The sequence below is a fragment of the Musca vetustissima genome, unplaced genomic scaffold (genome assembly GCF_032173495.1).
Source record: "Musca vetustissima isolate MV318-11 ecotype Yass unplaced genomic scaffold, APGP_CSIRO_Mvet_v1 utg177106, whole genome shotgun sequence".
NCBI classification, from domain to species: Eukaryota; Metazoa; Arthropoda; class Insecta; order Diptera; family Muscidae; genus Musca; species Musca vetustissima.
Genome location: NW_026886661.1, coordinates 432 through 72520, shown reverse-complemented (window position 1 = coordinate 72520; position 72089 = coordinate 432). Strand labels below are relative to the sequence as shown.

Sequence of the window (72089 nt, the reverse complement as noted above, 5' to 3'; positions counted from 1 at the left end):
ACTCTAACTGTTAGAATTCAACTGAAAATTATAATTCTTAATTAATTCTAAATTCAATGTTTTTACGAACAATTTTGAGCTGTATATTTTTATGATTACTTCAGCAAAATTTATTAATTATAGTCTTGAAAACGGCACGAAATCATGGAATTGAAATAATTACTACAAAAGAAAAATATATTAAAATATTGCACTAAGTGTGCTCGGATGACTCTTCAAAATTAAGTTCGTTTATTAGAAGAGGTAGCAATATTTAAAGTATGATGAAGTGCTGGATAAGGGCGCTGGAAGGGCGGATCACTGTCCAGGGCGGGTAAATTACATACCTATATTAAGAGCTGTCTGTTGAAATCAAGATAGAGATTGCAACTCTGAAATTTTACAAAAACATTGGTAATAGTCATAGGATATTTGGTAATGCAAATGGGATGTATCGGTTTACGTTACCCCCAATATTCGATGGTTTCAGGATTTTGGACAGGTTTTCCAACCGAATTGGCAGGTTTTCTTAACGAATTGGCTGCCACTTGGTATTTTGGTTTCTTATTGAGTAACAAATATTCGTACCAAAAATTATGAATATTGACCCATGTTTCAGGGTAGCCGCCATATAGACTTGCCTCCAATTTTCGGTATTTTGGTGATTTTGGGCAGGTTTTCCTACGGAATTGGCTGTAATTTGACCTATGTTTCAGGGTAGTCCCAATAAAACGGTACCCCCCAATATTTGGTATGTTGGGGATTTTGGACAGGTTTACCCAACAAATTGGCTGTCTTTTGTCATTTTGGGTCCTCATTGCATAGCAAATCCCTGTAGCAAAAATTTGTAATATTGACCCAATTTTCAGGGTAGCCCCCATATAACAGTATCCCCTAATATTCGGTATTTTGAGCATTTTGGGCAGGTGTAATGTTCAAACGAGACAAATTGAAAATTTAGTTTATATTTGAGTCCTTCATAATCCCAACTAGCATTTGTATTATACGGTGTTAACATTCAAAGTTGTTTGTGTACTTAGAAAGCAGCGAGATCCATTCATACTAGCTTACAGTCGGTTAATGAGTGGGTTCTTGTTCTTCTAAACACGAAAAATACAATCAGAAAATAAACAAATATTTATTTAAGACTCCCATGATATGCAAATATTAAAAATAAATCTAAAATCTGAAACTACTCTATCATAACTATATGATAGCCTTCACCACTTTGGGTATATTCAACAGATGAATCCTAACAGACGTCGCGTTTGTAAAGGACCAGCAAAATGAAATTGGATCCATAAAAATGTCCTTCTGGAACCGATACTAAATTTTTCATTGGGTCAGATATAGTAGCTATATCTAAATCTGAACCGACTTTCACGAAACTTAACACACTTCATTCTAGACCTAATTCATTACGCTGTGCCAAATTTCGTGCAAATCGAAAGATATATAGGGACTTTGGTGCACCATTTACATTTAATCGGGAGAAAATATATATGGGAGCTATATCTGAATCTGAACCGATTTCCACGAAACTCAACACACATCATTCTAAGCCTAATTGATTACGCTGTGCCAAATTTCGTGCAAATCGAAATATATATAGGGACTTTGTTGCACCATTTACATTTAATCGGGAGAAAATATATATGGGAGCTATATCTGAATCTGAACCGATTTCCACGAAACTCAACACACATCATTCTAAGCCTAATTGATTACGCTGTGCCAAATTTCGTGCAAATCGAAATATATATAGGGACTTTGTTGCACCATTTACTATAAATCGAACGAAAGTATATATGGGAGCTATATCTAAATCTAAACCGATTTTCACGAAACTTAGCACACATCATTTTGGGCTTAGTTCTGTATGTTGTGCCAAATTTCGTGCAAATCAAAAGATATTTTGGGACAAGGACGAACCCTATTGAAATTGGAAAAAAATCGGTTCAGATTTAGATATAGATTTAAGGTAATTGTGCACCAAAGACTCTATATTTCTTTCGATTTGCACGAATTTTGGTATAGGGTACTGAATTAAGTCTAGAATGATGTATGCTAAGTTTCGTGAAAATCGGTTTAGTTTTACATACACCTCCTATATTTATTTTCGTCCGATATTAAGTTAATGGTGCACTAAAGATGCATAGCTCGATTGACACAACGTACGGAAGTTAATATAAATTAAGCTCTGGCATGTTTCCTTGAAATCGATCCAGATATGGAATAGCTTCCATATATAATTTCGACCTATTCATGTTAATTGTACTCCAAGTACTCAATGGATGTATGATTGAGATTAAATTTTAAACCGGACAGCATACCAAATAGCGTTTGCCAAGTTTTCTTTAAATCAACTTATAGAATTTAGCATAGGTTGCCGAATGACATGTGTAGGGATTTATGTTAGTCGATTTAGATATAGATAATGATCACATATTTAAGTTCGTTCAATTTTATGTAAAAAGGCGACGTCTGGTAGGATATATATGTAGAATATACCCAAAGTGGTGAAGGCTATCATATAGTCGGCCCAGTCCGACTTTACTACTTTCTTTTTTTTTTTTTTTTTTTGGTTAATACTCGTACAGTGCCAAGTAGGTACTTTGAGAATTTTGAATCGTTTTCAAGTAAATTGGCTGTAATTTGGTATTTTGTATTTTCAATGGCCGCGACCAACTTGACATCGTTTTTACTTGTTTTATAATATTCGTTGTGATATCACTCATAATTACTCTTCATATCCCATTATTTCTAATAATATTTTATAACAAAATCAAGTTAGTCAAATTATTCATCACATGTTTTTGTGTGCAAGGGAATCCACTCAAAACAATTACAAACCCTTTGAGAACGCTTCAATTGCTTGGAAAATCACTTTCCATTATCAACATCAACACCACCACAACGACAAATTGACTTACTATATGTATAATTATTATTTTGGAAATTCCCGTTAAATAGAGTTTTAATTAAATTACCTATACACAGAGAGAGAGAGAGAGAGAGAGACATAACGGTCTCTGGTGATGTGTTGGATGCGGAGCAACGACATTACAGGAAATATCTTACCAACTATACATGTATATGTATGTTTGAATGTGGGTTGATTTTAGTTCCTCATCTGAAAATGAGAAAAAAATGTTGTGGCATAACATGAACTAATAAAGGAAATTTTCATAAATGTTTGGTGTACATAAGAGACTCATAACCATAAGAAATAAATAGACATGTTTGTACATTGAAAGGCGAAAGACGAACATACGCACGTACATAGATCGTAGAAGGAAATGACGTTATATTTTTTGAAGATGTAAAACAGTGATTTTGATTAAATAAAATTGTGAAATATGTTCACATTGTACATACAAATCGGTATACAATAACTAGTTCGGTCATAATAACTACGTAATTTCGTTGTGGACCTGTGATAGTAGGTTGTTCATTTTCTGAAAAATTACATTCCAAATTACAGACACTGTGGAAAATTTGTCACAAATTTGTGCGATTAGTCTCCAATATCCCAGATTGGCATTTTACAGTACCTACATCAGAAAACTGAGGCAAAAACCTTAAACATACTGACTATGAAACACTTCCCATAAATGGGTGCTATGTAAAAATATGGACCTATATACATAATTTTCTGTATATATAAACGTCGACCTTAGTTAGCTACCTCGAAACAGAAAATTTGTTCTATAAGCCCAACTTAAAAAAGATTTCCAGCGTCAAGCTCCACCTGATCTTTCGATCGCAACTTCTATAACTTTATATACCTTTTGGGCTGGGGCATCCTCGTCCATTCTCCGAACATGACCTAGTCGCTGCAGCTCGATACGACTGACTATGTCGATGTCCGTGTATATATGGTAAAGTTCCTGGTTCATTCGACGCAGATTGGCTCGTAGAACTTTCGGAGAACTTTTCTCTCAAACACTCTAAGAGCTGCTTCATCTGCTTGCGCAGGTACCAATGGTTCTGATACATACACCAGCACGGGTAGTATCAGCGTCTTGTAAAGTGTGAGTTTGTTCTGGCGAGAGTTGGCCTTGTTCTTAAATTGCTTACTCAAACAATGGTAGCATATGTTCTTCTCATCAGTATTATCCTTCTCATCAGTTCAAAACTGATGTCATTAGTTTTATTTATGACTGTACCGTGGTACATCGAACCTATAGTTTGCCTACCTCGAAGCTGTAGTTTTCAAGTTCCACAGTTGGTCCGAGTCTTTTCGCGTTGATACAATCAGCTTGGTATTCTCGCCACTTACTGCCAGTCTTCTCCTGCCAGACTCCTTCTCAATTCATTCAAAAGTGACTGTTACCCCTCGGAATGTTCGACCCATTATGTCGATGTCATCGGCGTAGGTGAGTAACATACGCTGGTTCGTATATAGAGTACCATTTCCGTTCACATTTTCATCTCATATGACCTTTTACAGCAGGATTTAAAAATATCGCACGGAAAACTCTTACCTTGTATAAATCCTCGTGACTTTGTGACAGTTACTGATATCCTGCATAGCCGAATTAATTTTTCAGGAATGCCGAACGTAGACATCTCGTCGATCGTCGACGATTAGGTGGAATGTCTCGATGTATTTTTCGTGGATCTTTTCCAGTATTTGGCACAGTGTGAAAATCTGGTCTATAGTGGATTTGAAAGGTCTGAAGCCACACGCTGAATAACAGTTTATATGCGATGGAAAGGAGATTTATTCCTCTATAGTTGGCATATATCGTCTTGTCTCCTTTTTTGTGTACGGGAAAAAAGATTGCAGGGGTCCCAGCCAGGGGTCCCTGGTGCATGCTCCTGATCAGCATATGACCACCGGTTTTGAGTAGTTCGGCTGGTAATCTTTCGGCACCTGATGCTTTATTTATCATCAGCCGATTGATTGCTATTCTTTTCCTCATCTTGGCTAGGTGGTATACACTATATACCTCATCTCTTATTGGTTCTTGGGTATCTTCTCCAATGCCACTGTTTGATACCAGAAGCTCTGAAAAATGCTCCTTCCAGATCGTAAATACGCTATCTGTATTTGTCACCAGGTTTCCATATTTATCCCTACAAAACGATGTTTCTGCATGAAAGCCTTCGGTTTAGTGTTTTACTCGTTGGTGAAATTTCCGGACTTAATTCTGAGTCCTGTAAATCTCTATTTGCTCCCGCTCACTGATGTAGAAGAATTTCGAATTTCGAATTTATAGCAATACGCTCATCTACTGGAGTGAATCTGGAGACGAGGTCTTTTAAACTCCTGTTAACGATAAATCCGCAATCCGGTCAATAATATCGGCTTTGTACTTCTTTAGTAAATCCGCCAAAGCGAAAACTGTGTCTGTTGTGTACAACGTATGCAGATTCGCACATCGTGACCCTTTATATGTTTGCGGGAGTCGTCAACGTTAGGGGGTTATGGTTTTCATTTTCGTTGTAGTGTTTTCCGAGTAGACAACTAACCCAACGCTTCAACCTATTTTTTATAGTTCTTATGGGTATCCCAGGTGACACCGCGGGGAGATGAAAGAAGGCACAATGATAAGCCTGTACTTTGCCATGTTAATGCCAATCAGGCCGTTCCTTGATATCTATCATTCCCCACGTCATACAACTTTAATTACAAATTTTAAGTGTTAACATGGCCGCAATGAAATCCGGCCCTACTTTCTAACTAGACCTCCACCACATGGTTATTACACATCTATATACTCAATTCCCTAACTCCTATATATACTTCTGAACTACGATTAAGATTTCCTCATTACCCTCCTAAAACAGTGTATACTAAATACATTGTTCGCATTTATTTATAATAATTTCCAAGAAATTTCCAACATCACTGTGCCAATATAAAAATCTAGTTGCTGTTGTTGTTATTGTTAATATCTTTTAAAAGCATTTTATAAAATGGCTGAGTGCTGCTTGTTCGTTCATTTAACTCGCTTGGAGACCTCTTTTAAACGACCTAAACTAAACTGTCTCCCCAGATAGTTCAATACAAAAAAGAAACGAGCAAAAAAATATAAAAACTAGAAAAAAACGCAACCCAAGTAAGCAAGCAAGCTAACGAACAGTTTAACCAATAATAACAGCATACATTAAACTGATTGCTAGTTATCGATAGGTATTATCCGTTAAAATATACCGACGAAGACAGACACACACAGATACGTGCAGGGTACATATATATATATATATAGTGCAACCATAGACACAACTAATACCAATCGAACGATCAATGTTCAAGCAGACGAACACACAGCAATACACAATTTATAAAAGCGGATGTGTGTGTGAGGTTTATATATATATATGTGTATACAACCCATAATGACTATCCTTTGTTGGTTGATGGTGCAGCAAGGATAAATGCCAGGCATTTGTTTTAACACAGAGAGTAAACATCAACAACGAAAAAATTGTGTCCTCCTGAATGTGTGTCATTCGCAGTCTGTTGTTGTCGTCGTCGTTGTCGTCAGTGCAATGTTGCAACATATCATATTCATACAGCCAAATGCTCTGACAGAATGTCAGTCAGACCAACTGTCAAATCCACTCACCCACTGTGGTATAGATACATGTATGTATGCATGTACTCCTTGCTGCTGTTGTTCAGTTAGTAATTGGTAAATTGATTGTTTTCGTAGAAGAAGTTTAAACATTTCCTAGATTTTCTATATTGGCCAAGAGATTTTAATAGCTACCAATTTGGAAAAAAAGAGGAAGCAGACAAAAAACTTTATAACAAGGTTTTAATGAAAACTAGTTTCACGTGGATATTTCTTCTATTGTTACGAATTTTAAATACTTGTAGGTCAACAAAAGCAAGAGGCATGGATTTTTTAAAAATATTTTTATAAGGTTCAATATTAGGTCTGAAATTTATAAACATATAAATATTCTATATGAGGCGTGGAAATATTTTGCTGAGGTTCTGGCGTGGATTTTTTTAAATATTTTTATAAGGTTCTTGTGTGGATTTTTTAAAATATTTTTAAGGATCTATATGAGTCGTGGATTTTTTCAAAATATTTTGCTAAGATTCTAAGTGATTCGTAGATTTGTATACCCTACACAACAATGTTGTCAGGGTATTATAGCTTTGTGCAACCCAAAGAGTTTGTAACGCCGCGAAATATTCGTCATAGACCCTCCTTCAAGTATACCGATCATCAGTTCTCGACTAGCTGAGTCGATCTGAACATGTGTGTCCGTCCGTATATCAAATATAATTTGTAAACACGATACAGGCCACAGTTATGTATCAATCTTCACGAATGTTAGCATGTAGGATGGGTTCCGCCCAATGAAGACCCCCATTGTTCTTGGTAAAGATCGGTTAATATTTAGGATATGAAGTGGACCAAAAACGTTATTTTTGTCTTGATTTTCTGGCCCAAACATCGCGAACTTTTACATGGAGAAGGAGATCGGGCCAACGAATAAGCATGCCTATTTTGATAAATATCGGTCAATATTTAGCGGGTCAAATGGACTCTGACTGCTGTGTGAAGAATGACTAAATGTGCATTCTATAGCGTATATATTAACCCATGAAGGACATAGACCCAAGAAGTTGGGAGTATGTTCAAGAGGAGCTGTTGACCTTTAAATTGATACCAATTATATTGCCGTATGTACTCGGATGTGGGAGTTACACTTAAATATTTACAGGTGATTACGCATTCATATATTATTTAGTAACCCATTACCACACTAAAGGACGGAAATATAGAGGTGATCGTTTTGAAATTTCATGAGGATCCATGTATGGTCAAGGACAACGCCTATAATTTTCGGCGATGATCATATAATAATATTGGGAAGAAGTAGACCAAAAACTTAATTTTGTTATGTTTTTTCGAGTCGACCTATAGGCTACAATTGAAAGCCGAACATCACAACACAACCCACGGAGAGGGGAATATGGACAAGTAATTAGAAGGGCTGTACTATTAGTAATATTCCGAAATATGTCAGCGTAAAGAAGAGGTGCTGTTCACCTCTAATCGGGCAAGAGGGTGCAAATATCAGGAAATATTGCCCAGACTCAGAATATAGAACCACAGAAAGTCAGATTTCCGTGGAAGTTGTGTAGGGTATCATATGGTCGGCCCCGTCCGACAATACTGATCCGCTCACTAGTTTCAAAATATTTTTATACTCTTCACCCACTTTGGTACAGGGTATTATGTCTTTGTGCATATGTTTGTAACAGGCAAAAGGAAACGAGATAGACCCATAGTTCCTTTTGCGAATATGCATAGAATATGTTATCCGATTTGGATGAAATTTGGCACTGTTCACTTATTTGGCCCAAGAACGAACCCTATTGAAATTGGAGAAAATCGGTGCGGATTTTATGCACATGATGCACCAAACTCCCAATATTCGTCCGATTGGGACAAAATTTTCTGCAGCGCACTGAATCAGGTCCATATTTATGTCTGCGATATTTTGTTGGAATCGGTTCAGATTTAAATATAGATCCCATATATAGTTTCGTCCGATTTTATGTAATTGGAGCACCCTACAGCCAATATTGGTCCCAAGGAAACAAATTTTTGCACATAGTACTGAATTAGGTCTAGACTGATGTATGCAAAGTCTGGTTGAAATCGGTTCAGATTTAGATATACCTCCCATATATAGTTTCGTGAGATTTTTTGTGAATGGTGCACCATACTCCCAATATTTGTTCGATTGGGACAAAATTTTGTACAGCGCATTGAATCAGATCCATATTTATGTATGCGAAATTTTGTTGAAATCGGTTCAGATTTAGATATAGCTCCCATATATAGTTTCGTCCGATTTTATGTAAATGGTCCGAAGGAAACAAATTTTTGCACAGAGTACTGAATTAGGTCTAGATTGATGTATGCAAAGTTTGGTTGAAATCGGTTCAGATTTAGATATAGCTCACATATATAGTTTCGTCCGATTTTTTGTGAATGGTGCACCAAACTCGCAATATTGGTCAGATTAATACAAAATTTTGCACAAAGTATTCAATTAGGTCTGGATTGATGTATGCGAAGTTTTGTAAAAGGAGCACAAAACTCCTAATATTGGTTCGAGCAAAGCAAAATTTTGCCCAGAGTACTGAATTAGGTCTAGATTGATAACAGCTAAGTTATGTTTAAATCGTTTCAGATTGATATATAGCTATATATAGTTTCGTTCGATTTTATGTAAATGAAGCACCATACTGCCAATATTAGTCCGATTAAGACAGAATACTGAATTAGGTCCAGATTGATGTATGCGAAGTTTTTTTGGAATCGCTTCAGATGGAGCACTATATATGAATGTTTCTTGTCCCGACCGACTTTTGAACTTTCCTTAATGGTTTCTATGGTTCTATATGAGGCGTGATTTTTTACACTAACTTTTCTAGGGTTCAATATGAGGCGTGTTTTTTTTTAATATTTTTCTAAGGTTCATACGCATCCATTCCTAAGAACTTAAATAGTTTTTAGTATTACTACAGTTAAAGGAATGTAATAACTAATTGACATTTGAAAGTCACATTGCACCCGTATAATAATGGATTCCCCAGCTACATGCATTGATGTGTAACAAAAAAGCAATACAAAAAAATTATATTTAAAATCTCTCAGAGACCAACTAGAATACAAAAACATAATAACTAAAGTATTGCGACGGGGAAAAAAACACAACATTTTCAACATCTCCATTTGCATGTCAAGTGGATTTGTTTTTTTCCGCACTTTGTTATCGTTTTTCCCAGTACGTCCTCTTAGCCGTATCATCAGTGCAAAGCTTATGATGACATGATGATAAAAATTACAAATTTTTTTCATCCGGTTGTTGTTTTTTGCTCGAAATCACAATTTCGGGTTGATTGTTATCATTATCATTGTGACAATTGGAAAAAATATTAAAAGTAATGGCCTTTGGCATTACAAAAATGAATAAAAAAACTTGTTCCGAAAAAAATGTTGCAGTTCTAACAAAAATAAAAAAGCTTTTGGACAAATATTAGGCATTTGATAATGAAAATGTTGCTGTTGCTGCTGTTACTCTCTGATATCCTTTCGTTGTTATTGCTGTTCTGATTCTGTCGTCGCCATCGTCGTGATTGTTGTTGTTAATATTCATATTCGGAAATGTAATGCAAATGGGAAAAAGTTATTCTTTCATTTGTATATTCATTTGGTTACTTTTGACAGTTGAGTGTCCCAAACAACTGAGAAAAAAAATCAGAATATTTGGTGAGGGTATCGGGGTGGAGAATATGGCGTTGTAGGGTCTAGTGATGATAGCCAAACAAAACTATTTCAACAGCTAGAAACTTTAATTGGCCAAAGTTAGTGCAATGTTGTCTGTTACTTATTTTTATATTTTTAAAAATATATTGCAAGTAGAAAATATATAGTTACACATATCGAAATATTTGAAATACCGAAAAACTACCGACCGTCTATATCTGATCATTTTCTTATTGCCATTAAAAATCCAACACTACTAGGGTATATGCTAGAAGGTGCTTTCAGAATACATGATAAATTCAAATAATTGATCATAAACAGGATAAATACATTTAAAATACCCAGAATCGTTGGTTATGGCATTGTAAATTATCTGCCAGGATATTCTATATCCTCTGAGTAAAAGAAACACTACACTACTAATACATAGGTTGAAAACTCACCTACAAACCTTGGATCTTCAAAATACATAATATGACCCGGCAACTGTATATGGGGGCTACAGACCCTTAATCGTACGAGTCGATTGAAAAACTTCCCACCCAAGGTCCCGAAGTTTCTGGCCAGTCACTGTAGATGTGTGTGGCCTAGCGTTGTCCTGGTGGAGCACGACACCTCTCCTGTTGGCCAATTCTGGCCGTATGTGATCCATTTCTCATCTCCAGTCACCATCTGTTTAAGAAATGGGTCTATCTCATTCCATTTGGCCAAGGATTCGCAGACTGAAATTCGATCCCACCTATTTTTTTCTGTTAATTGGTGTGGCACCCAAACATCGAGCTTCTTTTGAAATCACCCTATATAGTATATATCTTCTTGATCAGCATAAAACGATTATTTAAACATGTCCGTCCGTCTGTTTTAATCTCTCTAGCCTCTAAACGAATTAAGATAGAAGGACAATGTTGGGTATAGTCCTCATATATTAAACCAGTTCTCTTATAGTTCACATAAAATTGGACGATGGAAGTATATATATTAGAGCTATATTTAAATCTAAGCCGATTTCAACAAATCTGGGACTATTTCAGTACGTTGTGCAAAATTTTGTCTCAATTGGATATATCTAAATGTAAACCGATTTTCTCCAATTTCAATAGGGTTCGTTCTTGGGCCGAATAAATGACTTATGCCGAATTTACCGTTACATGGGAGCTTCCAGAAAAAGTGGACCTATATTTCTTAAATTGCTACGAAATAAGAACCCAATACAGTCCATCGTCGAACTTGATCTACATGCAGACAAAAGACAAATCTATGCACAATTTTTGCGATCTATTTCAATTCGTTTAAAGGCTAGAGTGATTGCAACAGACGGAGGAAATGTTTAAATCGTCATAGAATTCTATGCTGATCAAGAAGATATATACTTTTTATGTTGATTTCCGGTATGTTCAATTTCATATGCCAATTTGCCATCCTGAGTGTCTGTAGTTTTGTATTTGAATTTTCGGACAGCAATTTACCATTGTATATACCTCATATAGTAGACCCGATCGATTACAGATATTTTTTCAATATCCACCTTACAATGGATGTTATAAAAAAATCGTGACAGCTATAGAGTAATATGTGCCAACTATATATGTATTAGACTCTTCAAGCTAATAATCAATGACATTATTTAGACCGGGCATCCACAATAGACTAGATTATCACTCTGCGGCAAATTCTGGAAAGGACCCACGAAGAACAGATCGCACATTCCACATATTCGTCGACAATAACGCCGCATTTGACAACCTAATCCGCTCAGAGTTTTTTTTAAAGGCATGTCTGTGTTTGGCATTCCTTCAAATTTAATACGGCTATGCAGAATAACTCTAACTGAGCCCATCAATACCGAACGAGGATTCAGACAAGGTGAGAGCTTGTAGTGTTCGCAAAGACGAACAGAAATGGCACTCTGTACTCCAACACATGTTACTCGGCTACGCCGATGATATCGACATAATGGGTCGAACAATGAATGAATTGAGATGGAGTCGGCCAAATTGGGTCTGACAGTAAATGGCGAGAAGACCAAGCTGATGGTATCAAGGCGAGCGGCGTCCAGTTGACTTGAACCAACTGTGAAACTTGCAAACTACAGCTGCAAGATAGTCAAACATTTTATATATACGTTACTGAAACGCTATAAATAAAACTAATGACATCAGTTTTGAAATTCTGAGAAGAATGGTATGAGTAATCAATTTAAGAACAAGGTCACCTCTGGGCAGACCAAACTCACACTCTACAAGGTGCTGATACTACACGTCCTGGTGTATGGAGCAGAAGCATGGGTACTTGCGCAAGCAGATGAGGTAGCTCTTTGAGTGCGTGGAATGAACCACGAGCTATACCACCTATACACGGACATCGACATAGTCAGACGTATCGAGTTGCAGCAACTACGGTGGCTAGGCCATGTTGTGCGAATGGATAAGGATGCCCCAACTGAAAAGGCATATAAAAGCAGCCGACTAATGGTTCACGTAGAAGGGGAAGGCCTTTGTATAGATACTTTTATAAAGATCAATTGGTCTATAAAGATACCGATTGTAAATGTGTATATACCACAGGTCTGCTGAGAGAGAGAACATGGGTTTATGAAGACCAAACTATTTTCATGCGATTTCATTTCATATAAATTATTGCTCGACAGATTGGGATCAGCTACTGTAAGGAGAAAGCAAAGGAGACGCACATAATCACATAATCGAGATCGGTAGTCTGTTGATGCCTGGTGAGTTAAGTGCGATTGGGAGGAAGAAAAGGCCCGGTAGTACAAAATGAAAAAAATCGCTGTTGCAAATATAAATTTACTGTGAAAAATTTTCATTTCGCCACCCCCCTGCGTTCGTCCCTGGTTGTTTTTATAAAATGCAACAAACTGGGATTCAACCTGACTATTTAGCAAAAACGAATCTCCAATAGCTACTTCGAAAATTTCGGAACGTAAAGACAAACTTAATAATATACACTCCCCCTTGTGATGGTATTAAATTAAAGCTTATATCGAATAGTTATCTGCATATCATCATATGTTATGACACATTTATGAATTGTTAAATAATAAATGAAATACCAATTCAACCGGTCAATTATGATTGTGTTAACACAATACAATATTAATTATTGTGTCAATTAAATAAACACAAAAGGCCGAAATGTCATCAGTAATAATCCTTCTTTCATTTCAATTCACAACATTTCAATATTATTCTTTATCGTGACTCTGTTCGACTTAACACTTAATAATATTTTTAATGTAATGAGAAGAACTTGTAAAGTAGCCAGTTATTGGGGGGTGGAGGACTGACTGGCGAGCTCAAGACCTTAGCAACCAAAAATATTTATTACGATTGTTGGTGTGGTTGTTACCATTCCTGTTAATATTAATAATAACAACAACAGCAATCATAATGATAATAATAATAGTTGTTGTGGGGGCAAATAATATAAATAAAATTGCATAAAGGATCCTTGTGTGAGATCCTGGCACGCACACACACAAACACACAGATAGCTAGACAAAAGCGGAAATATGAAAAGTACATCAGCAGGAATATTCATTCATTCACTTCGTGTCAGACCACCCACGCATACTTGAATACAGTATACAGGAATTCGGTGCGTATTTGTGTTGGTATGTGTGCTCGGGTGTGTGTGTAGTTTAAGCTCACTCATATAGAAAAGAAGACACAAAAGGCTAAACTCATATAAGTGTGAGATTAAATTCCGCTTTATTACAACATATTACAAGGACATTTATAAACACCCGTACAATTATATATATATATATATATAGGATCAAGCAAACACAGAGATAGCAACAATGAACATATGAGCAATTCTTTGAAAAGTAGTGATGGCTCTTTTGTGTGTGTATGGGGAGGCTGGCTATTCTTTTCTGGCTTTTGAAATAATTTAATATTAACATAGATTATTTCCTGGAGATGTATTAATTGTGAAATATATGAATTTGGGTATACAGTATTCTGCGTTAAAATGCTCAAAATATTATTTAGGAAACTTATACTAATATCAGTATAAAAGTCGTTTATGTCGGCATTCAAAGGCTAAAGGAGACAAGAGGCACGAAAAATACATTGACACAATCCACCTATTCCTCGCCTATAAAGCCACATTCGACAGCAATGTCTGCGTATAAAATTAATACGGCTATGCAAAATTTAATAAAAAGGACAGCAAGAAAGAATTGCTCATATGTTCATTGTAAAGTCGGAAATGGCCTCTCGCAGCCCTTCATGCCGAACGACAAGTTTGTCGTGTGACCTTTTTAACATCCCGCTGGAAAAGGTCAACAGAAGGTATGAAATGGCACTAACTGATTATAACAATTTGGCTAGAGAAATACATGACCAATGATTGGAACCTCACCATATTGTGTCCGTGCACAAAAAAGGAGACAAGATTATTATATTATATCAATGCGACTTCAGACCTGGCAACTCCACTATAGACCGGATTCCCTCACTGCACCAAATCTTGGAAAAGAGCCACGAAAAATACATCCTCGCCTATAAAGCCGCAATGGCAAGGTCAGCAATTAAAGTGATATAATGATCTGAGTAAGCCATTCAAAAATCAGGCAACCATTCGCCAGACCAAACTAACACTCTATAAGACGCTGACACTACCCGTGTTGGTGTATGTATCTGAAGCAAGCAGGTGAAGCAGCTCTTGGAGTGATTGAGAGAAAGATTCTCCAAAAGATTTAAGAGCCTATCTGCGTTAACGGTCAATATCAGCGTCGAATGAATCACGAGTTGTACCATCTATTCTCGGATAGTCAGACGTATCGAGCTGCAGCGACTGCGATGGCTAGGTCATGTTGTGAGAATTGATGATTATATGCCGGCTCAAAAGGCATATAAAAGCGAGACAACTGATGGTTCATGCAGAAGAGGTAGGCCAGGAAAGATCAATTGGAAGGCAACATCTCGAAATACAGTCTTTCAAATGGAAAGAGCTGCGCACAAGACCGAAGCGCCTAGAAAAGGATTTTGTTTTTTATGTCGGCTTACGGAAATAATGCTCTGCTTCATGCCAGCTAAGTATGCAAGAGTATTATAGCTTCGTGAGATCCCAAGAGCTAGTAACGTCGCGGAATACCGGTCCCAGACTCACTTTTTAGTATACCGATGGCCATATCTCGAATAGCTGAGTCAATCTCGGAAATTGTTCCGGAATTTGTTTGTGAACTCGACACAGATATGGACCTATCGCCACGAAATTATGCATATAGGACCCCTATTTCCTTTGGTAATGATCGGTTAATATTTAAGGGATAAAATTGACCCTTAATTTTTGTATGTTTTTCAGGTCACTCTAGAGACGACAATTATTACCCGAACATCACGAAATTGTCCGCAGAGAAAGGGGTCAGACCATTAAATAAGCATGACTGTTTTGATGTAGGTCGGACAATATATAACGGGTCAAATTGACCCAGAGTTTTGAAAACAGCAAAAAGTTCAATCTTCGGTGTAGATATTTACTCCATAAGAACATAGATCGGAAAAGTTGGCAATATATGACAGAGGAGTGGTTGACCTTTAAATTGATATCAATATTGACAGGGGTCTACGTATTCTGATATTGTTGAGTATTACCATCACACTACAGGGCGGAAATGTAGCGCTGATGGTTAGGAAATTTTGCATAAAGTTTCGGTTATGGCCAATGTCTTCGCCTAGCGATAATGGGGAGGGCCTTTAAAATACGAGTATTAGCGTATATGAACATTTTCCGTGAAGATTTTTTTACCCACCAAGAAAAAAATGGCAAACTACCACCCCTTCGATTAGAAATTCACATAAGGTCATCAAAATACCGAATCTTTTGGGTGATAGATACCAAGCAACGGCTCTGATTGTCTTTTAACATGGCAAAGGCCCGGATTATCTGGGTCCCTTTTTCATCTCAATTGTGGATATTGAGCTCTCTGCGGTGTCACCTGGGGTAGCTACTTCCATCATCCGTTGAAATAATGAGCTGATATATGCCGCGAGTTCCACCATAAGAACTATACAAATGTGAGCATTGCATTTAATTTTATTATGGGGTTTCTGTCGAATATTTTCCGGTAGTTGCAAACGAAGATAATGAAAAGTATAACAACTCGCCCATACCCTCGTGGAACGACTCACATCCCAGTGGTCTCCCAGCTGTTAAAGTTATACCACCTTCAGGACATACAAAAGGAAGGAAGAAACCCCAAAAAATCCAACAGCTACAACTTGTATACGGACAATGCCAAAATATACTCAGACAACACAAATTCACACGTAAGCAGTCATTCACACACTCCCGCCGACAAGACGTTGATGATAAAGTAGAGAGAAGAAGACAAATGTGACATTGAAGCTTAAAATGTGTGCCATTCATTTATGGCTCTGACAATGATCGGGCGAATAATGATGATGAATATGGCGACTCAAGGAAGAAGATACTGCCATAGTCCAACGCTATCGATGCCTTTGGTTGCGATGCCTCTCGCTCTCTCTCTGTGTTATGACAACAATAGTCATCATCGCCATCATCATAATAATAATTATGTGTAAGTAGTAAAGAAAAGGACTGCACATATGACCACCAGAGCATTCATACACCTACATACATATATACAAACACAAATGCACATAAATCCATGTGTTACAGTGTGTGTAAGTATGAATGCGCATTTATAAACTGTTAGTGAACATAGTTTTGTTTATAGCATTTATAGAGGGATCTCAGCATGACGACAGTACTTCATGTTGAGCCAGCTTAGCCCGGAAAAGGAGGGCAGTATAAAAAATAAAGATATAATTTAAAAATCAGTAAGGGAAATGGGGTTTCCAAACCACTTTCGACTATACTCCGAAAATTATTGCAGTGTATAGGATTGAGAAGTGTGGATCGGGGATATACCAACAAATTGGGCATATACTGAACATTTTTGTATGAGGTATTTTTAACCACTCACCTTCAGGAATACTTTATTGCAAACAGGTTTTGATGGACAATATTTCTAAAATCCGCATAATTGGGGTTTGTCTTATATGTGCTCTGTACCTAATGATGGATCCACAGTCGATATCGGAATCCAAAACCCCAAAATTAGAAACAACAATGAACTTATTTCAGAGAGAAATTTAATTTCCGTAACCCAGTTACTCGCCTGACATCGATATAATGGGTCGAACATTGCGAGCGGTAACAGCCACCTTTGAACAAATTGAAAAGGAGTCTGCCAAAGTGGGTCTGGCAGTAAACGGCGAGAAGACCAAGCTTATGGTATCAACGCGCAAGACGTCCAGTAGACTCGGACCAACTGTGGAACTTGAGAACTACAGCTTCGAGGTAGTTAAAGACTTTATATACCTTGGTACCGCCATAAATAAAACGAATGACATCAGTTTTGAAATTCGGAGAAGGATTGTGATGGCCAACAGATGCTACTATGGTCTAAGTAAGCAGTTTAGAAACAAGGCCACCTCTCGCCAGACCAAACACACACACACAAGACGCTGATACAACCTGTGCTATTATATGGATCAGAAGCATGGGTACTTGCGCAAGCAGATGAGGCAGCACTTGGGGTGTTTGAGAGAAAAATTCTCCGAAAGATCTACGGGCCGATCTGCGTCGACGGTGAATATCGGCGGCGAATGAACCACGAGCTTTACAATTTATACGCGGACATCGCGTATAAATGAAGGCATATAAAAATGAGCCTACTGATGGTTCCCGTAGAAGGGGAAGGCCACGAATTAGATGGAAAGGCCAAGTAGAAAACAACATCTTGGAACGTGGTCTTCCAAATTGGTGGACTTGCGCACAAGACCGACGCGCTTGGAAATCTTTTTTAAGCTCGGCTTATGGAACAACCGTTCTGTAACAAGCCAGCTAAGTAAGTAAGTAACCCATTTATCGAACGGGATATGGACTCAAATTCATTCCAAAGTTATCAAAACCCAGGGCCAGGGTCAGGGCAAAGTAGCAGTTTTGCTGGTTAAAACTAAAGAGGCGAGTACGAAACAGGAAGTGTTCGCGACAGCTGCAACTATGAGGATGAAACCTCTAATACAACCAGTGATTGCGAAGAGAACCCGGTTTACAAACGAGCAGTAACCTGCTGCGCAGAGCCCCACACATTCGCTTGATGAACAGCGAAGTGCTTCGTATGCGTCGGTAACATCGGCGAAAACTTCTTCCAGGAATTTGCTAAAATCTTCCCATAGCGTTAAGGAAGAGGCGAAAGTCAAACCTACCACATCGATGCAAGTGTCACAGATACAATTACGGAAACTGAGTGAAAATTACTGATTAAGCTGAATCCGATGGGTGTATCTGGTTGTCAGTCTGTAGGTAACTAAAGGACTTCTTCCTGAACGACGACGTTGATCGTTAGAACCTTCGGTTTGGCCAAGTCACCAAGTCAAAACAATGATCCCCTTTGGGTAGGAAGTGGCCTCCTCCGCGGTCCACGATATAGCGAGCGATATGATAACCTTAGCGTGGATTACATCCCCCTTATAGGTCTGTAAAAATCACTGAGGTTGGTTTGAAATCAGAACGACGGACTTTAGATGAGGAAATACTGCTAAGTTTACCATCGACTCTACAGGATGAGAATATCTCAAGAGGAACAAATTTGTTTTGTTATACGGGGTGGCGATACTACATTTCCACCTTATACCGTCAAAACTATCAGTAATCAATCTTACCCTTTCTAGCTCCACCGTTGACATTGTACTAATCGAGAAGTCCTGATCGGTTGTGTTGCAAAAACTATACGGGTTATAGACTCACCCGATTTTATACTTAGATATGACACATCGATGTTCATAAACACATTGACAGGTGAGGTTATTGACATAACCCTCACAAACATGGAAACAATCGGTTTAGATTTAGGTATACCTCCCATATATATTTTCGTCCGATTTAATGTAAATAATGTACCAAAGTCCCTAATATATTCCGATTTGCACAAATCTTGGCATAGCGTACTAAATTTCGAGAAAATCGGTTGAGATTTAGATATAGCTCCCATATATATTTTCCCGCGATTTTATCTAAATGGTGCACAATAGTCCCTATATATCTTTCGATTTGCACAATATTTGGCATATCGTACTAAATTAAGTCTAGAATGATGTGCGTTGAGTTTCCGAAAAATGGGTTCAGATTTAGATATAGCTCTCACATATGTTACCGATACCTGCATTGGTGTTACAAAATTCGCATATGCATTTTTCAAATTATTTCGATATAAATGCTAAATACAATATATCAAAAAAGTGTTGATGCGAACAGCAAGCCCGACCGTATAGTTAACATTGTATAGGATAGTTCTAATGACGTAGAGCATGAACATGTAGGTAAATACGAAGAAACGAGACAATACATAACAAAGAAGAAGAAATATAAAATTAAAAAAGAAAAATCAAAACGACAAAGAATTACTGTGCGATAATACTTAAGTTGATTTTTTTACTCTCTCCCCGACAAGAAACCAGTATTTGAAGTTTTTTGAATTATAAATAAAATCCACAAATTCCGACATTAGCAACACTTTCTGAATACTATTTATATAATATACGAACTATTTTTTTCTTTGTATATCCATAAGTTTTCAATCCATTGAATAATAGAAAATTCGGATAACAAAGAAGACATATACTGAAATTTTTTAAAGAGGACGAAAACCCGAATTATTTAGTTATATCTGTAACCCTCATTAAAATACCACCCCATATTATGTTTGTGGTGACATAAACGATGTTGAAATAGTTGAGTTTTGTCCCTCCAGCAGATTTGGAGCACAGCACGCGCTTATACAATTTTTTTCAGGGTTCTTTTCATTCTCATACATGCATTCATTCATTCGTTTAAGTTTGAACTCCAAACTCTTCAGTTGTACCCAATGAATCGCCTCCTGGTATGTTTAACGTTGGGTTAAAACATAAACTTATGCTTGTTTTGTTTGTTTGTTGTCGTTGTTGTTCTTGTTCTGTATTTAATAAAATAAATTAAATAAAATGAAAGTTTAATAACAATGTTTTTTCTGTCGTTGTTGCCACAATATGTGTGTCATGGTTACCCAAGCGAGCCATTGGTGGCGTTGGCAACGATGCTCGAGATGGTTATGTCGTCCATTTTGCGGAAAATGAAAATGGACAATTTAGTTGTATGTCACTTATACTCATTTAGCTTGACATAAACGATGTTGAAATGTATTTATGATGTGAGAATTTCGCTTTAGCTGTTTTCTGTTCTGTACGGTTCGGTTCGTATCGCTTTTTTTTTGGTGTCACACATTTTTTTTCAATGATACAGGAATTTATAAATTTAATGACACTTAAGCTGAATGCGTGATGCGTTCGCTGAGCACCCCGCCATCACTGGGGGGAGATTAAAATTAATTTTTATTAATTCGTTTTTCTGTTGAAATATAGAATGAACCTTATGAATGTTAATTAATACAATGGGGGGAAAACAAAATAACGTTGCAGAATTTTATGTAGGCGAGATTTTTTTAATGAAAACATTTTGTTCGTTAAAAATTGACTTAAATATTTCAATTAATGCTGAAATAATAATTTCGCTTATTTGGCTGTTTTCAGAGTGAAAATAATGAATAAGTCATAAACGTTTTTTCCATAAAATGTGTTTATGTGGGATGCAAAAAATAAGTAATCGTTATACTAAAAACTCTCAAAATACCGACATTTATATGGTATCTGTATATGGGGGCTATCTTTATTCTTGCGTCGATACTGACATTTTGTGAAAAATTTGCTATTCCACGAAACCAAATTAAAACAATTTCTGTTCAAATGAGTGCTCAACATTCCAAAATACCGGCTATTGGAAGTACAGTTACATGGGGGTTATAGCAAAACGTGGGCCGATATATTATTTTTGCAATACCAAACGTTGTAACTACTAGCACTGTCTGCTCAAAATTTCAGAGCTCTATCTATATCTATATGGGTTATTATATGGGGTCTCCTACGATAAAGGTGTTATATTTGGAATGACAACATTAATTTATACACCACCTTATGGTGGAGGTTATAATTACATGACATTCAACCGAAAGAGTTATTGCTGAGAAACTTCTCCATTTACAACGTGCGACAATTTAGTGAGGTCCAGCGGGTCATTAAACTTGGGTTCGTCCTAGGGCCATATAGATAAGCTATGCCAAGTTTCATCCAATTCGGATCATAAATGCGATCTGTACTTAATATGGACATACACACAGACATATGGACATACAAACAGAAACTGATTCTTTGCATATTTTCAAAAGGAACTATGGGCCCATCTCTTTTCCTTTTACCTGTTACAAACGTATGCACAAAGACATAATACCTTGTACCACCTTTGAGTCGATCTATAGGCCACAGTTGAGGATCCAACATCACAACATAACCCACGGTAAAGAGAATATGGACAAGTACAGTCCTCGTCTACTGAATATTAGTAATATATGTTGATCTTTAGAGGGTGCAAATAACGCAAAGTTAGATTTGTTGTGTAGGGTATTACATGGTCGGCCACGTCCGACTACTTCTCCGCTCACTGGTTTACTTTAGAAAAGGGTAAAAAATGCTGTCCAAGCGAGAAAAAAAATTTACGGATTTGTACGGGGAAGGAGTGTTAAAAGAGCGCCAGTGCCAGAACTGGTTTCCAAAATTTCGATCCGGCAATTTTGATGTCGAAAATGCACAATGGTCTGGTAGGGCGGTTGAAGCTGACAAAGATGCTTCGAGTTGATGCAAATCGGCGAATAACCATACTATATATATATATATAATTTAATAAAATATTTATTCATTATACGAAAACTTTCATGCGGTGATATTCACCTACGATGCAGATCGGTCCGTAGATCATTCGGAGAGTTTTTCTCCCAAACACTCCAAGAACTGCCTCAAAAGGGGGTTATATGGGGACTACCCCTAAAAAGGAGTGAATATTAATAATTTTTGGTGGGGAGATTTTTTACCATATACGACTACAAAATACCAAATTTCAGCGAATTCGGTTGAAAAACGCCCTCAAGAACCTCAAAATATCGAAAATTGGTGTACCCTTATATGGGGGCTACTCGAAAAAATTTACCAATATTTATAATTTTTTGTGGAGAGATTTGCTACCCAGGAAGAACTCAAATTACTAAATTTCAGCCAATACGGTCAAAACCCCCCAAAAACTGGAAATTTGGAGGTACCCTTATATGGGGGCTACCAGAAAAAGTGGACCTATATTTATATATATATATATATATATATATATATTTTGTTGGGCAAATTTGGTACCCAATAAGAATCCCATGTACCAAATTTCAGCGAATTCGGTTGAAAGCCGCGCTCAACAACCCTAAAATACCGAAAATTGGGGGGTACCCTTATATGGGGATTACCCGAAAACATTGTTCTATATTTATAATTTTTAGTATAGAGATTTGCTGCCCAATAAGAACTCAATGTACCGAATTTCAGCGAATTCGGTCGAAAAATGCGATCACACCCCCAAAAATACCGCAAAATTATGGGTACCCTTGTATGGGGGCTATCCGATAATATGGACCCATATTTCAGCGAATTCAGTTTAAAAACGCGCTTAAGAACCTCAAAATACCCTTATATGGGAACGTGGACCGATAAACCCCATCTTCGAACTTGACCTGCCTGCAGACAAAAGACGACTCTATGCAAAATTTTTGCGATCTTTCTCAATTCGTTTAGACGCTAGAGTGATTACAACAGACAGACAGACGGACACGGCTATATCGTTATAGAATTTTACGCTGATCAAGAATATATATACTTTATAGGGTCGGAAATGATTATTTCGATGAGATACAAACGGAAAAACAAAATTAATATACCCTCCATACATTGGTGGAGGGTATAAAAACATAATGACAACATTCCATTGAAAATCTTTAAAATTTATAATCCAGAATGGGGGTTCCCTTTTGCACAAGTTTAGGTATAGCCGTCCGAAGTGGCTGTGAATTGGCATATCGTGTTCCTGGTGAATAAAATAGTTCTTTCAAGAAATTTTCCAATATATGTTAATGATATAAAATAGCCCCCATATAAATGTCCCCTTTAATTTTCGATATGTTGAAGTTCCTACCACAGCTTGCCAACATGAGTGTCTGTAAATTGAAACTTTTTTTCAGATCATGTGCAATCTTCTACCAAATAGTGCAACTTGAGGATTTTTGAATATATGGTAGAGGTTATAAAAAGTTTGGCCCCATAGTATTGTATTTTTGTACGTGTGTTTTTATAGTATATTTTTTAATTTTGGATTTTATAGAAATACTGTTTTGAATAGTATTTTATTTTATTTTGATTAATATTGTGTTAGTTAATCATTCCAATACAGTAAAGAAAATCAATAAAAAAAACATGTAAAACACTTTAAAAAAAATTCAAATTGACATATGATTTGACAAAGTGTTTTAAATTTGTCGATATTTTCACACACAAACACTGAGGCGATTTGACACATTTTCAATGGACTTTATGAGGCAATTGTTGTATGCCCCCACTGAAATATGTCCGTTGCAGTCTTATGCAGTTCCTTCCTTCTTTCACCGTTAATGGTAGTAGACAACGACGAAATTATAATAAAAATGCATAAAAAGCTTACATATTATGGCACAGGGCAATATGCAGTCACTTTTCATTTGCTGCAATTGCAGTAGTTATGATGGGGCTACCATTTTGCCCGGGCACAACAACACATCGATGATTTACAAAGCGACGAACAAAGTTAACACACTTTAACTACATGATGACGAAGACGGCGATGATGATAATGATGACTGTTGCAATGAAGGAACAACAACAAAAGCAAGAGCAAATACAATAACCAGTTGTTTATTATAGCAATGGAAGATTGTGTGGATTTTTTTCATTTGGTTTAATTCAAATTGGAAGCTGTTGCAATGCATCCTCCTCTCTGTCCTCCCAGCCCTTCCCAATGTGATCATAATAGTGACTTCTGTTTTGATATGACTTAATGTTAAGTTTCCGTAACGTTTTAGTGTGTGTGTGTGTTTGGATTAACCAGCCCAACTTGAAGCTTAAAGTCAAAGCTAAGGCTGTTGATGTTGTTGCTGCTGCTGCAATTGCAGCCGGATTGCGACGGCATTCACATTCAATTTCTGGAAGACCATTAATAATGGAAGAGACAGCACAATGCCATAGAAATGGCCTTTACTTAAGACAGTATTACAAAATCAAGGTAATACGAAGTGATTGTAAAGAATCAAATAGTGGAGGTACACTTTAAGAAATGCTACTGCATTATTGAAATACCCTCAAACTTTGGTTAATATTAATAATTTTTGGTACGAAAATTTGCTATACAATGAGAACCGAAATTACCAAATGACACCCAATTCGATTGGAAAAGCACATATCATTCTAGACTCAATTTGATATGCTATGTACAATATTGTGTAAATAAAAAATGTAAGGGCATTGGTGTCCCATTTGCATGAAATGGGACAAAAATATGTAAAGGAGCTTTATCTAAATCGGACTTGATTTATCCAGGATAAATCATCATGGTGAATTCTAGGTGGTACACCAAAATATGCTTGCCTGAAGACCTCTAAGTTTTGGTGCTTGAAAATATGTTTTTGAAATCATCACAGCTGACAAATCATGGATCTATAGGTATAATCCCGAAACCATGCAGCAATTGAGCTTGTGGGTTTTGAAAGGCGAGCCAAACTCTACAAAACCTTTCGAGGAAGAAAGATTTCGTAGCAAATTGTTGCCTATTTCCACGACAAAATAGAATAATTAATTCTGAGGCGTGAGATTTTCCAAGAAATTAAAAACACGACAATCAAGACCAATCATTCTGCGCATTGACCAAACGAGCTCTCAGGCAACGGTTTAATACAGCGCTCTTTTGGGTGGTCAACAGTGGAATTATAGGATCATCGAGTCCGGTTTAGCCATTGTGTGTATTTTGTGTCCTCATCTGCCTCCCAAAAATTATCAATATTGGTCCACATTTTGATCTTTCTTCATTTGGATAGATAGAGATTGAGACAAAATTATGTAAATCGATTTAATCTCAATCGGACACTCGTTGATTATTTGAAACCCAATAAACATGAAGTCGGTCGAATATATGGACTATGTCTGCACATCTACATTTCTACAAAAAGCAATTACGGTAGTCTATACACAATTTTGTTGCCCCAAATTTCAAGTCAATCTGACAAAAATGAGGAGTTTGGGGCACCATTTACATAAAATCGTATGAACATATTAATGGAAGCTATATCTAAATCGATTTCAACGGAACATGTGTTAGCTTATACTAATTTCAGCATGTTTTGTGCATATCGGCCACATTTTTTGGATCCTTGGTGCATCATTTACTAAAAATCGATTAAAAAAAATAATAGGAGCTATTTTTAAACAACCTATTTGAACGAAAATTGCCACACATTTGACTATACTAACTTCAATACGTTGTGCAAACTTTTGTGTAGCAACCGGCCTAACATTGGGTCTTTGGTGCACTATTAACTCAAAATCGAACGAACTTATATATGGGAGCTATATTCAAATCTGAACCGATTTTAATGAAACTTACCTCACATTAGGTTATAGTAACTTCAACAAGTTGTGCAAAATTTTGTGTCAATCGGTTTAACTTTGGGCCTTTGGCGCACCATTTACTTAAAATCGGACGGAACTATATATGAGAGCTATATCTAAATCTAGTCCAATTTCTACATAACTTTGGACCTAATTCAGTAGGCGGTACAAACTTTTGTGGCAATCGGCCTAAAATTGGGCCTTTGGTACAACAGTTACTTAAAATCCGACAATACTATATATGGGAACTATATCTAAATCTGAACCGGTTGTAACGAAACTTGTCAAAGGTTACGTTATAGCAATTTAAGTACGTTTTGGGCCTAACGGCCATATTCGGAGAAAAATATATGTATGAGCTATATCAAAATCTTTGCAACATTTTGTGGCAATCGGCCTTACCTTGAGCCTTTTGTGCACCATTTACTTAAAACGGGAGCTAAATCCAAATCTGAACCGATTGCAACGAAACTTGTCGCCTTAAGTGACAAGTTTGCATCACTTATATAAAATCGGAGAAATATATGTAAGAGATATATACAAATCGATTTCCACGAAACTTAACATACATCATTCTAGACTTAGCTCAGTACGCTGTGCTAAATTTCGTCCAAATCGAAAGATTTATAGGGACTTGAATATATGGAAGCTATATCTAAATTTGAACCGATTTTCATGAAACTTACCACAAATCATTCTAGACCTAATTAAGTACGCTATGCCAAATTTCGTCCATATTTCGTGCATCGGACATAAATATATATGGGAGCTATATTTAAATCTAATCCGATTTTTCGCAATTTCAATAGGGTTCGTCATTGGGCCAAATCCAAACTTTTCACATCTTATTATTTCTTCCAAACATAGTCCAAGTTTGAAGATGGGGAATATCAGTTCAATCCTTCTGGTACCTCTCACACAAAATTGTCAAAATTGTGCAAAATATTATTTTATAATATCATGCGAACGTACTATCCCATTTAAACCAAACTTTGTACCGATTGGACCCATTGGTCCACTCCTTCTGGTACCTCCCCCACAAAAAGTCAAAATTTTCAATATTTATAAATCCAATATCAGGTGAATGTAATGTCCGATTTGAACCAAACTTTGCACAACCTATTATCTTTAGAAAACCTAGATCAAGTGTGAAGAGGGGTACACTCCTTTTGGCACCTCCCCGAATTTCCTTACGCCAAATAATAAATCTACCGAAATGGGGGTTATATGAGGACTTCCCAAAAAAAGGGGGCAATATTAACAATTTTTGATAGGGAAAGTAGTCGTATTTGTTACAAAATTACAGCGAAATTACAGCTCTGAAAAACACTCTAAACCTCAAAATACCGAAAAAGTGGACCGATATTTATAATTTTAAGTGGACATATTTGGTAGTTAATAAGATACCAATGTTACAAATTTCAGCGAATTCGGTTGAAAAACGCTCTAAAGAACCTCAAAATACCGAAAAGTGGATCGGTTAAAAAACGCTCTCAAGAACCTCAAAATACCGAAAAAGTGGACCTATATTTATTTATTTGGTTGGAAATACCGAAAATTGGGGGGTACCCTTATATGGGGGCTATCCGAAAAAAATGGACCTATATTCATATTTTTTGTGGAGAGATATGATACCTATTAGGAACTCAAAATACTCAATTACAGTCAATTCGGTGGAAAAATAAGTTAAAGCCCCTAAAATACTTAAAACCAGTGAGCGGAGCAGTATAGTCGGACGGGGCCGACCATATGATACCCCACACAACTACCACAAAACTCTAACTTTTGCGTATGTTCATTTCGAGCCTGGTCAATATTTCGTGATATTTGCACCCTCTTGACCGATTAGAGATCAACACCACATCTTCCTTACACTGACATATTTTCCGAATATCCCAATATTCAGTACATCCCTTCTAATTACTTGTCCAGATTCCCTTCACCGTGGGTTGTGTTATGATTTTCGGCTTGTGGCCTATATATTGACTCGAAAAAAAAACACACACAAAAAATTAGTTTTCGATCCATTTCATCCCAAAATTTCGTGAAGATTGATCCATAACTGTGGCCTGTATCGTGTTTACAAATTATAATGGACAGACGGACGGACACACATGTCTAGATCGACTCAGCTAGTCGAGATATGACGATCGGTATACTTAAAGGTGGGTCTAGGACCAATATTTCGCGGCGTTACAAACTCTTGGGGCTGCACAAAGCTATAATACCCTGACAACATAGTTGTGTAGGGTATAATTAGGGGTTACCGTTATATGGGGGATACTAGAAAAAGTGGACCTATACGGAATGACAAAATTTATATACCCTCCTAAATCCGAGCATTGGGAACATTTTTTGAATATACGATTAATTTTTTGAGAAATTTTTGGTATTTTAGGGAGAACATTTTCTAACCCAAAGCCAGTTGTTAAATTTTTCGTTTTCTCATAAAAAGTCCCGATCGATCTTAGATATTTCAAATACGCATCGCAAAGTGCTTTAATCCCAACCTACCCGAATTTCTTACAGTGTATATACCGCGTAATATTTATCTGCTACTGCAGCTCATAATTTGTCTGTCGATTATACAAATGGGACTCTTGTAAAAGAAAGTAAAATTTTTTTGTGTTGCCTCAAATTTCATTCTCTTCCTGGCAAACGTAAATGGAACGGCAAATATTAGCAACTCCTTGTTACCATTTTTGTAACAATTTAACTTGCATGTTTCTTTATGGCTTTCGTTTTTTTGTCTGGAGTTTCAACAAAGCAATTTGAAAATATTGTTTCACTTAATCTTTGTGTGGACGTTAAGAAATCCGACGAAAAAACAACACCAATGCCGTTTACTAAAACAATAACCCAAAATTTGTTAGACAATTCTATGGCTGGATGGCTGGCTGTCCGGCCAAAAGAAAGGTGAATGGTTGTGGTGTTGGTGTTGTAATTGCAGGTTGTAAATTGCAGTACCAAGACACACAACCAAAAAAGTGAACGCCTTTTTTCCATCCAACATTTGGCTACACCTGTAAGCTAAACTAACTGGGGCGTAGGTTTCCGTGTCAAATCTAAGAAGGGCGGGGATTTGCATGTGATTAGAGACGGCAACGACGACGATGAGAGAAGATCTTTCCTCTTCAGAAAAGCGGTTGACTTTGTGAATGTCATGATGCAAGCTGTCGATTAGTTTGCTGCTATTGTTGTTGGCGTTTTCTTTGGAACGAATGGTGGACTCCGTTGGGCACATGCGGTGCTTAAGAAATATAACGTAACTCCTGTTGCTGCCGATGATGTTGGTGTTTAATGTATTGTACTGCAGTTTGGGCAAGTTGCTTTTTTTCCCTCGCCAATTTCTTTTGGGATACCTGCGAACGGTTGAGTATTTATTTAGTTCAAACCATTGAGTGTTGCAGTTGCAATAATCTGTATTGCAAGAGGCATTGCCACACCTCACCTCACCTTACCAGCGTGAATGTTGTGTTTCTTAATTGAATAAGGAAATAACTTTGGCCCGCCAAAAGTTCACTTTACCTTTTCATTATTATTAAACGACTTTGATTGCGATTATTGTTATGTTTGTTATTATTTGTTGTTTTTTTTTCTCCAGAAGAAAGGGAAGAAAAGTCAGCGTCAGGGCGAAAGTAACACAAATTTATGAGTGAAGAATGATATTGGCAGTTTTTGTGCAGAGTTTGTCTTAATGAAAATTCCAAATGAAAAGCAAACATTTGACTAAAACTCCGGTTGAATGAAATGGAAAAAGGAAAAGGCACTTTAGTCGTAATTGATGTGGGAGGACAATTAGTAAAATATGTTGTTAGAGCAATTATTTCATGTGTTTACTCGTATTGTATTTTACATTCAAAAGTTAATTTAACACAAATAAATAGACTGTTATGTTCGGCTGGGTCGGACATTTTATACCCTCCAACATGAGGTCTACATTCCGAAACGAAATATGAAACAATATACTCTCAATTAGGAATATTAGGCTAGGATCGTGAACTCACCGATATCCTCTAAATACAAAATTAAAGAAAAGTGAGTGTATTTCTTACACAGTGTGGTACATACATATGTTTGCAACATTCAAAAGGAAACTAGATGGACACAGGGTTTGTTTTGACAATATGCATATAATTTATGAGTCGATTTATGCAAGTCCGTCCGTCTGTCCATGTACCAGAATGAAATTTGGCACAGCTCATTTATTGGTCCAAGGATGAACCCTATTGAAAGTGGGAAAATCGGTTCAGATTTACATGTAGCTCCGATATATAGTGTCGTCTGATTTTAAGTAAATGTGGGACTAAAGACCCAAAATTAAGCGGATTGGCACAAACTTTTGCACAACGTGCTGAAGTTACTATAACCTAAGATGTGTCAAGTACTGCTGAAATTGGTTAAGATTTGGATATAGCTTCCATATATATTTTTGTCCGATTTGAAACCGACTCGCATACAATGTACTAATTAATAATATAGCCTAACGTGTGTTATTATTTTTTTTTTTTAATAATACATTCATATATATTTTCAGCAGATTTTATGTCATATGTCATGTTTGTCCGATTGATACGAAAGTTTGCACAACATTAAAAATTGAATGATCCTTCGCCCTAAAAGGCATAAAAACAAAACTCAAAAATTGAGTTTAGAAATGAAAAATGTAAAATTTTTCCTTCATAAATATAATATTAGATTGGGGAAAAATAAATCGATTATTTTTTATATGATTTGAGAAAATTATGCACCGTTTTGTTGTATGATTTGTTGCAATTTTAAATGTAACTTCATAATGCCTCTCTCATAGAAGTCCTGCTCTCTATTTGCAAAAAACTATAGTAGTCGATTTTCACAATCCTCCCCCGATACCAATTTTTATCATTAAATAACTTTTGCAATGCAAGAAAAATATGATAATCGATTGGTACCAAGGCTGCCGAAGTTTCTGGCGAGTCACTGTAGATGTGTGTGGCCTAGCGTTGTCCTGGTGGAACACGTTGGACAATTCTGGCCGTTTCTGGTCAATTGCTATCTTCAAACAGTCTAGTTGTTAACAGTAGAGATCAGAATTTAGCGTGGAATTTAGTATGGAAGCAACTCTTATTTATTATGAGTTGCTTCCCCTTCCAGTTCCACCAAATGCATAGCAGAACCTGACCGACTGATTCGAATAATTGTATTAATAATGTAGGTCCATACTTATCGAATAAAATGCATATTATGGAGTATATGTTTACTCTGGGAAAACATGATTTGGAAGCTCAGTGGTAATTTTGCAGGATAACAGTCCGACTATACTGATCCGCTCACTGGTTATTATATCCGAAGTAATGTAGGGTACCATATAGTCAGCGACGTCAAACATTTGTTATTTTCTTACTGTTTTATGAGACTTATTCGAATTTTGTGCACGTTATTTTTGTTATCAGCACATCGGAAATATCCAGAGATGGGCAATATTTTCAAAAATATCCTTCAAAGTGGCTGTAGCTTGTGGGTAGTATTTAAAAAACAAACAGGGAGAAGTAGTTGTATTATAACTGTTAATTGTACTATAAAACATATCCCACATGTGAAATTCCGTATTATTGATATGCCTGAAATAATTTACCAAATATCCATTCATCGTTTTCAGCATAAATTTTATAAGTTTTAACGAATTACTAATTCATAATACTTATTTTGGTTTCATAATACTTTGTTTTGGTTTCATGTTCACCTATGTCACATCTCCACCAGAAGCCTACGGGTATCATAAGCCGTTGTTTATGCTTCGTGATGGATTGTCTGATATACATTAGGGGAACTTTCTAAATAACTTTCTTAACAGTTATGTTCTCTATGACAATGTGTTTAAAATTCTTGACCCAAAAATGCATTTTTAATTGTCAACAACACACTACCAAAATTATATCACTTCATATTTGCATACCAAACTTAAATATGGTTGACGTAAAAATACCTCAAGCATAACTTATCATGTAATAAATAATATTTTTATTAGTATTATTTTAGGCTAAAAGAGTAACGAAAAGTGTTTCAAGGTACTTTGGAACAGACAATTTGCATAACCGTTGCCGTTCCTTCCACACCATTTTACTACATGGTGTTGTTATTCACGCCCCAACAGTCCGCCACGAATATCATTTATGTTAAACAATGTCATGTACACAGGTAGTGATAATCGAAGCAAATATTACAAATGTACAAACAGAGATAGATAGACAGATATACAAATATACTCAGTGCAATGCATTGTAAGTATGTCTCTATGTATAGCTGTCTGTAATGACTATGCACCCAGTAAAAAATATTTGGAGTAATCCTCAACCGAGCAATAGAGGAGTAATGATTTCTTCATCCATTTGGAGTAATAAGCGAGCAATGTATGAATTTTGTTTTGCCAAAAAATTCCACGAAGTTGGAAAAAAATTGATGTCTCGCCTTATGCTCCAAATGGATCAATAAGGGATGCATCAAAGCATTTTTGGCATGTTTTTTTTTGTTTGATGTAACTGTTGTTTAACTGTTGCTTTCGTCATGTTCGATTATTTCTTTATGGTTGTCCGTCCATTTGCTCAGTTTTCTTGTGTCCGTCTGAAGTGAAACACGTGTTGTAAGTGTAAATAAAGTGTAATTAAAAAAATTAAAAAAGTGTAATTAAAAAAATCAATTGGTAAAATAATGTGTGATAATTTTGTTTCTAAACGTCATCTTAGACGGCGTGACATATATTGCAAGATATTTTGCGTACCTGATGGGGAATATTTTGTATTTATTCCTATTCTACACCACTGTCAAATTTAGTAAATACTAATATTTAAACTATATTTCAAACTATTTTTCTACCTTAAGAACCATGAATTTTAATGCGAACATATTCCAAACTCAATCAGTTTTTACGGATGAAACTGTACAAAGCACACCGAATAATGTCGCAGGTAATGTTAACTCATAGCTCTTTTTATATTTTTTATCATAGTAATTATTTGATTTTATGTTCATTTCTAGAAACAAACAATGAAACAAAAAACACCAATAAAAAATTGGAAAACAAAATTGATCTCCTTCAAACTGAAGTCGAAGCTTTAAAGAAAATTATGTGTAAACAGACAATTTTGTTAGAACAGATCGTTAAACACATACGCCCAACTAGCAAGGATCTCAAAATTTTTCCAATAAATTCACTAGAGGAATTAAATTCGGCAGAACAATTAGTTAATAACGAGCCTGAATCAGAAGTGGTAAGCCAGAGTTTTTAATGCATAATTTAAGTGAATTTGGTACTAAAAGCTAATTATATTTATCTTTAATTATTTTCAGATATCATATATGAAACTAAAATTTGGCAAAGACAAAATAGAAAAGGCGTTACATGCAATGATTGGTGACAATATTTTGCTTCGGGTAAATTGGGATGGAGCTAAAAATAAGACAGCCATAAACAAATATCGGTTGTTTAACTTTTTTTATTTCGGTAATAGCTTGATTTTATAACGTGTTTTAAATAATATGTACATGATGTTTATTTTTCCTTTATTTTTGCAGAATCACTCAGAGACACCTACGAAACTTATCCTGAATTTGAAAAATCTTTTAAGTTGGCCTTTCGCAAATGTAAGGCAACATTTTACCGGCAAACCTACAGCCTAAAATCTAAATAAATAAAGTATTTAATATGTTTTTTTAATTATAAGAAATTATAGTACAAAAATGAATTATTTGTTTTTTTTTCGTTAAAAATAAATGATAAAATATATATTCTTTATTTTACTCTTTTCTTTTACTTCTTTACTTTCTTTTACTCTTTCAGGAGATAACAAAGATTACTCCCTTGATTCTCCTTTCCGAGATCAAAAGGAGTACTCCCTATATGCTTTTTCAGGAGATAACAAAGATTACTCCCTTTGTCCTCCTTTCCGATATGAAAACGAGTACTCCGTCTATGCTCTTTCAGGAGATAACAAAGATTACTCCCTTTGTCCTCCTTTCCGAGATGAAAACGAGTACTCCGTCTGTCATCCAATGGGAGCTCAAAAGGAGTGCTCGCCTCCTAGGACATGCAATGTTAAAAAAGAGTATAAAATGCAAGAGAGTCGGAGATTTAAGGAGTACTCCATTGCTCGAAAAGGAGCGTCCTACGATTAATCGTTGGATGATCCAATTTTTTACTGGGCAACTTACTAACTTACATTTTCAACATTACAGAAACAACAACGACTGACTACATTTCGATTGTCTAAACATTTACCATTTACTTTAAGACGTTCAAACACTCTCTTCTTAGATATTTGGCTGATCCGTTTGCGATTTCCTTTTTGCTGTGAACCAAAGAGCCAGCATCATCATCAATGTCTAAACTTATGTCTGCTCCGTTTCCTTTCTATTGACGCTTGGTTTGTTTTTAGCTTGGCTGCATTTTCGTTTTCAAATTGAAAATTTGGCTAGCTCAACGCTTTTAGTGTGCGAGAGAGACTTAGTGAATAAATGAGAAGAAAATGGTGATGATTTTTTTTGGCACAGTGGGTTGGCTCACTTTTGATGGATATGAAAAAAAGACATTTTTATTTGGGTCTATCAATGATATAGGCGCTGATTTTTTAAAAATATATATTTTCTTTCGAAGGACAATCAAGGCTGTGGATATTAAAAAAAATAATTTTCCCAAAGTCTGTCAAGGCTATAGGCGTGGATTTAAAAAGAATTCTCAAGGAATATCAAGCCTGTAGGCGTGTATTTTTTAAAACAATATTTTTCTCAAAGACTATCAAGGCTGTAGGCGTGGATTTTTAAAAAAAAAATATATTTTTTTTTTCGAAGGACAATCAAGGCTTGTGGATATTTAAAAAAAATATATTTTTCCCAAAGTCTATCAAGGCTATAGGCGTGGATTTAAAAACAATTCTCAAGGCTGTAGGCGTGGATTTAAAAAAAGAAATATTTTTCCCAAGGACTATCAAGGCTGTAGGCGTGGATTTCTTATAAAACTATTTTTCTCAAAGGCTATAGGCGTGGATTTCTTATAAAAAAATATTTTTCTCAAAGGCTATCAAGACTATAGGCGTGGATTTCTTATGAAAATATTTTTCTCAAGGACTATCAAGGCTGTAGGCGTGGATTTCTTATGAAAATATTTTTCTCAAGGACTATCAAGGCTGTAGGCGTGGATTTCTTATAAAAATATTTTTCTCAAGGGCTATCAAGGCTGTAAGCGTGGATTTTTATAAAAATATTTTTCTCAAGGACTATCAAAGCTATAGGCGTGGATTTAAAAAAATTCTCAATGGCTGTATGCGTGGATTTTTAATTTTTTCGAGAGACAATCAAGCTGCAGGCGAGAATTTTTTAAATCATTATACCCTTCCCAATATGTGGCACAGGGTATTATGTCTTTGTGCATATGTTTCTAACAGGCAAAATGAATCGAGATAAACCCATGGTTCCCTTTGAGAATATGAACAGAATATATTTCTGAGACGATTTACGCAGGTCCGTCTCTCCGTCCGTCCGTTCATGATTTTTTGGGAAAAAAGTACAGGTCGAATTTATGATCCGATTTGGATAAAATTTAGTACCGTTCACTTATTTGGCCCAAGGACGAACCCTGTTGAAATTGGAGAAAATGAAATTGGAAAAATAGATATAGCTCCCATATATAGTTTCACCGGATTTTTGTGAATGATGCACAAAACTCCCAAAATGTGTCCGCTTGGGACAACATTTTGCACAGAGTACTAAATCAGGTCCAGACTGATGTCTGCGAAATTTTGTTAAAATCGGTTCAGATTTAGATATAGCTCCCAAACTCCCAATATTTGTCCGATTGGGACAAAATTCTGCACAGATTACTGAATTAGGTCCAGACTGATGTCTGCGAAGTTTTGTTAAAATCGGTTCAGATTTAGATATAGTTCCCATATATAGTTTCGTCCAATTGATTTGTTAATGATACACCAATCTCCCAATATTTGTCCGATTGGCACAACATTTTGCACATTATACCCTTCCCAAAAATGTGGCACAGGGTATTATGTCTTTGTGCATATGTTTCTAACAGGCAAAATGAATCGAGATAGACCCATGGTTCCCTTTGAGAATATGAACAGAATATATTTCTGAGACGATTTACGCAGGTCCGTCTCTCCGTCCGTCCGTTCATGATTTTTTGGGAAAAAAGTACAGGTCGAATTTATGATCCGATTTGGATAAAATTTAGTACCGTTCACTTATTTGGCCCAAGGACGAACCCTGTTGAAATTGGAGAAAATGAAATTGGAAAAATAGATATAGCTCCCATATATAGTTTCACCGGATTTTTGTGAATGATGCACAAAACTCCCAAAATGTGTCCGCTTGGGACAACATTTTGCACAGAGTACTAAATCAGGTCCAGACTGATGTCTGCGAAATTTTGTTAAAATCGGTTCAGATTTAGATATAGCTCCCAAACTCACAATATTTGTCCGATTGGGACAAAATTCTGCACAGATTACTGAATTAGGTCCAGACTGATGTCTGCGAAGTTTTGTTAAAATCGGTTCAGATTTAGATATAGTTCCCATATATAGTTTCGTCCAATTGATTTGTTAATGATACACCAATCTCCCAATATTTGTCCGATTGGCACAACATTTTGCACAGGGTACTGAATTAGGTCCAGACTGGTGTCTGCGAATTTTTGTTCGAATCGGTTCAGAATTAGATATAGCTATCATATATAGTTTCGTCTTATTTTTTGTCAATGATACACCAATTTCCCAATATTTGTCCGATTGGGACAAAATTTTGCACAGAGTACTGAATTAGGTCCAGCTCGGTTCAGATTTAGATATAGCTCCCATATATAGTTTCGGCCGATTTTTTGTGAATGATACACCAAATTCCTATTTGTCCGATTGAGCAATATCTTACATAGCGAATGCAAGTAAAAAAAATGATATGTGATAAGGTTTGTTGAAATCGGTTCAGATTTTAATAAAGACCTTATATATATTTTCGTTCGATTTTATGTAAATGGTGCACCGAAAGGCCTATGTTTCGATTTACACGAAATTTGGCAGATGGAGGGTATTAAATTGAATATAAAGTGAAAACAAATGGTGTGTGCAACGATTGCTCAATTGGGTCCACGTGTTAATATATAGCTCCCATACATAATTTTACTCGATTTCATACAAATGGTACACCAAAGGGTCCACGTCTGCCGGTTTAACAGACAATTTTTCATTGATTTCAGAATGGGATGTGTATGTTTTTTTTCAGTTGGTTCAAATGTCTATCTATATAGCACATTTAATTTAGCACGATACCATCCCAATAGTCCTCCAAAGATTCTATATTTGTTCTATCTACAGAATATTGTAGATATTTACAACTCTTGTATGTACCCAAAGTGGGGAAGGGTATCATATAGTCGGCCCCGTTGGACTTTTGAACTTTCCTTACTCGATTTTTTTAAAGAATTATCACGGATCTATTTTTAAAAATACATTATCAGGTTCAGAACCTAGTGCAAGGAAGTGCTAGGGGATATTTTAATGGTTATATCACCAATCAACTCATTGATATGTTATTTGTCCAGATACAAATGGTATACCAAATAACCCGCCAACACTACTGAAAATAATTTTTATTTAAGTCACATTTTCAAAAAATCCAACATCATCCAATGTGTTCCTCCATTTCATAATTTCCTTTTACATTTACATCCGTTCATTCTATGGCGCCAATTTTTCCCAATTGGCATTGGTACGTAGCACCATCACTACCAGCAGCAGCAGAAGAAAATTCAAATGTTTTAAATAAATACACCAAAAACCGATTGAACTCTTTTCTTTGTTTTTTTTTTATACTCTTTTGACTTCCTTTGAATTTGTTTCTAGCTCTCATTGTTGTTTTTGTTTCATGCTGGCGTTATTATTTTGCATCCAATTCGCAGCAGACTGTTTTGTTATGCTTCATTTGTTTTGCTACATTTTGGCTGCTTCCAATATATTTCTTTTTTCATCTTCTTCTTCCTCTTCTACTTTCGTTCCTTTGGCTGGCATTCATTTCGGCACAACTTTCAGATGTGATGCCTTTTTCCTATCGAAGTTGGTTGCTTGGTTATGAGGCTGACTGCTAGCTTTCTTTGTGGCCCTGCTTAGATGACGAAGAGAGTGAGAGCTAGCCAGCGCCACTGAAGATTGTTTGGATTGAAATGGGGTTTCCTTCTTAAATAAATATTTCCAAATCATATAAATTCAAATGCAAGTTTTGCATTGACTCACATTAAGTTGCCAACCGCCACAAAGGGATAAACTTATATTTCGATAGAAAAAGCAAATAAACGAAAAAACCCCAACCGAAGGATATTGGCAGAACACAGAAAATATTTTTTTGAGGAAAAAAACGAAAAAGGAAATCTTGTGCAAAAAAGGGGGAACCTATTTAAATTTAAACGAAAACTTCCACCAGAAACGAAATGATGTCAAACAATTTGGTAAGAATTTTGAATTTGTGCTGAGCAAAAAAGAAAAAAGGACTAAAGGATTAAATGTGTGTTACAAGTGTATGTTTGTGAAAGTGTAATCGAAGTATTCTTCAAGAGATTATTGTCAATCGTTTATGAAACAATGAATTATTGTAATCGGTATAAGTATTTGGTGTGTACAGCATAAGTGAAGGAAATAGTCGCATGTGAATTTAAGTGACTTTGAATAAATGTGAAGAATTGTAAAAAAAAACTGAAATATTACTTTGAAAATATTTCATTTACATAACCCATTCAACAGAAGTTAACAAAAACATGTGATAAAGGTCTTAAGTTCGGTAAGGCCGAACTTTTTATATCCTCCATCATAGGAAATTAATTAATTGAAATTAAAATTATGTTGAAAGGAGTGGTTAAAAATTGCATTTTTAAAACGAGTTGCCTCTTTATTTAAGGGATACACAAAAATAATTGGACCAATGATTTCCAAGGATATCTGTAACACACTTGGCATCAAAATGACTAAATTGCAACCAATTTTGAATTTCTGAATACTTTTCTTAAAACCCTTGAACGTGGACTATTGATAATTTTTTGTGACTTTGAGATTTAAGTATTTTTTCACAAAATCTAAAAACACAGACATTGATAATTTTTGAGAGCTGGAACACGCGTCTGCAATCTTTCAAACTCAGCAAATTGGAAGGTAAGGGGACTTTACCTGAAAATCGACTATTATTTATAATTCTGATAGGATTTAATGAGAACCCACAGTGTCGATTGCAAAAGGTTTCTGTATCCATCTGTTTTTAGTAGGGAGATTTGGTATCCATCAAGAACCCAAATAACACCGAATACGGGTTAACATTGGGGTACCTTTATAGGTTTGAAGTGCACCGATAGTCTATATTCTTGACCAGCCTGCAGAAAAAAACAAACTCTACCGAATTAAACAAAGCTTAATAAATGTTCCTCTCAATATCCTGTCAATCGGATAAATGTAACTTCTTCAATTGATCAGACCGTTTATATTAAATCGTAATCTAAATCGAATTTCTAAATCTGGACAAACTTGAACATAGCTTAATACACGTCATTCGAGGCTCAATTGATATTAAAGGACATCGGTTCAGATTTAGATATAGCTTTCATATTAATGCTTGTCCGATTCCACAATATTTCCCCCTAATCACAATGTTTATCTGATTGGGTCAACATATTGCACAGTTTCTTATTTACTTAGCTGGCTCGAGACAGAATATTTGTTCCAAAAGCCGAACTTAAACCAGAAAGGAAAAATCAAAAGTCGGACGGGGCCGACTATATGATACCCATCACCACGTTGGATACCAACAAGACATGGTAATATATAATATATATACATATACCATTCTGAAATTTATGAAGGATTGCATGTCAATCGGATTCATTTGTAGGATTGTATGAAATCGAGCAAAAGAAGGTATGTGGAACTATATGTAAATCTGGACCTAATTGAGCAACCGTGGCATATATCATTTGGTATGCTGCAGCACATTGCGATGTCCACATTTTTATCTCCTATATCGAACAATCATCGGTGCACCATTTACAGACAAAAGTATATATGGGATATATATATATTTGAATCTGAACCGATTTCCACAACACTACATCAATATGGACCTATTTCAATAAGCTGTGCAAAATTTTGTATCAATCGGACAATCCTTGGGAGTTTGATGCACCATTTACCAAAAATCGGACGAAACTATATATGGGAGTTATATCTAAAACTGAACCGATTACAACAAAACTTCACGGACATAAAACTGTATTAATCGGCCAAATATTCGGATTTGATGCACTATTTACCAAAAATCGGACGAAACAATATATATGGAACTATATCTAAATCTGAACCGATTTCCACAAAACTTCGTATACAACAATATGGACCTAATTCAGTACGATGTACGCATTTTTTTCAATCTGGCAAATATTGGGTTTTGGTGCATCATTTCGATAAAATCGGACGAAAATATATATGCGAGCTTTATTCAAATCTGAAATGATTTTTTTCATAAATGCGATCTGTACTTTGTTTAAAAATACATGGACGGACAGATGGGCGCACATGCATAAATCAACTCAGAAGGTGATTTTATGCATATTCACAAAAGGAACCATGGGTATATATCGTTTCCTTTTATCTGTTACAAACATATGCACAAAAACACAATATCCTGTACAACAGTGTGTGGAATGGTTAAAACGATTTCCAGGTGTGTCGATATTGTGCGCAGTTTTTTAATTCGAAAGACAGTCCTTTGATATGTCATCCTCCACTTGATGTTTCCATGTGACCTTCCCATATATATAACGTGACCTTCCATGTGACCTTCCCATCTATAACGATATAAAACGATTTTCGGGTGTGTCGATCTTGTGCGCAGTTTTTCAATTTGAAAGACTATCTATTGATATGCCATCCTCCACTTGAACTTCTCATCCAGTTGCATTTCCCTTCTGCGTGAACCATCACTTGGCCTCATTGGTCTATGTTGAATAGATATTCACCTTCGACGCAGATCGGCCCATAGATCTTCCGGAGAATTTTTCTCTCAAACACTCCAAGAGCAGTCTCATCTGCTTGCGCTAGTACCCACACTTCAGATCCATACAACAACACGGGTGAATTTGGTCTGGAGAGAGATGGCCTTTTTTAAAAAGTGCTTACTTAGACCATAGTAGCATCTGTTGACCAACACTATTCTCATCCGGATTTCAAAGCTGATGTTAATAGTTTTGTTTATGGCGGTACCGAGGTATATAAAATCCTTTACTACCTCGAACAAGTTCCACAGCTGATCCGAGTCTACTGGACGTCCTGCGCGTTGATAACATCAGCTTGTTCTTCTCGCCATTTACTGCCAGTCCCACTTTGGCAGACTCCTTCTCAATTCGTTCTGGGAAGACATGATCCGGAAAGATTCCCAGTGTATGGAAGAGGGGCGAAAGAGGTCGAATACGGATTGCGTATACTATCGGAATTAAGAAGAAAAAAACTTACGATGTAGGAAATAAGTATTCCAGTACTGGCGTATCATCTGCATAGTCTCGACTAGACTATTAGAAAAATTAACAAATTGCAAACACAGAATTTGTAACATCCAATTTGTAAAGAACTGTATTTCCCTCACAGTATTTGGGGCCCCACTTACTTATAATACGCTCTTTAGAACAACTAACCCCAGTCGGCCGGAAGGTATGGATATAATAAAGTTTTATCTGAATTTGCTTCGAGGTGTTTCGGACTAATTGTAATTTGCTTTTAATTTCTTGAATTGTATTTTTACGAACCTAGCCTCCAAATTAACTTCAACATCATATTTCGGAGATACTCCTATAAATGTATTATACTCTCGTTCTATTTTAGAAATGCATAGACATATATTATATAAGATTCGTAAATATATATTTAATACATTTCCAATAGCTTATTATCCCAGTCATTCTTTAATATTCCCATTAAATTCCACAAATCGATTTTTTAAACAATAAAAATGCTACCATTCCTCCTTATCAGCTTTATGAAAAATACTACATCAATCTTAATAATACGAACTGTGCGGTATGTCATAAGCATCATAAATCTTGGTTTGTCATTAACATTACACGATTGGCATTGCATTCACTATTACGCGCACACACACACAGACACTCAGTAATGCAGACGGTAGCGTTGGTGTGACTGTGACTGCTTCAAGCATTTCGCTTGCAACAAATCATGAGATTTACAAAAGCGCTCTCCAAAACTTAAATCAATCAACGTACAGCAACTTAACTCGTACAGCAGCAGCGACACCGACAACAACAACAGCAAAACACCAAATGAATGAGCAAAGCAACGAGAGAAGGCTTCTAACAAGCGTACAGGAGGCACATAAGCCACATAAACTTTGGCTTAAACATATGACGATTCTGGCTGACTGGCTGATTGTTTGTTGCCTGACTGGCTGGCTGGTCTTCTAAATCATACACACAGGCGTGCACAGACATGGTGGGCGGGTGGTGTTCACTGCACTAAGTGGCGATGTTGACGATAATGATGACGGCGTAGCTGGTGATTATGAATGCAACAGCGATGTACCTTCGCATATGTTTGGTGAGCCTGAAAGGGTGTGGACTATTTGTTGTAGCCAGTGTGTATATATGTGTGTGTTTGTGCGGGGGTAGTGGGGAGAATGTGTGATTACCAAAAACCACGAACACAGACAATTTTAGCCATTCGTAATGATGGGTTTTGGCATTACATTTAATCCCATGGTAGTACGTACATACGTTGCTGCTATTGCATTCAAATCGTTCATGGGAATTTGTAGTTTAGCATTGCATTAAATCCTGGATGGTGGAATTAACGTTTCCTATTCTTTAAACAGGGAAAATGGTTTTGTACAAAACATCGAATATTGAGGCAGTGTCAAGTAAGGTCATTGATTTTTGTTTTGCCATTAAAGTTTAAACCACAGAATAGGAATAACTTTGAGACAGAACATTTGTTCCATAAGCCCAGGTTACAAATAATTCCAGGCACTACAAGAGGTGCCTCATCTGCTTGCTCAAATACCCAGGCTTCAGATGCATACACTAGCGCATGTAGTATCAGTGTCTTGTAGGGTGCGAGTTTGGTGGCCTTGTTGGCCAACAGTATCGTTATCCGAATTTCAACACTTATGTCATTAGGTTTATTTTATGGTGGTACAGAGATATAAAATCTTAGACTACCGCTCTCAATGTTGGACCCATTATGTCGATGTTACCTGCGTAGGCGACTAGCATGTGCTGTTTAGTGTATAGAGTATAATTTACATTTCGACACGACAAACTGTCACCTTGTCTGAATCGGAATTGAAGGGCTCCGAGAGGTCCTTGTCGAATTTAACTACCGAGAGAGTTTTGTCTTGTAGGGTGTGAGTTTGGTCTGGCGAGAGGTGGCCCTGTTGGCCAACAGTATCCTTATCCGAATTTCAACACTTATGTCATTAGGTTTATTTTATGACGGTACAGAGATATAAAATCTTAGACTACCGCTCGCAATGTAGGACCCATTATGTCGATGTTACCTGCATAGGCGCCTAGCATGTGCTGTTTAGTGTATAGAGTGTAATTTACATTTCACACGACAAACTGTCACCTTGTCTGAATCCTCGTTCGGTATTGAAGGGCTCCGAGAGGTCCTTTTCGACTTTAACTACCGAGAGAACTTTTGTCGTGTAGGGTGTGAGTTTGGTCTGGCGAGAGGTGGCCTTGTTGGTCAACAGTATCCTTATCCGAATTTCAACACTTATGTCATTAGGTTTATTTTATGGCGGTACAGAGATATAAAATCTTAGACTACCGCTCGCAATGTTGGACCCATTATGTCGATGTTACCTGCGTAGGCGACTAGCATGTGCTGTTTAGTGTATAGAGTGTAATTTACATTTCGACACGACAAACTTTCACCTTGTCTGAATCGGTATTGAAGGGCTCCGAGAGGCCCTTTTCGACTTTAACTACTGACTTTGTGCCAGTAAAACTTATCATGCATAGCCGTTTTAATATTGAAGGAATGTCGAATGTCGGTTTCAGTCTTTCACACAGTAAGCTGGATATCACTTTATATGAGATGGGAAGGAGACTAATTCCTTTATAGTTGACCCATATCGTCTTGTCTCCTTTTTTGTGAACGAGACAAAGGATGCTGAGGCACTGTATGCGGAGCAGTATAGTCGGACCGGGACGACCGTATAATACCCTACACAATAAGCCTATTGCGAGCCTGGGAATTGTTTCACGAAATATGCAATCTCTTGACCGGTTAGACTTCATGTGACCCGCTAAATATTGGCCCTCATTATCATGACAAACAATAAAATTAATTGGTCAAATTGCATTTCCATGGAATATTTGTGATGTCCGGCTTATAATTGTGGGGTATAGAACTATTAGAAAAAAGACAAAAATTAAGTTGTCGGTATATTTCATACCCAAAATATCAACTGATAACCTGAACCTCATGCTAGATTTCCCAGTTATCAGCGATTCATTTCCGCTCTAAAGTGTGGTATACAAAAAAGTGGGTCTATGACCAATACTTCGTGGCGTTACAAACTCTTGGGGCCACACAAAGCTATAATACCCTTACAACATTGTTGTGTAGGGTATAATAATTAACCGATTTGTTTCCCGAATTGGTGTTGCCCCCCATATATCCGTATTCCACCATAATATCGGGTATATTCGGAATTCTAAATTGTCAGTTTATATACTATAAAGTATGGAATTCTATGTGGATTTATCCATTTTCGTCCGTCTGTACTTTTATTATAATCATATTTCCTTCCGAGGGTATCGAGATAAAAATTAAATTTTAGAAAATGATCCATATTTAGGCATTGCTCCCATATAATGATGCTTCTGATTTTCGGTAGCCTTAATGTTTATCTTGAGGGAAGGTATCGAAAATGAGCTATATAGGCCCGTTTTAAGGTATCTCTCTCATATAATGATTCCACCGTTTTTAGGTATCGTTACTCATATAATGATTCCTTCGCTTCTTGCCATTTCATACCAGAGGTAATCCCATATAATGACCTCCCTTTAAGTATGGCCTCGTACAACGTTGTCCTATAAATTTCAATATTTTGAGGATTTTAGACGCATTTCAACCCGACCAGCCAGAATCATGATATGTGGTTTTAAAATTTAAGGGGACCCCCTTATTCTCGGTGTCAAAAAATTTAATTTAGTTTTATGATTTAATTCGAATCAACACACATTCAAGAATGTCCCTACAAAATTTCAAGTGAAAATCTCAAGAACTCTTGAAGATATAGCCGATTTATTGTGTCAGGATAAAATGACGGGAAGAGTGATTCTCAAACTTTAAACGATTTTTTTTTGAAAATCCCCATTAAAAGTTGCCTGCAGTGTGGTTTGAACCTTTTGAAAAGTTCCTCTTTTTGATATCCTAATATATTTTGATCCGGTCCTATGGTGATAAATGTTGATAAAAATTGCCATAAAAAGTTGATGCAATTTAGTATTTCTGGCCTCCAGTAGGTTCCATGATATCATTGGGGAACATTGTGTGTATTGGTTCACATATGTATGTTTAATACTCCCTATATATCGATTTTTTTAGATCGGAGGTCTTACATTGGGGTCTATATTCTCGGTTTCCAAAAATTTAACAAATTTCCTGAAGATATTAAAAAGAGTTTACAGATTTTTTTTTGCTTCAAATAAAATAAATGTATATTTTGTACATAAAAATTATAAGCATAGAATTTAAAGTAAAGCTTCTAACAAAGATTTTCCTTTTTTCTTTCTCCCTACTCTGGTACTTTTTCCCATCTGTTACAACAAAAATTTTCCATCCTGAACACAAAATGAAAACTGACAGCAAACGTTGCTTATCCTGGCAACGGTGTTAATTGTCTTTGAATCATCATTATACACAACAAGAACAACATCGCAAGCAATGGCGGCTGAGGTTACAGCTGCAACGTCATTAAAACAAACGGAAATGGATGTGAACCATCAAAAGCGCCACATAAATAAAGCGTCAATAGCGGCTGGGTCGATTAAGCGATTGGCACGTCACATTGCACAAGGTCAGCAACATCATGGACAACAGCAAGAACAGCACCAGCAGCTCCAGCACCAACATCAGATACATTCAGATTCCGATACAGCTCAACAGTCAACGGATGATGGTAGCAACTCCATAAAAAGAAGTTACTCTTCGTTGGCTGCATCCGCAGCTGGTGGCAGTTCGGGATTGGCATCCACTCTAAATAGTCTTTCAAGTTTATCGGCTTTACAACACATTAGAAGCAGTTCGGGAATTGGTGGCGGTGTTGGTTATGGTTATGATACAACAGCAGCAGCCCACATTAAAACACAACAACCATCAGCATACACGGAGGCGAAGCCCATCTATGAAGACCAGCAGGAACATGAGTATGCAGCAACGAGTGGCCCTAGTCATCAACTGCAACAACATCAATATGGTTTGGGTGGCAATGCAGCTTTACACTCAGCTATTTATAATTTACAGGCAGCCGGAACGCACAATGCAGGTCTGGGAGCCACGTCAGTCAGCGCAAATAATGGCGGAAGTAATGGTTTCCGGCCATCATGGAACTTTGGTAAACTTTCAACATCATTTTCAGCTTCGACAGTTGCGTCAACACCTTACAATAGTTATCATCCGTACGCAGGGGCTAAAGGTGGTAGTGGTGGTGGCGGCATTGAGGGTGGCATTAGCCTGGATAGCTCCATCAGTAGCAGTAATGAGGACAAAATCTCTGAAGGCAATTTTCTGCATCATTACGATTCTGCATCCGGTTACAATGAACTCACGCAACAAACTCACCAAACCTATCAACCGCACTACGAAACTCCGCATTATGCCCAGCAACAACAACAGCTACACCAACCACAACAATACCAGCAGCACTATCACCGCCAGCACCAGGCCGATGACTACAATTACAACAGTGTCGAACAGGCAGCCGAGAGTAGCTCATCGTATGGCGAGGACATACAGCAGGCCCACGATCACAGCAATTATTTGCCACCGACTCCACCCAGCGGTGCTGGCGAACATCACGAAGAGAAGCAACCCGATGTCATCAACTATGTTCCGTATCCGGTTGTGAAGAAATTGCATGTGCCCGTCCACGAGCCGGTGCAAATACCCGTGTCGCATGCCGTCATTATTCCGATTAAAAAACCTGTACCCATTCACGTGCCCATCACACAAAACGTACAGATTCCGGTTGAGAAAGACTTGAAAATACCCGTCGAACGTGTTGTACCCTATCCGGTGGAGAAGCATGTGCCGGTTCCAGTTGAAAAGCCTGTACCGTATGAGGTGATCAAATATGTGCCCATTAAAGTTGCCCGCCCATTTCCCGTGAAAGTGCCCGTTTTCAAAACGGTATTGCATAAAGTCAAAGGATGGTGGTAAGATCAGCCAGAGCGGCGAGTAGTGTGAGTAGGTGGTTTTCAGTATTATGTTAAATGCAGCCAATATGAGTAAGATTTTTATTTGTTCATTGTTAGTAGTTTTTAAGTCATCACTGTTTTGTTGTTAAGGTAGATTTTTAGATTTAAGATTTTTGTTTATTTTTTTACAATAAAATCAAAAAATATATAAAATAACATATTTGATTTGTGGGAATTGTGTTAAAGACACGTATAAGATATATAACTCCAAGCTTCCATACATATTTTCGACCGATTTCAGTATAATAAACGAAATTTTGCACAATGTATCAATTTAGAGCCAAGAATGTCGTGATTTAATTTCTGTCGAATTCAATTATATTTTTATGGCGCCCCAAATACTCAAAATTTCTGCAATTGAGACGAAATTTGGCATAGCATACCAACTGAGTATAGAATTGCTCGGTTCTGATTTAGATATATCTCACATATATTTTTTTCCGATTTGATTTCCAAATACCAAATAACCAACGATTCTCCGATTGTGACGTCACTTCGAACAAACTAACATATTGCAATTTTGCACAGATTGATGCATGTAAAGTTTTGTTAAAAAGTTATATCTGAGTCTGAAACGATTTGCATAAATCAAAAGATGTATAAGGACTTTAGTGCACCATAGCTATATCGAAATCTTAACCGATTTTCACGAAAATTTGCACACATTGTTCTAGACTTAATTTAGTACGCTATGTCAAAATTCGTGCAAATCGAATGATTTTCAGGGACTTTGGTGCATCATTTACCTAAAATCGGACGAAAATTCGTATCTATATATAAATCTGAACCGATTTTCACGAAATTTAACACATATCGTTCTAGACCATATTCATTACGCTATGCCAAATTATGTGAAAATCGAAAAATATATAGGGACTTAGGTGAGCAATTTACATTAAATTTGACGAAAATATATATGGGAGCTGTATCTAACACTGAACTAATTTTCACCAATTTGTGTAGGGTTCGTCCTTGGGCCTAATAAGATACCTGTGCCAAATTTCATCCAATTCGGATCATAAATGCGGCCTGTACTTTGTTCACAATTTAACATCAACAGACGGACGGGCATGCATAAATCGACTCAGAAAGTGGTTCTATGCACATTCTCTTGAATTAGGTGAAGATTTCCTTTTTTTACTTAGTTTGTGGTCAACGGTCCGCCTTATTGTTAAGTATGTATGTAGTGCTGTTAATATACATAAATACTAGCATATAATATCATCATTCATTTGTTCTACCTCCATATCTCAACACTTCTAAATTTAGTACACATAAGTTTTCGAAACTACCTACATAACCCAATCCTACACCCCCGGCAACGATGCTAACACCAAATTTCAGGATTCCATCTCTATTGGTTCACCCAAAATTCAAATTGTATCAAATTTAGTACAATTTACTATCCATAAGTGTAAATTTCATAAACTACATCCAAATATAAGGATTCCACCTCTATCGGTTTACCAAAGTCCAATTTGTATCAAATATAGTACCATTTAGTCCACATTAGTACGAACTCCAAATCGGGAATCCAACACTATCGGTTCACCCAAAATTTAAATTAAATTGAACTTCCAGCATAACCCAATTCTATGCCACAACAGTGTTCCTAACTCCGAATTTCAAGATTCGAGCTCTATCGGTTGACACAAATTCAAATATTGTACGATTTAGTACACATTAGTACAAATTTCCAATTTTCTTATATACCTACATACTCCATTTCTATCGGTTAACCCAAAATTCAAATTTAGTAGCCATAAGTACACATTTCCAAAACTACATACCTAGACTCCAACAGTAATCTAATTTTTAAATTTCAGTGTTACAGCTCTATCGGTTCACCCAAATACAATTATAGTACGATTTAGTACTTTTCGTACACATGAGTAAAAACCTTCCAACAACTATATATAGCACCATATTTTCGACCTTGATACGCTTTTCAAATTTCAAGTTGTTAGCTCTATCGCTATAGTTCATATGCTACCAATTTACCAAATTTAGTACATTTTTGTACTTTTCGAATTTTGAAAAAAAAACGCTTTAGTACATGTATCATCCTCCAAATTTAAGAGTTCTAGCTCCACCGGTTCGCAAATACAATTGGTACCATATGTAGTAGCCCTTTTCAAAATTCTAGCTTCAGCCGTTTCGTCTGGGCGTTGATGAATCGTTAAGTCAGTCAGCAATTAAGTAAATCCCTTTACTCTCTTATTAATATAGATTTTTCCTGGATGAGAGAATTCAAATCTCTATATTTCGTCCTTCGTGTAATTAGCATGTCAAATTATTTTGGCATCATTAAATTCCTAATAATAAACTTTTTTCGAACTCAAAATCATTTACCACACCACATTCCTACAATAACGATTGATAATAAAAACGGACCAATGACGCCCTAAATTAACCCCCTAACGATATCAAAAACTATACATTAATTTACCTATATTAAGGCTAATATTTCAAATAAAACTACAAATACGAATTATAAAGAAGAACACTAATTTTTATGCAGTCCTAATGAAGACATAAAATTCATACTTCTCCTTCTCAACCGGGTTGTTGCTATTATTATTATCAGCGGCAACACTCCGGTTTGCGTTTCAAATAAAACATTTAATTACCAACAAATCAACAAATGAATAAACCAAGGAAAAAGAGGAATGACAGCACCCAACAGCAGAAGCAGTAAAATAGAATCATATCGTAAGTTATAATTGTGGCAAAAAAGAAAAGAAAAAAAATAAATGTCAAAATTATAGAGCCGACTAACACTCGAATAACAAAACGGGCGGGGAGTGTCATAAAAAGGTACCAGAAAAAAGTAGTCATAAAACCGACACCAACATTCCAAAGTGAACATGATGATGAGTACTACGTACAACGTGTTGGTGTATTGCTTGTGGTGACGTTGGAAGACATAAAAATCAACCACAACAATGGCCAGCAGGAAAACGTAAACCACAATTAAAAACAACAACAGCAACGACGGAAATAAGAAATTATAAAAATCAAATGTAGAGACACACCCATCTAATGGCACACGGATATGTGAGAAAGCAAAAGGAAATTTCATTTCTTTGCGAGTGGCGAATTCGGACAAACACTATTTAGTATCAAAATACCTAGTATTCAGCTTAACTCCTCCATTCGGTTTCCTTCCATTCATTCCTATGCCATAGTCCTGTGTTATCTTAAAAGGCTAAACGAATTAACAAGAACATGACATTTTACATGTTGTCAAATGATTAAAACGTAACTAACGAACAAACGACCTAGCGAACGAATGAACATTTTAGTGGAATTTATTTGACGCCACTAACCCACAAAACTATCAGGATATCTACCTTTGTGTGGGCGGGGGAGTGTTTTGAGTCCATGTCGTTGTTGGAATTCTAACAAATGTTAACCATTGAGCATAGAATTGTTAAACAAGACCGCCTAATTAGTCATCTACAGCGTACAATGTTGAACTGAACTGTTGAATGTCGGTTGGTTGAAATGGTTGGTTGGATTGAAGTGAGTGAGAATATTCAGAAGACACGCACAAGGAATGTAATGAAAGTGCGATCTAAATTGTATACTCTGTTCTTCTAGAATTCTTTAACTATTCATAGTTAGTAGGCGAGGTATAAAAAATATCGTAATAACATTGTACCTCAAGGTATAGGATTCAAGGTTAAATCTTTTACAATTAAATCCTCCTTCCTTTTAAAATCCGATTATATCGGAGGCTTTAGCAATGTGGCAAGAGGAAACTCGAAAATTATGAATTCTGAAAACTGATTGTATGAAATAAAAGTATGAAATTTCGGTCATTTATACCTTTAGCCACAGCGAATTTTGGATCCCAAATACTTACTACTGAATACCGAAAAAATAACTAATAAATTCAAATTTTGATCGCTAGTGAGCGAGGTTAAATAATAAGGTATAATATTGGATCCTTCACCCACTGGATATCTGAAGTCAGTTTTTAATGGAAATTTTACCAGAATTAAAATTAAAATATTACTATTTAAATAAAATTTTTCGATAATTAATATTTTTAGAACTCAATCTATCTACCTTTCTGTCGAATTAAATTTAATTAAGGGTAAGAAGTTGGGTCGATATAAGGATGTGATTTTGAAAGCGTGCACTAAACTGTACTAAATCCTGAAATTTGGAATTAATCATCGGAGTGTAGGATAGCGATATGTAGGTAGTTTTGGAAATGTGTACGAAAAAGTACTAAATGGTACTGTTGTTTGGTGCAATTTCGATTTGGGTGAACCGATGGAGCTGGAAAACTGAAATTTGGAAATTAAGATCTGGAAGGAACATTTTGGCAAGCTTTTTGTATCAAATAGTGGCGGCGAAGAAGATACCCCAGAACCAATAAGAGATGACGATATAGATTGTATATCACCTAGCCAAGATTAGGTCAGAGTAGCAATTAATCGGCTGAAGAACTAATAAAGAAGCAGCCGAACTATTCAAGACCGGTGGTCAGATGCTGGTCAGGAGCAAGCACCAGTTGATAAGTACAATTTGGCGATTGCAACCTCAGCATCCAAATAGGAGACAAGACGATATTTGTCAACTATAGAGGAATAAATCTCCTTCGCATCGCATATAAAGTGCTATCCAGCGTACTGTGTGAATGACTGAAGCCAATGGTCATTGACATTATTGGTGGTTCCATACTAATGTGGCTTTAGGTATGACAAATCCACCATTGACCACATTTTCACATCGAGACATTCCACATATTCGTCGCATTCGACAGCCTTATCCACTCAGAGGTATTTACAGCCATGATTGCGTTCGACAATCCTGCAAAATAAATACGGCTATGCATGATATCCATAACTGGCACAAGGATCCAGCCAAGGTGACAGTTTGACGTGTGATATTTTTAACATCAAGCTCTAAACGGTCATAGACAAAGGTGAACAGAAATGGCACTATGCCGATGACATCGATATAATGGGTCGAACATTGAGAGCGGCAACATCCACCTTGAAACATATTGAGAAGGAGTCTGCCAATGTGGGTCTGCCAGAAAATGGCGAGAAAATCAAGCTGATGGTATCAACGCGCAAGACGTCCAGTAGACTCGGACCAACAGCGGATCCTGAAAACCATAGCATTAAGGTAGTCAAAGATTTTGTATACCTCGGTACCGCCATAAACAAAAGAAATTGTATCAGTTTTGAGATTCGGAGAAGGATAGTGTTGGCCAAAAGTGCTACTATGGTCTAAGTAAGCAATTCAGAAACAAGTCCAATTCTCTACAAGACGCTGATACTACCCGTACTTGCACAGGCAGATGAGACCGCTCTTGAAGTGTTTGAGAGAAAAACTACGTTGGGTAGGTCAATATTTCAGTACAATAATTTTGGTTTAAGAGCATACACACTTACTTACTTAGCTGGCTTGTGACAGAACTTTCGTTCCATAAGCCAAGCCAATTTCCAGGCGCGTCGGACTTTTGCGCAGTTTTTTCAATTTGAAATACCATATTCGGCAATGCTGTCTTCCACTTGATCTTTCCATCTTATTCGTGGACTTCTCCTTCTGTGTAAACCATCAGCTAGGTTGCTTTTATATGCCTTCCGAGCTGGGGCATCTTTATCCATTCTCACAACATGACCTACCCAACGTAGTCCCTGCAATTCAATAGTCTAACAATGCCGATGTCCGAGAAAAGCTGGTACAACTCATGGTTCATTCGACAGTCATATTCACCGTCAACGCAGATCGGCCCATAGATCTTTCGGAGAATTTTTCTCTCTGCCTCATCTGCTTGCGTAAGTACCCTTGCTTCAGGTCCATATAACAGCACGGTAGTATCAGTGTAGAGTGTGAGTTTGGTCTGGCGGGAGGTGGGCTTGCTTTTGAGTTGTTTGCTCAGACCATAGTAGCATCTTTTGGCCAACACTATCCTTCTCCGAATCTCAAAACTGATATCATTTCTTTTGTTTATGGCGGTGCCGAGGTATACAAAATCTTTGACTACCTCGAAGCTGTAGTTTTCAGGATCCGCAGTTGGTCCGAGTCTACTGGACGTCTTGCGCGTTGATACCATCAGCTTGGTCTTTTCCCCGTTTACTGCCAGACCCACTTTGGCAGACTTCTTCTGAATTTGTTAAAAGGTGGCTGTTACCGCTCTCAATGTTCGACCCATTACGTCGATGTCATCGGCGTAGGCGTGTAACCTGTATTAATTGGTGTACAGAGTGCCATTTCGGTTCACTTTTGCCTCTCGTATGACCTTTTTCAGCAGGATGTTTAAAAGGTCATACGACAAACTTTACCTTGTCTGAATACTCGTTCGGTATTAAAGGGCTCCGTGAGGTCCTTTCCAATTTTAACTGCTGATCTTGTGCCAGTTAAAGTTATCCTGCAAAGCCGAATTACACATCTTAACGTATAGGGCTGTCGAATGCGTCTTTATAGTCAACGAATAGGTAAAATGTGTTTTCGTGGGTTTTTTTCCAGGATTTGGCGCAGATTGAAAATCTGGTCAATGGTAGATTTGCCATGTCATTGACCATTGGGTTCAGTCATTCACACAGTACGCTGGATAGCACTTTATATTCGATGGAAATGAGACTAATTCCTCTATACTTGGCATTAATCGTCTTCGGTTTGGTGTTTTACCCGTTGGTAAAATTTTCTGACTTCATCCTGACTCCTGTACATCTCGATTTGCTAAATCTCACGTTTTCCTTGTTCTTTCTTCTTTTTTCTGAAAATACGTTTCTACTCTCTCGTCCTCCCCGATAATTCTCCTTCTCATTAAGTGTTGCTCCTGTCTGCAGGGTTTTTAAAGGTTGTTTTTGGTACCCAAGTTTTGCTTCTGATGCAGTTCGTAGGGATTGGGAAATTCTTTCCCGTTGTGCTTCTATACTATTATCGGGAAAAGCAGTGATTTTGTCAAGCTGGTGGGTAAGTTGAGAGGAGTATACCTCTGCTACCTCTTGTGTTTGCAGCTTTTCGACGTCAAATTTCTGTGTTGCATTAGATCGCACCTTTGCTGCTACATTAAGTCAGGTGCATACCTTGGCTGCTACAAGGTAATGGTCCGAATCGATATTCGCTACTCGGATCGATCGGACGTCTAAAACACTGGATGAATGCCTTCCGTCTATTACAACATGATCGATTTGATTTCTCGTTGTTCGATCGGGAGAAATCCAAGTGGCCTTGTGTATATCGAGATGCTTGAATCTGGTGCTGTTAACTACCATGTTTTTTGCTGCAGCGAAGTCAATCAACCTCATGCCGTTGTCTGATGTTTCTTCATGGAGGATGAATTTTCCGACAGTGGGGCCAAAGATATTTTCCGTTCCGATTTTTTCTTTAAAATCTCATAGCAGAATTTTAATGCTGTTTCTAGGCGCTCGTAAAATATGTCTTTGGTCTGTTCATCTTTATCTTCGGTCGTAGCATGGGCGCAAATGAGACTGATGTAGAAGAACTTTGCTTTTATACGAATTATAGCTCATCTACTATTAACCATAAATCCGCCGCCAAATTCATGTCTCCTTTCATGGCAGCTATAATACATAACGTAATGATCTGATTTACTTACGCCAGTCCGCCAGTACCATCATAAGGCAATAATATCGGCTTTCTACTTCTTGAGTGCATCCGCCAAAGCGAAAACTGCGCAGATCGAGGTACTTTTGCGGGGACGGCAACATTGGGGGGTTTGGTTTTCTTTGTCGTTGCTTTTTCATAGTATAACATATATAAGGTCTAATATTTCTAGGATTCGCAAAGGAAATGACAAATTCATTAGACACCGCCTGTATGGTATTATACTGTTAGTCATTACGACTCAATGTGCCTGTTTTAAACTGGCCATCTTGTCCATTATTTTTTGTATAGTGCGTAGGGTATTAATCAATCGTTAACATCTTGTTTCTTGTAATTGTGTAGTCATAACTAACAATCAGTAAAACCGCGATATGATTGCATGTTTAATGTGGTTGTAAAAAGTACCATTAGGAAGACGAAGAAGAACAGCAATTGGTTTTCCACGATTTCACAATTGACGTGAAACGAACTCGCAGCACAGACCTGTGCCATGTTAATCGAAAATGAAAATTCAAAACAAATGGGCAAAACTTACGACGATTGCACAAATAATACTTGGACAGGAAACTAACAAATCAACATTTTATACATTCGGTCTCAGGGGGACAAGGGGGTATAAAGTTACAATTAGTTGTTACTCTTATCGTTTATTGTACAGCCACTTGCCGCTTCTTTCATCCTTCACAAATTCAAGGGTACTTCTTGTGAATGCACGAAAACTTTATTCACTGACCACATTAGAACTTTGCTAGTTAACTTTTTGTGTTAGGCTTCACACGACTATGAGTCCCCCACACAAACGCCGTCATAAGCGTTGGGTGGCCTCAACACGCATATTTAATTAGGCAAACCCATGAACACAACAGCACCGGTTTCCTCCCGTCCCATATTCTTTGCATTGCCTCGCCACGAGAACTAGAATGGAACCCCATTGGTCGGGTGTTAGAAGAGCAACAACAACACTTTTTACTGTGCAAAACCCCATAAATTTACACAGAATATATTTTAACCAGTTAGAGTTGGAGTTGGTCACAGGTAAGTAAATGAAACATATGATGGGTTAACCATCAACACCATCACAGTGAACCAGTCAAACTGATGAAACCCACCCATGTTAAACGAGAAACCACGACACCACTTTTCCATTGACTGTGCCAAGAATGGCACAGTAAGTAAAACTGGTTGGCATTGTTAGTATTGTTGTTGTTGCTGAGTCGAGAGTACGCACAGGGACTTGAATTCACAGCGTGTGTCCCCTGTTACACCTTCTGCAAATTAACGCACTGCGTTAAGTTGAACACTTGTTAACATTTTACAACTATTATTTGCTACCCTGATTACAGTCACGAAAAAATGTTGGGGTGTCGGAAAATATCTAGCGCTTGTATAGAGACGAAAAAAAGTTATTAATACATACATAGACGAGAAAAAAAATATTAAAAAAAAATTAACGCCTATATAGAGACGAGAAAAAAATTACTAAACATAATCCACGCCCTATATAGAGATGAGAAAAAAATTATTCAAAAAACCAGTAAGGAATGTTCAAAAGTCGGACGGTGCCGACTACATGATACCCTCACCAGCTTGGGTGCATACAAGAGATGTGAATATCTACAAAATCCTGTAGATAGGACAGACATAGAATCTTTGGAGGACCATTAGGATGGAATCAGGCGAAAGTAAATGTGCTATTTAGATAGACATTCGAACCAATTAAAAATACTCATACACATACCATTCTGAAATCAATGACCAATTAAATGTCAAATGGGCAGACTTGGATTCTTTGGTGACCATTTGTATGAAAGCGAGTCCGTTGCATACACCATTTGTTTTTTTGTTATTACTCTATATTCAATATAATACCCTCAGCCAAATTTCGTGTAAATCCAACAAACATAGGCTCTTCGGGCTAAATATAAGACCTATATAAAAATCTGAACCGATTTCAAGAAACCTTATCACCCATCTTTTTTTCCTCAATTGCATTGGCTATGCAAAATATTGCTCAATCGGACAAATATTGGGAGTTTGGTGTATTATTCACAAAAAAACGGACGAAACTATATATCGGATCTATATCTAAACCTGAACGGATTTTAACAAAACTTCGTAGACATCAGTCTGGACCTAATTCAGTACTCTGTGCCAAATTTTGTACCAATCGGACAAGTATTAGGAGTTTGGTGCATCATTTACATACAATCGGACGAAACTATATATGGGAGCTATATCTAAATCTGAACCGATTTCAACAAAACTTCGCAGATTTCAGTCCGGACCTAAATCAGTTCTCTGTGCCAAATGTTGTCCCAATCGGACAAAAGTTGGGAGTTTGGTGTATCATTCACAAAAAATCCGACGAAACTATATATGGGAGCTTTATCAAAATCTGAACCGATTTTAACAAAATTTTGCAGATATCAGTCTAAACCTAATTCAGTGCTCTGTGCCAAATTTTGTCCCAATCGGACAAATAATGGGAGTTTGGTGTATCATTCACAAACAATGGGACGAAACTATATGTGGGAGCTATATCTACAGCTGAACCGATTTTAACAAAACTTCGAAGACATCAGTCTGGACCTAATTCAGTACTCTGTGCAAAATTGTGTCTCAATCGGACAAATATTGGGAGTTTGGTGTATCATTCACAAAAAATCGGACGAAACTATATATGGGTGCTATATCTAAATCTGAACCGATTTTAACAAAACTTAACAGACATCAGTCTGGACCTAGTTCAGTACTCTGTACAAAATGTTGTCCCAACCGGACAAATATTGGAAGTTTGGTGGATCATTCACATAAAGTCGGACGAAACTATATATGGGAGCTATATCTATATCTGAACCGATTCCAACAAAATTTCACATACATAAGTATGGACCCGATTCAGTGCGCTGTGCTAAATTTTGTCCCAATCGGACAAATATTGGGAGTTTGGTGCATACTTTACATAAAATCGGACGAAACTATATATGGGAGCTATATATAAATCTAAACCGATTCCTTTTGCCTGTTACAAACATATGCACAAATACATAATACCCTGTACCACAGTGTGGTGAAGTGTATAAAAATCGGTTTTGATGATGGGACCTATTTTAGGTATTTTTAACTTTATGGCCTTTACTTCTATAAGCTATCAATGTCGATTAATATTATTCGAAAAAATCTTAAAAATATTCACACATATTTTTCTGAGAGTTGTCACTTGCGGCAATCATTCCCTCTCACAGTTGGTGCTCCTTTCGAATCCTTTTTCTGTCAGAGAGTACCCACAAATTATTTCGTTTCCGTGTAAAAGTTTTCATTGCGTTCGTTATTGTTTTGGGGTACGTAAAAGTAAGAAATGGCAACCACACGCACATGGGTTGTCCACGACGTATGTGAAATATTCATAGCTTTGTGTTGTTGTCGGTATTGTTGTAGGAGCTGCTGTCACTCACGCCAATTCATTACACGTCAACTTAATATTATTACATAAATGCTCAGTGTAATGTTAACTTTTAACAAAAATATGTGTAGTTATTTGAAATAACTGTTGAAAATAAATATGAGAATTTTAATGTTGAGTTAATCGGAGCAGGGGGTTTAAAAAAATCCACGCCTTATGGGCCAGAATGCCGTTTAAACAAAATATATTTCAAAAATGTACGCTTTATGGGCTAGTTAGTTGTTTAAAAAAATCTATTAATTTTTTTTCGCCTTTTGAAAAATCCGCTCCTTTATGGCAGATAGTCATTGTTAAAATTAAAGATCTATTAACCAAAATACCTTATATCTTAATATTTCATATCCTGAAGAATACCGAATTCCTTTAATTCCTACCTTTGGTACGCAGATTTTCCGTGTATGTAAATGTAACTTATTAAAATGTTAATCCCTTACACTTATCTTAATTAAAAATTCGTATTTATAGAAACAACTGAAAAAAAGAAACACACGCAAAATTAAAGTTTTTCCCCGCATGAATAAAAACTTGTCTTTTTATTTTTTTCGTGTGGCAAATTTACATTATTTAACCCTTCAGGCCGAAAAGGCATGTTCGCGACATGATTTCATAGAGAACAAAGAGAATTTCAGAACAGACAATATACTACTAGGTAAATGATTTTGTATGAATTATACATATCATAAGTTAGTTGCAGAGCACCAAAAACTTCATAAAGGAACAGAAATTAATTATTATAATTACCGGTATAGTAACATATCTCTCGTTATACTATTACAGAAGTTGTAAGTTTTGTAAAAAAAATAATGTTTTATATATTTGTGGGTTAAAACAATAATTGTTCGCCTCACTCCACATTCCACATTCTGTCAAAAGCTAACCAAGATACACATATTTTAGATTAGACCACATGTTGACATGTGTAATGATAAAAACAAATTTAACAAATTATCCTCTGGAGCCAGCAACTGTAGTCTCTAGTTTGCCCTAAATATTTCACTAAATGACAAAATACATTTTTTGTGTGCGGCAAATGAAAATTGATGTATGTCACATGTTAATGTTGAGCGTATATAAAGCTTTGCTTTCAAATAGGGAATGTAAATGAAGAACAAAGGATTCACATTAAACAATTACTGTTTTTGGTAATAAAATTTAGAAAACAAAAAACAGTAAGAAATCGCAAATTTGTTATGTTCAAATTATATGTGTGGTCTATAGAGTGAAAAGTCAAAGAAAAAGTGTAATTTTTGCGCTCTAGTATTGTCATATGAGAATATATAGACTCTTGTAAGTATTATAGTATAACTCACACATCCGTGTACACACATCAATATCCTATATATTCTTCAATTCGATTGTTTATACCCTGTACTACTAAGTTGTAAGGGTACTATAGCTGTGCCCCAAGGGTTTGTAACGCCGCGAAATATTTTAGCATATCGATCGTCATATCTCGACTAGCTGAGTCAATTTATAGATGTATATCCGTTTTTCCGTCTGTCTGGACCTTTCGTCACGAAATGTTGCATGTAGGATTCTGGACAAAAAATACGTCTATTGTTATTGGTATATATCGGTTAATATTTAAGGTATGAAATGGACCAACAATTTTTTGTCTTTTTTCTGGTCACTCTAGAGGCCACAGTTATGAACCGAACATCACGAAATGTTACACAGAGAAAGGCATCTGATCATGGTACAGGCATGTATCTTTTTATGTTAATCGGTCAATAGTTATCAGAATCGAAAAATATGCCACAGAGCAGCCAAGAGAGTGCAAATATAGAGAAATGTTACCCAGCCTCGCAATATAGATCCGCCAAAAGTTAATGTTAGAGTTAGGATATCATATGGTCGGTCCCGTCAGACTATACAATTCCGCTCACTCCGCAATATTTATAATGGGGCATGGGTATTTATTCCCTTCAACACACTGTGGTAAAGTGTCTTGGTGCATTTGTTTGTAACAGGCAAAAAGAAACGATATAGACCATGATATATGATATGATATGATTTATGTATGTCGTTCCTTTGCACAACGTTAAGATTGTCTAACGTATGCCAAGGTTTATTGAAATCGGTTCAGATTTGGATATAGCTTCCATATATATGTTTGTCCGATTAATAGTAAATTTTGCACCAAAAAGTCAAACTTAATCCGATTGGAACAAAATTTTGCACAAGTATAGACTATATAGTTCATACGATAGCTATACACTCACAGAGAAACGTGTAAAAATTTGGTACCGATTGGGTCATTAGTTTTTGAGTTCTCGTGCCCGCCATTCGCAAAAGAGAAAAACGCGTTTAAAGTTTGAGAAGCCCTTTGGCCGTCACTTGATGCTGACGTAATAAATCGGCTATTCTTGAGATTTTTACTTGAAATTTTGAAGGGGCATTCTTGAATTAGTGCAGATTCTAATTAAATCAAAAAATGTTTTGACCCCGAGAATGAGGGGGTCCCCTCAATCTTAAGTAAATCCCAATCTTAAGTAAATGGTGCACCAACAAGTTAAATTGTGTCCGATTGACACAACATTATACAAAACGTATCGAAATGGGTCTACAGTATATGGGGGGCATGCCCATTGTAGCTGATCTTCTTCTGCAGACAGAAGACAACTGTATTTATTCCGATTAGAGTCTAAAATGATTGCAACAGACAGACATCGTCATTGAATTTTACACTGATTGGGAATATATACTTTATAAATCGGAAACGATTATTTCGATGAGGTATAAACTGACAACAAACTTTATATACCTTTCATACCGTGGGTAAAAAAAGGTAAAAATGTACCCGGTTATTAATCGCAGGTTTAAGTCTGTTCACATATAAACACATATCACATTTTTAATTTAGTCCAATTTCATGTCAATGGTCCTTCAAAAATGCGAGGTCTGTTTGGATAAATCTCTTCGATATAGAAAAAGTGGTATAGGGTAGCATAGCATTGGAATATATCGGTCCACTTTGTACCCTCATATAAGAATACTCCCACTAATAAGTGCTTTTGGGGACGTCGTTAAAACTCGGAATATTTCTATGGTTTTAGTCGCATTTTCTCATTGAAATGGCTGCAAGGGGTTGGTCGACTAAATCACCAAACTTTTTTGTGCAGGATTTGAGGAGCACTTGTAATCAACTGAAAGCAGCCTTCAGCAATGGTAAACTGGCGGCTGGATAGATGACATGACGGTTCTCTTCCGACACTTATCTGAGAGGTGTGAGAGGTTCTAGTTTTTCTTGCGTTTATCCGATGTTTGGAACCTGGAATATGTTGTGTAAAATCTGTTCATTTAGTTCTTAATCATGGGCAGATCATTGTTTTAATAGTCGTTTGTTTTGCACTGAAGATTTTTATGAACGTTTTTGCAAAAATATAAAAACAACAAACTGACTATTTTGCAAAAACAAAATACAAATGGTAACCCAAATAACCCCCCAACACTGATTTCTATGAACGGTGAATGACTGCACAAATGTCAACATTGCCCGCGATCAAAGATATGCGAGACCTGTACAATGCGCATAGTCGGACTTTATATCGATTTCGTACAAATATTAGGTTGGGGGAAAAGAAATCCATTATTTTATATGAATTACAGGACTTTATTTAACATGCTTCGGAATGTCCGATTTGAGCAAATATTTTTTTACTGCGAAATGTCACCATTCCAACGAGCATATATCTGAAATTGTTTGATCGATATTTTACGAGAAATCTACCAGTATTTCCCTAAACTAATATTACAATGTTTGGATAAATTCGGAATTTTCAAACTACTAACCACACGTGGTTTTAGTAAAAATATGTGCAAAATTTGGATTAAATCCGATATTCTATTCAACACATTTATGATGCCCAAATTGTACAGTTTGTTGCAATTTGATCAAGGAAATTCTACATGTATATAATGTTCTATGTTCAAGGATAAATGTTTAGTTAAAATCGGATATTCCTTTCGCTTGATATTATAAAATTATTTTTCATATTTTCGGGGAGTGCATCGATATTCCTTATATACAAACTTGATACGGAGACTGAACATATTACTGTGTGTAATGTTTGGATCAAATCGATGAAAATTTAAGGTGTTACATCTATTATCATGGCTCGCAGTTATTCAAACCCTAAAATTTCTTTTATTTAACCCCCAAAAAAATTTCTTAAAATTCAATTATTTTATATATTCTAAAGACATTTTGCTAATAATTGCGTGAAAATGTTTGACAATTTCTAATTCTCACAAGAACCACTGAAATTTCATCAACCACGTATTGAAAATTAGCAAATAATTGAATTCAATATTTAAAAAGAATAACAAACTCCAATTAAAGCCAATAGAATTATGGGGAAATTGTATTATTGCCAATGGTGGAAAATGGAATATGCGCAACATTTTCCTGTCTTACCAATTTGTGTTTCTATTAGATAATATATTTGTTTGTGTGTTCGCCTTTTAAATTTGCGAATATATTTTCTAGATATGTGTGGATTCCCTGTGTTAAGCACGAAGTTACTCATATAGTCGATTATTATTTTTTTTTTGTTTTTTTTTTTTTTTTTTTTTTTTTTTTTTTTTTTTTTGTTTGGAACAATTTCATTCAAGGTTCATTCTATCTACATTCTAATGCATTTGAATTTAATCTGATTGGCGTGTGTATGCGGTAATGCCACATGGAAAAACTGCCAGAGCATAGACTTGCTATGTGGCTAGAATAAAACAATTTGCAAAAAATGTTTTCAGCATTATAAGTACATAATTTGTTTAACCTTGAGTTTGTTTTTGACACAATAAAAAATACAGCGAAGTATGTTAACCATATAAATGTCCTTAATTGGGAATGAAATTGAATTATTTTGGAGGTTATCAAATTAAAAATTAGCATGGGATGTGTGTGGATGATATTCGAGTTAGCTGCATTAAAATTAGCATGTTAAAGTGTTTCGCTATGGAATGAAAAATGTAAATGGTATTTACATGCGAAGTTTGCTCAATGTATAGCGAATATTAGGCGAAGTAATATTAGTTACAAGTTATTTGCCAACGAAACTATTGATTGTATCAACGACTAGCTAAATGAGCAAAGAAAACTTCAAGAAATTATAAAAGTAAATTCTTAGAAAATCTGGCAACAACACTCGAGGAAGCATCTAGCCAGAACCACATGAGAGAGATACACCAGACACTAGTCGCACAAATAAAAGGTTTCTCAGAAGAAGAAGTCGGACGGGCCGACCATATGATACCCTACACAACTTCGACGAAAATATAACTTTCTGTAGTTCTATATTCCGAGTCTGGGCTATATTTCGCGATATTTGCACCCTCTTGGCGACCAGAGGTCAGCAAATATTACTAATACCCATCACAGCCCTTCTAATTACTTGTCCAGACTCCCTTGTGTAGTGATGTTCGGCATTCAATTGTGGCTTATAGATCGTATCGAAAAAAAATAGTTTTCGGTCCACTTCATCCCAAAACTAATATCTGATCATAGCCGAAAATTATAGGCGATGTCCTTGACCATAACTGGAACCTGATGGAACATTTAAAAGCGATCCGCGCTATATTTCCGTCCCCTAGTGTGGTATTAAGTTATTAAATAATATCTGAATACGTAAACACCTGTAAATATTTAAGTGTAACTCCCACATCCGAGTACATACGACAATATATTTGGCATCAATTTAAAGGCCAACCACTCCTCTTGGATATACTATCAAATTCTCGGCTCTATGTCCTTCAGGGGTAAATATATACGCTATAGAATACAAATTTTGTCATTTTTCACACAAAAGTCAGGGTCCATTTGACCCGCTAAATATTGACCGATCCTTATCAAAACAGGCATGCTTATTCTTTGGCCCTATCCCCTTCTCTATGTAAAAATTCGCGATGTTTGGGTCATAATTGCGGCCTCTAGAGCGACCAGAAAACCCGATAAAAATTAAGTATTTGGTCCATTTCATCCCCTAGATATTAACCGATCTTTACCAAAAACAATAAGGGTCTTCATTGGCCAGAACCCATCCTACATGCAAAATTTCGTGAAGATTGGTCCATAACTGTGGCCTGTATCGTGTTTACAAATTATAATGGACAGACGGACGGACACACATGTATAGATCGACTCAACTAGTCGAGATATGACGATCGGTATACTTAATGGTAGGTCTAGGACCAATATTTCGCGGCGTTACAAACTCTTGGGGCTGCACAAAGCTATAATACCCTGACAACATAGTTGTGTAGGATATAAAAAATGAAAGAAAATATATGTTCCAAATTATAGACACTCATGTTGGAAAACTGTGATAGGAATTTCAATATACGACAAATTAAACGTGACATTTGTATTTGGCCTATTTCAAAGCATTATACTATATTGAACCAGTAAGGAAAGTAGTTAAGTTGGACTGGGCCGTCAATATAATACCCACCACTTTGGGTACATTCTACTTATGTCTCATAACAGACGTCGCCTCTTCGAAAGTACATTGACATGAAATTGAACGAACATGAATATGTGATCTTTAACCTTTCTTGAACCTATGCTAAATTTCATTCCATTTGGGCAAGGTTAGAGTATTTTGCCTACATTGGGACAAATTTTGCGCAAATCGATTTAGAGCAAACTTCAAAATTGAATCTCAATCAGCCACCCATTTGAAATATATATGAATGCTGTATCTGCATCTGTCTCAATTCGATACGGTGTGCAAAATTTCGTGTCAATCGGTGCACCATTTACCTAAAATCCAACGAGCTATATCTAGATCTGAACCGATTTCAACGAAACTTTATTTATGCTAACATCAGTACATTGCACAAAATTGTGTGTAAATCGTAAAAACGTTGGGTCTTTAGTGTAGAATTTACATAAAAATATATATGGGAGCTATATCTAAATCGGAACCGATTTTTACGAAGCTAATCAGAAATCATTCTAGACTCTTTTCAGGACGCTATGCCAAATTTCGTACAAAATGAAAGATAAATAGGGTATTTGGTACTCCATTTACATTAAATCGGACGATAATATATATGGGAGCTATATCTAAATCAGAACCGATTTTCAAAAAAACTTAGCAGACATCATCCTAGACTCAATTAAGAACGATATGCTAAATTTCGTGTAAATCGAAAGATATATAGGGACTTGGGTTCACCATTTATATAAAAACGGACGAAAATGTCTTTTGTAGCTTTATCCAAATCTGAAACTATTTTTACGAAACTAAGCACACATCATTCGAGACTCAATTCAGTAAGCTAAGCCAAATTTCGTGCAAATCGGAAGATATATAGGGACTTTCGTACACCATTTACATTAAATCAGGCGAAAATATATATGGGAGCTATATCTAAATCTGAACCGATTTTCAGGAAATTTAACACACATCATTCTAGGCTTAATTGAGTACGCTCTGCCAAATTTCGGGCAAATCGAAAGTATATAGGGATTTTGGTACACCATTTACATAAAATCGGACGAAAATATGTATGGGAGCTATATCTAAATCAAAACCGATTTTTCCCAATTTCAATAGGGTTGTTCATTGGGCAAAACAATTAATTTTTTGTGCCAAATTACCTCCAAATCCGATCATAAATGCGACCTGCACTTTGTTTACAATTTAACATGTACAGCCGGACCGACATGCATAAATCGACGCAGAAAGTGATTCTATGCATATTCTCAAACCATGGGTCCATACCGTTTCCTTTTGCTTGATACCAACATATGCACAAATACATAATACCATAGTGTACCACAGTGTGGTGAAGGATATGATAATTTCTATTTCAATAGAAAACTCGGTTAAAACGTAATGAGGGTTCGCAAAAAAAAAATTGTAACCATTTGATAAAAAAATTCAAAAATTTGATTGATTTTTCGGTTAAAACGTAAAAAAAATGAGGATAAAGTTATATACACTTTGATATAACAAAAATGTGCCTAATCGAAGTATTGGCTTATAACCCATGTTTCTTTGAACCAAATCCGATTTAGATAATTTTAAGTTAATTTACGAATGTCTGTACATCAATCTGGCCGGAGTAGCCGATTTCATCCACAGTTTGAATATCGTAATAGTTCTTCCAAACTTAGTTCACCTTGCCTCCGATAATAAGTTGTAACACCCATGCCAATTGCGCCAACAACTAATAATCCAAATAACACTGCCAACATAAAACTCGTCATCTTTAGCTGTCGAAAACCAATTCGAAACTAGTCAAGCAAAACACTAGACGATAGATTTTTATAACACAAATCAGAGAATAACCTAAAAGAGGGGTTTCGATTGAAACTGGTTCAAATCTAACAAAGTCTGGCCGATATACTCAAACACACTCCAATACAGTGGAATCCATTAAGTAGTCATTTATTTTATTAGCATAATTTCACACTTTTTTTTTGAACAAGCAAATCTCAGCGTGTTGCCTTTATTGATTGAATTTATATGTCACTGCAAGATTAACATAAAAACTAGTTCTAGTTAGTTAGATCTTCCTCCGATATAAATTATAGCATCTCATCGTCATACACATATTAGATATGTATGTCGGTAGATCATCGCAAACACACTAAATGTGAATAATTAAAATAAAACAAAAATTTCACGATATCTAGTTTGAAATTTCTTTGTTAAATATTTATTAGTTTCTAATCGATATTTAGCATATTAATTTATATTTAGCATAATAATTTGTAGCAACTACGCAAATCATTCATACAGAATCAGAATCACGATGAGAATTGCGAAAGCGACCAATATCACTGGCCCTTTTCCGTCGTTATATGCGATTACGTCTGTAGTTCACACTAAATATTCTGCAAAAGGAACGTTCGGTTATAAGTCCAGTTCCTATGTTCATTTTGTTCATCCATTAGTTCCTTAGCTCTAGTCCCAGTCCCTTAGTTCTTATAGATCCAATCATTCATTCATTTAGATTTTCCCATACAAAAAAATGGTGCATATTTGGACATTCCGAAGCATTTTAAAAAGTCTTAAAGTTCATATAAAAATAATGGATTTCTTTTTCTCTAACCGAATATTTGCATATTTATCCGAATCCCCTTTTCCCGTACTAAAAATTTCTCTATAGCATGAGAACTTTATTATTTACACAAACAAGTTTTGATTTTTTGACGCGCTAAATACTTATCATGACAGTCATTCGAAATAGTTGGTGAGTTCGGCTTCACATTTTTTATGTTCTGCTTATAATTGCGACCTCTAGTGGACTTAGTTCCCGAAATATCATATGATCATCATCGAAAACTATAGTCGTCGTCTTTGACAATAACTGGAACTTCATGTAAAATTTCATAGTGATTAGCGGGACTCTTCCGCTCTCTACTCGTAGTGTGGTAATAGCAATACTAAACAATATCCGAAAAGGTAGATCCTGTAAATATTTATTCATAACACCCATAATACAATTTGCATCAATCTATAGGTCAACCACCCCTCTGGGATATACTGTAATCATCTTCGGTCTATGTCCTTCAGGAGTAAATTATTTGGTCATAAAATGCAAACTTTGTAATTTTTCAAACAAAAAATTGGGTCCATTTGACCAGCTAGATATTGACCGATTATCATGAAAAGAGCAAAGCTTGTTCTCTGGTCAAATCCCTTTCTCTGTGTCAAATTTCATGATGTTCGGATCATAATTATGACCTCTGGAGGACAAGAAAACAGACAAAAATTAAGTTTTTGATCTATTTCATCCCCTAATTATTAATCGGCCAAAAACAACAAGGGCCTTTTATAGCCAGAACCGATTCCAACTGTGACCTGTAGCGTGTTTACAAATGATAATGGACAGACTTACGAACGGACACACATCGACGCCTCCGAACCATAGTAAGCTAAGTCGACATTGCAGGTTTTAAAGTTATTTACGTTTTTAGATACTACGGTCCTTAATTTAAATTCACTGAAATTTTGGTAATCATCGGCCAATCCAGACCAAAGTTATAAGCAAAAATGTACTTAGCATGGCACGTACGATTAAAGAAACTTCCATTGAAAGCTTCTACTGAAAAACTCACTTTTCAGACTTAGCATACTATCAGACGCTCAACATCGACTCAGCTAGTCAAGATATGATACCCTGTGTAGGGTATACAAGCCGGATTTGAGTGTCTGAATTGCAATCAACAGTAAATCGAGAGCGATTTCGTTTAAAAATATTATAAATCCTATTATTAACCAGTAAGGAAAGTTCAAAAGTCGGACAGAGCCGACTATGAGAAAACCTTCATCACTTTGGGTACATACAAAAGCTTATCATATGCACAATATCTTGCCGATAAAAAAATGGAATCGGACGAAATTAAATATGTGATCTACATAGATATTTGAACCGATTTAAATTAACTATGTGGATCGGACAGACTTGGGTTCATTGGCGTACCATTTGTATGAAATGAAACAAAATTATCTTTTTCGTGTATATGGAAAAATCCTTCGGTTCACCATTCACATAAAAGCGGACAAGAATATATACAGGGGTTATATCTCAATCGATTTTAACATACCTTAACACCCATCATTCTGAACTGAATTCAATACCGCCTGTCACTTAAAACCCAATACAGTACGGTACTCCAAATTTGGTCCGAATCTGACCAACTATGTGAGCTTAATGCACCATTTACAGAAAATCCAACAAACATATATATGGAAGACATATCTAAGTCTGAACCGATTTCAACAAAATGTACTACTTGTTATTACAGCGTTAATTCAGTACGCTATGCAAAATTTGGTCTTAATCGAACATATATTAGAAGTTTGGTGCACCATTTACATAAAATCGGAGTAAAATATATATATGGGAGTTATACCTAACTCTGAATCGATTTATACAAAACTTTACTTTATGTACTTAATTCAGTACGATGTGTACAATTTCGGCTCAACTAGACAAATAATGTGAATTGTGTAAACTATTTTCGAACAGAATAAACCTATTTATGGGAGCTATATCTAAATCTGGACCAATTTAGTTTTTCAATTTCAATAAGATTCGTCCTTGGGCTAAACGAATCATGAGTCTATCTTCTATCCGTCTGCCTGTTACAAAAATATGCACAAAGACATAATACCCTGTACCACCGACGGACATGATTAAATCGACATAGAATTTTATTTGGATCAATAATAAATATACTTTATTTGGTCTCAGGTGCATATTTAGAGGTATTGTAAACGGAATACTCCTTTACTCTTCAATCAGAACTCATCACCCATTTTTGGTGGCAGCCAACTAAATATGATATTTCCCAATTTATTTTATTTCCTTGTTTATCAATTTCAGTTTAAAGTTACAAATTACAAAGCTCCCATGAAAACAAGTTATAAATTACATTATAAAACAAATGCAATTTCGTATAATTTATTATGATGAATAATAATTTTAAACTACAGCGTAAATTAAAATCCCAGCCAAAAAAAGGATAGATTACATTTCATTTAAAAATAGTTTGTTTTTTGTTTTGTTTCTTTTTCGACATTGTGTTACTAGATAGCAGCAACAACAAAAAACTACGCCAACTATATAATTAAATTAATACAATTTATTTTGTGGCATGTATCTGTAACATTTTCGGTTACATTAGTGTAAACATTGTTCATGAAACGCTATGAATACTTGTATGAATGTATGAACACAACACACCGCCAGACTGTGTAGTAAAAGTTCTCCAGAGGTCTGGATACTAGCCCTCCATATTTCGGTGACACACGACTACGCCAAATGAAATTTATGAACATGCGAGTGATGGAATGACTATGAAAATCGTCAGAGACCTCGTCCTCGTCATCATCGTTCTGATGACGACAATGGTAGTGATGTAACGTTTATGTTCATACCATTGTTTTTGTAGTTATTACTATTGTAATAGTTGTTGTTGGTGTTGTTGTCCTTTAGTTAGTTATGAGACCTCTTTAGTCGCTTCTATGATGCATTCAAGTGAGCGTAAAGAACATTCGTACATAATGATATATTACCAAAGTTAACCACGACATTCATATGTCAACTAAAGTGAGAGCTATATTTTTTTTTATTTTTCGGTGAAATGAATTACACCATGATATGTGGGAATTTAAGGGGACACGAACTAACAGTTGGTCCTGTAGGATAACAATATTCATATAAACCTTTTTCTTGCCTCCTATAAGAAGGTATTCTTATAGTTTTCTCTAAGAAGACTTTCTTCTGGTCTTCTATTAGAAACTCTATTCTGTTTTTTTATAAGAAGACCTTCATCCGGACTTCATCCTGCCCGTATTCTTTATGATAATATCTGTATGTTTTCATATACAATATAAGTAGTTATTTTATAAGAAGACCAAATTGTGTTAAATAAGATGACCAACTGGTATGTCATATGAAGATCTACTGGTCTTCTATAAGAACACCTACTGGTCTTCTGAAAGAACAACTATTGGACCTACTGATCTTCTATAAAAAGACATAATGGGCTCCTATAAAAAGGACTACTGGTCTTCTATGAGAAGATCTACTAATATTATATAAGAACATCTACTGGTTTTCTAAAAGAAGACTTACTGGACTCATTCATCACTTATCTTCAACTACTGGTCTTCTATAAGTAGACCTACTCGTCTTCTATAAGAAGACCTACTGGTCTTCTCTAATAAGTGCTACTGGTTTTCTATAAGATAGCCTACTGGTCTTCTATAAGAAGTCCTACTGTTCATCTATACGAAGACCTACTTGTATTCTAAAAGAAGACGTAATGGTCCCCTAAAAGAAAACCTTCTGGTCCTCTAAAAGAATACCTACTTTTCTTCTATAAGAAGACCCACTGGTCTTCTCTAATAAGTCCTACTGGTCTTTTATAAAAAGACTTACTGGTCTTCTATATTCTAAAAGAAGGCGTAATGGTCCCCTAAAAGAAGACCTACTGGTCTTTTATAAGAAGACCTACTTTTCTTCTATAGGAAGACCTATTTGTCTTCTCTAAGAAGTCCTACTGGTCTTCAATAAGAAGACCTACTAGTTTTCTATAAGAAGAACTTCCGGCCTTCTATAAAAATATCTACTCGATAAACAGATCTTCTACAAGAAGACCTATTGGTCTTCTATAAGAAGACCTACCGGTTTTCTACATGAAGACCTACTGATCTCCTATTGAAGACCTACTGATCTTCTATCTAGTTGACCTAATGGTCTTCTACAAAAAAAAAAAAAAAAAAAAAAAACTATTGGCCTTCTAAGAAGACCTACCGGTTTTCTACATGAAGACCTACTGGTCTACTATCTACTTGTCTTCTACATGAAGACCTACTGGTCTTCTATCTACTTTTCTTCTATAAGAAGACCTACTGGTCTTGTATAAGAAGAGCTACTGGTCTTATACAAGAACACCTACTCGTCTTATACAAGAACAGCTACTGGGGTTCTAAAGAAGACCTACTGGATTTCCATAAGAAGACCTACTGGACTTCCATAAGGAGACCTACTGGTCTTCCATAAGGAGACCTACTGGTCTTCCATAAGAAGACCTACTGGTCTTCCATAAGAAGACCTACTGGTCTTGTATAAGAAGTCCTACTGGTCGTCTATAAGAAGCCCACCTACTG

General features: G+C 36.2%; 2 protein-coding genes across 3 annotated transcripts; both read left to right on the top strand.

The window, feature by feature from the left end:
* Positions 1–32205: 32205 nt before the first annotated feature.
* On the top strand, positions 32206–33601 carry LOC133334126 (uncharacterized). 2 transcript variants are annotated; one of them, XM_061542424.1, is made up of 5 exons: positions 32206–32501; positions 32741–32826; positions 32897–33129; positions 33209–33362; positions 33434–33601. In XM_061542424.1, exons 2-5 carry the CDS (start codon positions 32745–32747, stop codon positions 33547–33549), a joined length of 585 nt encoding a protein of 194 aa, XP_061398408.1. In that variant the 5' UTR covers positions 32206–32501; positions 32741–32744; the 3' UTR covers positions 33550–33601. The 2 variants fall into 2 exon arrangements, with proteins under 2 accessions (XP_061398408.1, XP_061398407.1); XM_061542423.1 differs by having other exon boundaries at positions 32206–32561.
* A 12263-nt stretch (positions 33602–45864) lies between these two features.
* Positions 45865–47358, top strand: LOC133334125 (homeobox protein Hmx-like). The gene has a single exon (XM_061542422.1). It carries the CDS (start codon positions 45865–45867, stop codon positions 47356–47358), a length of 1494 nt encoding a protein of 497 aa, XP_061398406.1.
* Positions 47359–72089: the final 24731 nt, after the last annotated feature.

Excerpts from the sequence above, each read along its gene's own strand:
- LOC133334126 (XM_061542424.1), top strand. The coding sequence starts at position 32,745 with ATGAATTTTAATGCGAACATATTCCAAACTCAATCAGTTTTTACGGAT. Across the intron at positions 32,827-32,896 it reads CACACCGAATAATGTCGCAG|AAACAAACAATGAAACAAAA; the intron begins GTAATGTTAACT and ends GTTCATTTCTAG. Across the intron at positions 33,363-33,433 it reads GTTTAACTTTTTTTATTTCG|AATCACTCAGAGACACCTAC; the intron begins GTAATAGCTTGA and ends TTATTTTTGCAG.
- LOC133334125 (XM_061542422.1), top strand. The coding sequence starts at position 45,865 with ATGGCGGCTGAGGTTACAGCTGCAACGTCATTAAAACAAACGGAAATG.